A 55306-nucleotide genomic window follows, 5' to 3' on the forward strand; every position below is an offset into this window, starting at 1 on the left:
AGGTCATAATCAAACGGCTCATTTCCACTCGAGGATGGTGCTGTCTGCTGACAGTAATTGCCACGTGGGCAAACCTTTAAGGCTCCAATCAAAATCAACCTGCCACGTGGGAACCTCGGATAGGGACAATAAGGAGGCAGCACTTGTTCCTGTCCACCGCCGAAAAAAGCCTGCCACCCTTCAATAGTTCAATCAATATCCCCATAATACATTACCCTTCTCTTCTAGTCTTCTTACACCCAAAAAAATTAAAAAAAATACAAAAAGAAAACCTCCATACATACATGTCAACAACCTTACAAGAACTACTGTCGGCGTATATATAATGTCTTGGTGCTTTATTTTGGAGGAGTTTTCACTCTAAGAAAATAAGGTATTTTCTCAATACATAGAAAAAACATATTTTTTATACGGTTTTTCTTAAAATATATTATGAATAATAAATCCATTAATCAGGTAGGGCAGTCCTTCCTAAGGGTAAATGCAATGTCCTTCTTTGCGACATCTCTTGTGGTCTTAGCCATAAAGATGGTCAAAGATTGGCAATGGACACCCGTGTACCTCAGCTAGCTAGGTGCTTCAAATTCGATTTGACTTTAGCTATGAAAATAAAGAAGTATTCAATTCTTCAACTTCCTTGCTACAACAATATTATGATATGGTAATATTAAATTCATATCATTTATTGAGATTCAATTAGCCAAGATAGGAGAAGGGTCCCTGAGCCTGAGAGGATCCCTACGCGTATGCAGCCCCTTACTGTGTGTTTCCCCTACAAAATGTAAGGTCATTTTCCGCTATTAGTGGGGGGGCCTGCGGGGCCATTATTTTTTCAATCTGCACCAGTACCACCAACAACAAACACTACCATGCATGCATACGGCACACAAATTCTTGATAGAGATGCAATATCACAGGCTATTTTTCTAGAAGACGGTGAGAGGGGACGTAGCATCGAAGGATCACAGGCTCTCACCGTGCTTATGGTTTTGATTCTTTGAATGACAAGTCGCGTCCAATAAAAACCCAGGAAAACCAATCTTTCCATTCTCTGTGACTGCTATCTCTACCCCACATCTCCCCTCCCCTTAACAAGGCGAGGCATGCATGCAAACGGCAAATGGACCGTGACCCACAACAAGGAAGAGGCTAGTGCAATATATATGGTCCATTTCCCTTTGTTTTATTATGCAGTTTTTACTCCCACTGTAGCGAAGTTGCTGTTATTTCTTTTTTGTGGCGTTGTGGGATGGTACGTAGCATAATGTCCTTAATTAATTCACTTGAATGCAAGCACATGATAGTAGTTGTAGGTGGCATGCATGCAACTGGTAGCAGAGATGAGAGGGGGGTGCGTTGCAATTTGCTATGTATGCATTCAAAGAAACAATGGGCTGTCCATGACCGATTACTTCCCGCGGTTCCTAGTTGTAAATCTCTACCAGAATTTGTCACGGCTAGCTAGCCTTGAACTTCTTCAGCTGTAATGTTTGTTCCATGTGAATATATTGTAATAAAGATTGAAAACCGGGTACCTGCAGGATCTTGTAATAATCCCTGCTATATATCACCACCAAAATCTCGATCCTTTTTCTATTCTTTCAAACGGAGGATGCATATGGCTATGGTGTTTTGGTCTATGGCTACATTCTCCTAATTTCAGGAAAAACATTAGAGCAGGATCTGTGCGACAAATTCAAGCCACCAAGTGACAAAGCTGAGGTCGCTCGGGGATTATCTTTACACGTGCATTTGTTTTTACATTCAATGAACATTTTTTCTGCTTAGATCAGTTTTCCAACGAGACAAAGAACTGATGGTCTCCTTTTCAAGCTTGGTACGCAAGTGTGTTATCAAAATGCAATGCACAAACACGCCCAGATTATTATCCCCATCCAGTTTTCTGTAGGGTTCTTTTTATAAAAAATAAATAAATTCTTTATTATTTTGTTATGAACGGTCTAATTAAAGTTCTCAACACCTTTAAATTATACCAAAAGGTTTTGTACATGTTTGTTTAAATAAGGATTTAAGGTTGTAACAACCATTTCATTTTTGGCGGTTGTAAAGTAAGAGTAATTTTTGGAATTAATTGTGGTAATGGTTTTTTTTAAGTGTTTTTTAAAATATATGAAAATAATATTTTAATATTTTAAAATTTATTTATAATATCAGTACATTAAAACAATATAAAAATACATAAAAAATTAATTTAAAATAAAAAAAATTAAAAATTAACTTTTAAAACAAAAAAACAAATATTTTATTTTGGCCAACCTTTTTAACTTGCAATTTTTTTTATCTTCTAGGTTTACTCAAATCGCTAAGCTCATATGATTTTTAGTTCTTATAAATAAGCAATGCAAATACAATATATCTATCTAAAGTTAAAGTTTAAGGTGAATTGTTTTTTAAAGATAAATTAAAATAATATTTTTAATTAAAATATTATAAAATTATAGAAACAATCCAAAATATCAATTAATTTTAAAAAAAAATCAAACAAAATAATTTATTAAGTAAAAGAGAAGGTATTAATTAAAAAAATTAAAATTAAAAAAAAAAGTAGCTAAGTGTTACTAAGATGGCAAGTCATGGTCATGCCTATGCCTATGCGCTTGGCATATAAGAAAAGGTCCAACCACGAGTGGCCCTTACCTTTTATTTGTTTTTTTTATATGTATATTTTTCAACAAACAACATGTTATCTAGCATGACAAATAACATATCATTTATTTTTATTTTATTTTCATCATAATTAATTAGAAAATTATCCAAAAAATTATTTTTAACCTATTTATATTTAAAAATAACTCAAAATCTCAATAAATATATTTTCAAGTCTAAAATTTCTTCTAATCAGTCTAAAAAACTAAAATCAAACTTAATCAAAAATAAATTAATGGATCTCGATTTACTTTTTCTGATATATTTAAAGAATAAAACTACCTCCATTGAATTTTTCTTTTTAAAACGAACCCATTGACAATAAGTTCAACTACTTTGATGATTAACCAATAACGTTTTCTTTTATTATCTATTTTCAACAACTTTATCTTACCTTCCACAACATCCAGAGAGTGAACGTGATAAAAATAAAATTTTGGGTTAAAACAAAGAAAATATAAAATAATATAACATGTATAATTCAAAATTTCAGGGGCAAAACTTATTTTTTCATGTTTTTTTTCTTAAAAAAACTTTGTTTTTTTTAAATGTCAATTTTGATCCTTGTTCTTTCAATTGTTTTTTTATGATAAAATTAAATTATATTTTGTGAAATAAATCATTAGTATATATAAAGTTAAAATATTCTATAAGACAGCAATACGTGAGAGAATATAAATAGAAATCATATTAACACATGAAATCTTGAAAATAAAATTTACAAGGATGAAATTTATTTTTTAAAAAAAAATAAAGTACAATATTGACCAATATATATATATATAAAAGTAAAAATTTCAAGAACTAGGAAGGAAAACGTTGGTTATGAAGGGTGAGAGGATCAACAATTAATTTTGCTTGTTTTATGTTCCATATTTTGGTCTAACATCGACGGGTTCGCTTCTATATTTTGTAAATATTTAATTTAATATTTAGGTGGGTAAAAGAGGCATAGTTTAGAGTTCTTACCTCCAAGTTTCATCAGACTAGAGGATCAACAACATTGATGTATCTTAGGACAATTAATGTGCATAAATATTTATTGCTCTACTGCTTCTCTATATTTCATATATGACACAAATCGTCCCATCTCTATCACCTCTTGATTGCGGCAACAATATTATTTATGACAGATTCATATTTTCAGATGATAATTTTTTATTTTTCTGTAGTTTATATATATTTATAAGATAAATAAAATATTGTGAGATATAATTTACCTTATAGAAATTAAAAAGTGAAAGCACAAGGGACTAGATCTTAAATAACTTGGGTGTCTATCTAAGTTGTTTATGCACAAACTATATATCTAAAAAGTAAATAGAATTGTAACCCCTAAATAATTAAGAAGGACAATAACAATTCCTTGGATTTTTTCGATTATTAACACAATTTCAAAAATATTGGAAAAATAATATAGGTTAAAAAATTTTTTACCAATAAACCTAGAGGTTTACTCTAAATAAACTGTGAGCTCTATATATGTTGAGCTGTAAATCATAGAGATTTATAATTAAACTACGGGGAGCTTGCATTGCATTGCATTGCTTTGAGCAAAGTACTTGTAAGTAGGGTGTAAGTAGGATGATCATTTTCGGTTTGATTTGGTTTTTATCTAAAAAAATAATTAAACTAAAATTTTAAAAAAAAAACAAACCGAAACCAGTTCAAACTGACCGGTTTCGGTTCGATTTGGTTTTTTTAAATAAAAACCGGTTCAAACCGGTTTAGCTCGGTTTAAAATCTTTCAAGTCTTATTAGAGAAGTGCAGGATGACTGTGTTCTCATTGAATAAGTTCCTGCACAAGTGTCCATAATTTAAAATGTTATTATTTATAGTTTATTTGAAAGAACATCATTCATTCATTCATTTACCATAGATTTTTTGAACAATCATCGGCACCGAATGATGAAAAGCATTATTTGCAGGGAATAATAATAGAAGCGGCCTGTTCCCATCCTCAGCAAGGCACCAAATTCTGTTTTATGGATCGATCGTCAGCCATCCAGCCAATTCCTTCATGAGCTAAATTTGGAATTATCTTTAATTTATTCATTCAAGCGCAAGCCAGGACTGCTTTGAACTTAGCTCATAAGCAGACGGCCAACATGGGAGTGACCGCCCAACTCCTAGGCCCTAAGACAAAAAACCGATGTTGGAATCATCAGCTCTTCCCCTAATGTGCGGGCAGCTAGTTCATATAAATTCCCTATATATACATGAATTAACTTCAGACTTGATCAACTCACTTTCTTGTTTCAAATTATTTTTCCGTTTTTGGGGTTGCAACTGTTGAACAGCACATATGGCAAGCTTCCTTGCTGCCCCTGCATGTCCACTGGTTGCCCTGCCCACCACTACCAGGGCCAGTTTCTCCACCGTTCAGCAAAAGAGCTTCTCTGTCAATGTTAGTGACACTCCCATTTCCAATTATGTTACAAAAGGTGCAGTAATTATACTTTTTTTGTTTGTTGATAAAAATGTAATGCAAACAGTATTCCTAATGCAGGGAGGCCCTTTATTTTTCGGGCTTAAACATGCCCAGAATATTCAATTCTCAAAGGCAGCTAGCATTTCCTCTACCAGGTCTAGATGCTTCCAGGCCACAATTTCATGCTCTGTGAGAAATTCAGTTCCTCGTGCCCTGCCCTTTTTTTTGCTTTATAAATGTCATTCTGTGAAGCTTACGAAGTGAAATGTTTAAATGACTAGGCTCAACCTGAAACCCTGGAAACCGTCCAAAGCACCATTGCTAAGCAATTGTCTGTTGAAGTCAGCACAGTAACTCCTGAAACCAAGTTTGCTGACTTGGGTGCTGACTCCCTTGACACGGTATTCCCTCTTTAAACATGGAATTCTTCTAATTTTCTATCCTTTCTTAATTATTCATCCATGGTGCGTGTCCTTTCCTATTTCTTTACCATCCCATAATACTGGAGGCCTCGGGTAACTACAAAGGGATAGAGAGAATAAAACCTGATGTAGACAAGAGTACATGTTAACATTGTGTAATTGCTTGACATTTTCACTTCATGAGCTGAGCCATGTATAAACATTGTAAATAACTTCAGGTAGAAATAATGATGGCTTTGGAAGAACAATTCGGCGTGTCAATAGGCGAAGGTGGTGCAGAGAACATTGCAACTGTTCAAGATGCTGCAGATCTCATTGAGAAAGTGAAGGCAGCAGCATGAAGGGAAACATTTCCAGGAATTAAGATTCTATAAATTGTCATGATTTGGCTATTTCGCATGTGCCAAAGGAAAAACCTATAATTGTTTTGCAGGGAGCAATTTTTGTTCGGGTCGTCTAAAATTATGAATTTTTCTTTCCTTCAAAGACAAATAGAAAATCTAATGCGTGCATGATGGAAATGATGTATCATGGAGCATTGGCACGTTTCCTTGATTAATAAAAGAGAAGTACTGCAGTTGTTCTGCAGGTTGCAATTTTTGTTTCACATTGCTCAACAATCGGTAGCAGTTGTGTATATTCATTGGTTGCAGCACAATAGTACAGTAATTGCTCTTTCCAACATCAAGAGTTCATTAAAAATAAAAATAAAAATAAGGGCACATGCACTCTAGAAACATCTCTCTACATTCGAGTTTTAGTTCAATTGAAACTTCCAGGGTAGACATAGGGCTATTGCAATTCTGAAGCAGATTTTGTATTTCTTCGAAAAGTTCTGACAAGAATATTCAAAACATCTATAGACATCAATAGCATTATAATGGCAGGATACCATGGAAATATTCATTAGTTATTGTTGAGAGAGAGAGACTGTACGCTTAACTATACAGAAACTTCAATCAAATACGGGGGCAAAATGCATTTGCCTTTGCCTACCAAAGATACTCTAATGCAAAAGCATGCATGTATTTACATGATGGTAAATCAGCTTTGGTGAATCTGTACTTACCACAAACCATATTTATGAACCAGGATCTTATGACATTCCTTTTTTCTAATGAAAGGATGCACCGTTCAAAAAACCTTATGCTGGACATCAAGCACTCAAATCTTCAAAACACCTGAGCCAGTCACAGATGGTTCTGGAGAGGACTTTAGTCTCATTCAATGAGAGAGTTTTAAGGCCTTGAGCAATGGCATCTACAGGAGTGTACACAAAACCTGCTTGCCATTTTGGTTCCTAATTAGAGGCAGCAAATAAAATTTTTGTTAGTGATGAATTTTAATGATAAAATGGTTGATCCATCAGGAAGGAAAACCAGAAGGACACAGGATCCTCATGCAACAAAGCATGTCAATACTTCACATGCATGGTGCCAGGAATTAATAGCTATTTATATTTATACGGGTGCAATTGCAACTCTACATGCACTATTAAGGGAAATATTGTTCACAACGGTGTCAAGTGTAATATATCTCGTTTGCTATTTGCATTATGTATCCTAAAGCATTCTGGCTTGTGGCCTTTCTTGAACACTCGTTACTGCCTTTAAGCATAAAGCAGACTCCAGAAAAATGAACCTCCACATGAGTCCATAGTAGACAATAATACAAGATAAGAGATCCACAATCATCACCCACCGGCATGAGAATCAATGTTGTCCAAAAGTAGATGTAATGTGAAGCAGAACTTAAAAGCACAATTGGAGTTTGGATTTGAGTGGAAAAATATCTCTTGGAAAAACTAGTAATGAGATCCTTTTATTTTTACTTGACTGGTGAGTGATGAACAAATTCGATTTTTGTTTCCAGGCAGACAGTTGTTCTCAAGGGACAATCTTTAAAAAATGCAAGCACGAGAAAGGAGCATCAGTGCTCTGGGCACTTTCAGCATGAGAGAAGGCGAAAGTGAAATAGAGGAAGTGTCTGCTAGACAGATCAGATATTAGAGGATGCCCTATTACATTTCACTCCATGAGGGGATGCCTAACTTGCATATGGTTTTGAATTGTTAAAGAGGAAGAATTTCACAGCATTAGCCTCCAAGCCACAACATTAACCCAAAGATGTGTATTCTTGGTATAAATATACAAGAAACTTCCAACGCTATGGCAATGATTCACAGAGTATGTACATGCTGGATGACGAAACACACACTGTGCATATAGGCAAATTCATGACTGATGTGTGCATAACATACCTGTATGCATGGGGTGATATGGGTGCCACTTAATTGGACCTTTTCTATTGTTCCACCTATGGACTCAACACGAGGTTTCAGGGTCTCTTCAAGGACATCTGTCTCATCAATAGCATCAGAGCTGAACTTCACCTAAGACAGCAGAATATATGTCTTCAATTCTATAATACACCAGAATATAAAGGCTATCCACTTGAATGAATTCTGGAACATCCAGGGCATCATACATACCAGTAATGTGTGTTGAACATTATATGAGTTCCTGCAACAATCACGGTTTTCAGAGGGTGATGGCTTGAACTCTGATATCCCTTCTGTGACCTAATAGAAATGAGGTCAAATAGATGCATATAGTTAGAATCCACCAATTTACCAGCTTCCATCTAGAGAAAATTGAACTGAATAATTACAACAGAAGAAAAATAAAGATGAATTGGTCTACCAATCCACAAAAAATTCAGAACTTAAGATAATCAATCGGGGTTTCCAATTCTTCAACTCCCTAGTATAAAAAGAACAAATCTCTAAGAACCTTAAAAATAAATTCATATACACAGACGAGGAGATTTATCAACAGGAATGGTTCGATCAAGGCTCAGTCATTGTTTCAAATTTCAAGTAGAGAGAAACAAAACCATTCTATATGAAATTGGAACTGGATGTTAAATGTGTTCACATAGAAGCTTCTAGTAGATATGAAAGTACCTGACCAAATACTGATGGCAACTGATCAACAAATTTGGTCAATGAAATTAGGGCTTCTTGTTCGCTATCAGGTATAATTGCTCCAGCTGTATCAAGCAGAACCTTCCATGCATCTCCTACATATGATACATTGCAGGCAAATTTGTCAAGATAAAATGCATGGAATTCCATAAACTAAAGAAAAAGTGAAGACAATCAAAGTGAGCTAAGACAATTAAAAACCAAACGAAAAACTTGTATTCTAAAGGTAAACTGGAAAGGACAAGATTTTAAATGGAAGAGTCAATATGCAACTTACCTGAGGCACTCCTGGCCATCGCATACATTGGAGAAGCTTCGACAACAGGCATCATCTGATTAACTAGTGGACCTAGCTGTAGAGCAGCATTGAAAACAGGGAGACCCGAATATTTATTAGACAGGAGAAAGTTATGTTGTGCAAATGCCTCATCTTGAGTGACCAACATGGAAGATTAATGCACTCATACAACTTAGGGTTAAAAAATCCACTTCCTGCCCAAATTCAAAAGGCTTCCATGGAGAGTGTCGAAGAACTTTTTATTGGTTCATATATAACTAGAGACAACATCAGTGTTATCATCAATATAAAACCCTATACTTTTAGAATCAGAAACTGCTAGGAAATCAAACTTAATTGAGTCCCAAAAAGAAGAATGAACAAACAAAGGCTACAGTCAATCATATCATCAAAGAGAAGAGTTGCTGACTAAATTTCTTTGCAATACTTAGGTTTGTGTCCCTAATGTCCACATAATTTTACTAAATGCATATTTTGTTTGGGAAGTCCATATGTACTACTTGCTAATCAGTGTAGGAAAGCCTTTTGAAGGTAAAAGGCGTTCCCAACGTCACAAATTCATTGCATCTCTATCAAAGCAACAGGAGCTTCAGGCAAACAAGAAAAAAAAAATTAAATATACAGATGTATGCACAAGCACCATACAGGCACATATCCATATGCACACTTGAGGTAACCCTGATCAAGAGAAAGACATGAAAGCATACAATTCCTGGCATAGAAACTCTAATCGTTTGATTTGAGTAACAGTAAAACTCATAACAAAACAAGAGGCACCAAGTATTATGAAATGGACATATTTACCTGCTCAAAATATGGCACCGCCTCTGTAGCAGGCCTGTTGTTGAATGAGATTATGGCATTAGCCTTGGACAAAAGACGACATTCTTCGTCACACTCTATAAAACATTCAAGTTATTTGAAAACTAAAACAAAATCTCATAATCTGCGTTCTGCTTCCACCACTGAAAACCACAGAACTTCCATTTTTCTTCCTGACTATTAGACAAGCAAAACCTTGAAGGTCCAGTAGAATAGAAAAGGGAAACCAAACCTTTGGTATCTTCTCACAGAAATAACTTCCTGTTAAAACTTGGAGAAGTGCCCCGTTGCTTCAACATCCATGTAAAACAACAAAACATGTGTGAATTCATTTCTGGGTTGCTAATTAAATTCCAAAAAAATGCTCTTAAAAGGTAACACATTTGCTACTTAAAAGTTGAAGGCAGGTAACACACCTGTGACCAACAGAAAAAATTGGAAGGTCAACAAGCTCCGAAGCAGTTAAACCATCATGGGGCAATCCAGATTGCAGTAATAAATCCAAGCAAGCATTGAACCTCTCATAGACTTGATTAGCAGCTTTAGAATGATCGAATGTCACGTTGTAAGGCACTAAAATAACAACATAACCATCCTTTGCCAATAGCTCAATCAAACAACTGCAAAATTAAGGAAACAACAACAACAACAGATCATAACATCAAAATCCAAAACAAAAACTAATAAAAGATTGTTCATTGAAAGGAGAAGGATCGATTACCTGTAAGTGACTTCAGGGACAGCTCCAATGAAGGCACCACCAAGGAATTTGATGATGGCACGTGGCTTTCTACCTTTAGGTGGAGCTATGACTAAACATGACTCCATCTGCGTGTATTTCTGTCGCTGCTTGTAGTTGGTATTAGTAATAACAGTATTACCATCTCCATATCTAAAGTTGCTGCTGCTTCTACCAGCATACCCATTTGAAACCATTCTTGATAAAGAAGAAGATCCCGAAGTTTTAGATCTTCGCGTAGGAACCCATGGATAAAAAGGTGGGTTAAACTTGGTTTTTGATGGGTACCTAGGATTATTATTATAATCGGCTGTGAGATTGTTTGGAGAAGTGTAGCAAAGTGAAGTGGCCAGTTCCATAACGGTATGTTCTGGGGTAACAATAGTGTTGCTTCTACTCCAAATCTTTTTTCTTGTAATAATAAGCAAACCTGTGCAAATCAATGAATCTAGATCTTCTAGAAGCAGTAGCAGTAGCAGTAGCGAAAAAGACTATTGTGGCAGAGCATTTTGGGGACAGAAAACGAAAGTTAACATATGCTGATGATTCTGCCACGATTCTGGCTTGCAATTGCTTATTCAATTTAGGCCTGGTGCGGCCCATACTTATGTTTTCCCAAAATGGGCCACTGGAGTCCTGAGTTTGATCCTAGATTTTGCAAGATTTCTTATGATTGTAATAGTGTTTGTTTGCTAGTTATTACGCTGGAAAAGAAATGGAAGGAAGTATCTTGTTCATCGGACGACAGAAATGCTGATTCGATTCATTTTTAGATCACTATGAATGACCAATGCATAGGAAAACTTGTTTACGTGATTGATCTAGTTGCTCATCATAAGCATAGTGCAGTTCTTGATATTGAGATATATGTCCAGCTTGCTTGTAGACAGGTTTGAGAAAGTGAATTGGGGAAGGTTTCTTGACAGAAATGGGAACACAACAGTTGGGTGGGAAAGGCCGTCTCTCTCCCTTGGAAGCTCGTCGCAATACCAAAAGAGCAAAAAGAATAGATGCTTGAGCGTTCATCTCATAGAGGGAAAAAAATATACATTATTTACAACTAGAGAGCCTGACAACTCCAAGAAGCATATAAATGCAGGGGATATTACTGAGCTAACTCATGTCAAAACATATGAGAAATAGCAGCACAGCCTCTGATCTCCCACGTAATGGCAAACTTAGAAACATCGAAAAAACAACATGGGATACCTCTGTCGATAAGTGTCTCTATAACACATGGATATATACCTAACTTTGCCTTCTGTAGGCAGCTCAGAAGTGAAATGCGTGATATAGATTTCATCAGGTGTGCAAACTGAACAATTCACAATAATAAGCAATCAGTAGATGTTCGTAAAGCAATGCAAGTAGGTCGAGTGAATTAAACAAACAGAGGCTTCATTATCAACTATAATTCTTTAGTGCCAAAGATGTGTGAGAATCATACAACCAGCTCGAAATGGTGTTAAGAACCAAATCAAGGTAAAAGACACTTAATTTTGAACACCCAACAAAGTCACTTCCAAAAATACAGTGATGGCATACGACTCCCATCTAAATGTACATGAATTCACCACCACGCACAGCATTTTCAGCACCTTTCCTCTCTTCTGCAGCCTCCTTCTCCCGCTCTTTCCAGCTCTCATAAGCATGATCATCAGTTTGCAGCTCATGTCGGCAAATTGGACAAGAATTGTGTTCATCCTGTCACAAAAATTGAATAGCATTAAGAATGGACAACTTTATCACATCAACTCTAACATAATCATAGAATTTGACATTTTAGCATGCTAAAGGGATTTTACCAGCCATGGCTTAAGACAAGGAGGGTGGAATCTGTGCTTGCATGGCAACTCTTGCATTTTGTCATTGACAACCAAATTCTCTTTGCAAATTGCACATTCAGCATCCTTCCCTAGCTCAGCCAAGATCTCCTCTGTGATAGTAATTACTGGAAGCTTTGCAACAACCTCTTTACTGGCAGGAGGCACTCTCGGGGCTGTGGAACCCATTTCCATAATCTAAAAGACAGATATCAAAACAAGATCTACATTAACTCCTCCCAGTAACCAAGCATGATTAGGTAAGATATCAAAGCAGGGTGTAAATCAATTCCTTGAATCAACATTTCTTCTAGGAGCTTCCCTTGTCACTTTTTGAGCTTGCAGAGTTCACATTTGTGTAATTTGATAGAAAAATAAGGAAAACAAACTGACTGACTAGGCTTTCAAATTGGAGAATTGGATAAACCAAATTCACAGCACTGAACAACTAAATTCATCACAGAAATGTGTTTCCTTTAGCTACAAAACCAACGCCATGCCAATTAATTTATAGAAATCAACACGAGATCTTTACCTCTGGTATCATATCATCAAGATTGCTCATTAACTCTCCAAGTAGATTGGAAGCAGTCTCTATAGTATTGTTATCCACAGGACGCCCAGAAGATTCAAATTCCTGAAGTGTGGCCATAGAATTCAAGATGTTTGACTGCACCAACCACTGGGGCCGTGGTGGTTCAGGATCCACAGTAAGATGCCCCTCGAACAGATACCCTAAAAAATCAACAACCCAATAGCAAGGTCCAATATAAATATATCACGAAGAATATTATAATTTCATTTCAATTAATTTGCGAAATTATTTAGAGCAAGTAATTAAAAACATCCAATCGATCAAAAAGATGTATGTTAAGATAGAAAGTTAAACCGCTATTTTGGGAAACATCAGGGGGGTTTTCGATTTGATCCAAGTGTTCTTTAGCTTGAGCAATGCAATTTTTCAAGTGCTCCTTCTCGGTGGAATCAGAGGTCAAGAGTAGGGCTTCTTGAAACAATCCTAACCCAGCAAGCCAGAAACCAGGAGCTATGTATCTAGTCTTTAGCACGGTTGCAACTCTACAAACAACAGAATAAAACTGCCGCCACCGCCCATGAAAAATTAGATTTCGCAATAAATAAATAAATAAAAGGAGGGAGGGAAAAAGAGACACTGACTGTTTTACGGAGAGAAGGAGAAGCTGAGGGGTAGTGGAGACGGAGGAGGAATTTAAGAGAAGAGAGTGCGTCTTCGAATTTCTGTTTCTTGCCCAGCTGTTTCTGCAATTCTTCTAATTCTTTTTTCAATAATTGTTCATTGGACCCCATAATCTCTTTGCTTTGCTTTTCCTACAATTCCCTAATTTCTGAAATTGTTCTGTGTTTATTAATGTTGTCGTTTTATTTCATTTCATTTTTCTTGTCCAGGACGAAAGGCGACCAGATCTGGATTGGATGACAAGCCATACCTTGTTCGTGCTCCCTGCTGCGTCAATCATGATTTTAGACGACTGTCGTTTAAAGCCATGTGACACGTCATTTGGTTGAACATAAACGACGCCTCATTCCCTTCTTATTCTAATTTGCCCGCAAGACAACCACCTCCCCCTTTCTGCTAAGATTTGTGGTTTGCCGGGTAAAAAAATATTTAACAAAAAAAATTAAGACATGAGATATTGCTTCAACCGATAATTTAAATAGTATGATTAAAAAATATAAAAATAATAATAAATAAACTAGCAAAAAAACAAGATAACCAAAAAAAAGAACCAACTTAATTCTATTATGATTATCTAACAACTTAATGTTAAAGGATAAAACTATAAAAACAAAAAAACTCAATTAAAATAAGTTATCGTGCAAACTTCGCAATTATAGATACAAGATAAAGATAACATCGTAGAAAAAAAACAAAGAAAAAAAAGTTTAAAGAACAATTATTAATAAATCAAATGAAAACATAATGACTTCACGTAAAGAAAAAGGAAAAGAAAAAAATCTAAAGCTCATTATCTTGCAAAAAAACATGTTAAAGGAAGAAAATTAATAAAAAAATGTAAAAAAATCTCTAACCCGGTTATAATACCAAGGTGACCGCATTCAAAAGTAAATTGAAAAAATTTATAAACCTCAATTGTCGAATAACTCAATGTTGAAAGATATAAACAAAAAAAAACAAATTTAATTTTAAAAACAATAAAAAAAAATAAGAGCTAACCTGTGAACCCGCGACCATGGTCATAGGATTAAAATAACCCAATAGAAAAAAAAAGTACAAATATCAATTTCTAATAAATCAAATGTTGAATAATAAAATTAAAATAAATTAATTTTAAAAAAAACAAAAAAAAAATCAATTCGCATTAACCTTTCAAACCGGTAACTCTGATGATGAATTTGGAACTAACCTAATGAAAACAATCCGAGTCAACTAGGATTAACCCGCAAACCTTGCAATCATAGACATAGGATCAGAATAACTCAATGAAAGGAAATAAAAAAGGAAATTAAAAGGATTAAAAAAAAAGGTGAAATTAAAAAAAAAATATAATTTTATAGCTTCTTCAAAATAAAATAAAAATAGAACTTAAAAGTACATAAACCAAATACGAATGAAAATGAAATAGAAGGAGCTAGTCTGAAATTTTGAAGGGTTGACACTAAGTTCGAGTATGAAAAAGAGAGAAAAAAAAGGAAAAAATGATTTTTAGCATCAAACTAGAGACGTGTCTAGTTCACGCACTTTGTCATCGTATAGAGGACGTTGAGACCTTCCAAACGTTTCTCTAAAAAGTAATGTTTGGTGGTTGCACAACCCTGTACATACTGCTCGGATGGCGTGAGGGTTGTTCACATGTATGTGCCAAACATTTTTAAAAAATAATATTTAATATATGTCAATTATATATATATATATAAAAATCTTTAAGTAACCTTAAAATCTACAATAAAATCAATGTAAAATAACAAAAAAAAACCTCATGAGAGTCGTGTTGATTTTATCTTCAAGAATATCAAGGTAATCATATTACTTTGAAAAATCTACAAAATCCAAAACTCCTAAGTAACCAGTGTTATATTTTTTTATATACTAAAATTAAATTAGTAATCTTAATATGCAAAAAATAAAATAAAATAATCATGTAAATATTCTTGTATCATGATGAAAAAACAATACTACCCCTAATAACCAGTTAAAAGCATTATTTTTTTTTAGTTTAACGTGGGTGTCTGGATCAGCTTGCGCGCATCTCGACTAATCCCATGGGCCCTGAAGTTAGCGATTATGTAAGCCTCCAGTGACCATCATATAAACAACAACAGGGTTCAAACCTGAAACCACATAGAGATCAAATCTTTTGATCTCAAATTCTTACTATTAAGTCACCACCTAATGGTTGTTAAAAGCATTTTTTGATGAGAGGAAACGGAGTTTTCACTATTCCAGTGAACCCTAAAATATCTCCTGGGCTACGGTGACTTCTCCTTCACCTCTGTTTTAATTTAATTTAATTAGTTTCGAGGAGCTGAATTGAAATCATGTTAAAGGGAAAGTTTATTTATTGGTAAATAAGAAAGACAGAACACAGGGAGGGAGGAACATATTAGTCCCACTTCTTGTTATCACTGAGTAAAGCTACAGTGGCTAAGTTTTGTCAAAATAATTTAGACAACAAGTACAACAGAGAAAAGAAACAAACATGATGAAGAGCTAACTAATAATGATGATGATGGCAGTGTCAATCCCTAACACATTTCTCCTAGAAGGTCAATAATTTTGTTCTTAGACAGAAGCTTCAATCCTTGGCTCAAAAGAGAAGGCAGACATGAACTCTACGGCTTCACCATTCTTAAAACATTTTGGTAACTCAATCCACTCATTGGTTCTCAAATCACACACAACATAACGGAAAAACTCGGCAGAGTTTAAGCAGATAAATATCTGGTCACCGGCTCCAACACAGTTTATATCCACCTTCTTGCCGTAAAACTCGTGTGACATTGCTGGAGGCATTGCTACAATCTGATTCCAAGATCGAATGCTCTCATCAAACCTCCAGATTCTGAGGTTTGCGCTTTCAAAAAATTCTGATAACACAACAACTAGCATCTCTCCTTTACACTCCACCACGTCGATGGAGTATTCACAGAAGACAGGCAATAGCCTTGGATACTCAGAGAAGCACTTGGTGGTCAGATTGCAAGACACAATCGTACCTGAGGAGCTGAGGAAATAAACAATCTCCTCTCCGTCCTTAACAGTTATAACTGATGAGTATTGCTTAGATGGGCTCCTCTGCATGTCAGTTGCCACGACATTTCCAGCCTTACTAAGGAAATACACAGCATTGTCGTCGTTTGAATCAAATTCCTGAGACTCGTCAACCTTTCTTCTCAGAAAGATCTCTTCTCCCCAGCAACCAGTGCTTGAATTATAGACTTTGCATGAAAGTTTTGGTAGCTCACCAGAGACCAATACAAGTTTATAGGACTGATTATTCTGTGCATTCATTGCTACAGCAAGAAGAGAGTGATTTTCTTGGGCTGCATGCACTGGAGGGAGCTCACGACAGGATCCTGTCACAGGATTGCATACGATGAAATTGCACGCTCCCATGTGGAAGCAGACTAAGCCACCAGATGCTGCAACAGGAATGGAATCACAGTTAGAGCTTTGCTTGAGCAGCGGAGGATAGTTGAGTTTTTTCCAACTTCTATCAGCAGAGTCAAAGATGGTTGACTGGTTAAGATGGGGATCCACCATGAGAAACCATGGCTCTCGAGAAGGAATCTCAGAGCAGGCAAGCTTGAAACTTGCAGAATCTGAAACTGATTTCCATCTCTTGCACACTGAAGCAGCACGAAAAAATGCAGAGGTTGGTAGCCAGGAAAGAACCCTTTCAAGAAGGTCTTCATTGAGCTCATCCATAGACAAGCTGAGCATCCCTTTATCTTGTGCTTCCAGCTTTCTCTTCCGACCTGCTCTCGAAGCCCAGTTATCATTGTGCTCCATTGATTGAAACTTTGCAAATAATAACTGTCAGAATAAAAGGAGACAAAGGAATTATTAGTGAAATGCAAGTTATTGTGGAGTATATATGCTTGACATAACAGAGAATAAAAAGGAAGAATTTAATATCCACTCATGAAGGAATACGATAACTGGGCTAGAGATTTAAAATACACAACTAAGGAAAAGCAAAGTAAATTCCCTTAAATACACCTATTATCTTCCTTCATGCAAGTGACCAACATCTAGGACATGAAATGAGGATTTCGTTATCCTGTCTTCACTAGAAACAATCTGGAAATAAACTTTGAACACTTACAACAAGTTGAAGATACTAGGCCTACAAAGAACCAAAAATGATAAAAACCCATGGGAATTTCACCTTTTACTAAATCTTCACTCATCAAGAAAAATGAATAAAGTGAGGAAAAGAAGAGAGATTTTACATGTGAAAACAGCAGAAGAGATAGATTCTTCAAAGATAGAAGTACAACCGGAGAATTGACAAGAGCATGCTACAGGCTGGGTAGTAGTAAACAAAATGAAAAAGAAAAGAACTGAAAGGGGATCAAGAAATGAACTTTTTGTTTGGAGAGAAGCCACTAGGAAATCGGCATCAACAACAAAAAGAAAAAGAGAAAGCAAAAAAAACAAAAAAGAAAGACCTAAAAACTATCTTATTCGACAAATCAGGGCATCCTGCATTAGATTCTTATTCTTGTATGGATTCTCATACAAAGAAACCAAGCATCAAGCAAATAAACTATCTTATTCGACCAGAAAAAAAGCCCCATCAAATCTCTCTCCAATATGAGCTCAAATTCATATTATTTTCATCCAAATTTAGTCACATAGAAACCATCCAAACAAGGAAGAAGAAGGGCAAATGATATAAACTAAGAAGAGAAATACAGGCACACATACAAGTAGAATGAACAAGATCATGAAGCAAAAGGGGGAGATCGCGAGAGAGAGGAGGAAACTAGAAAATGTACCTTCTTGATGTTGCTACCCGATTGGAGGAAGGCCTTGTCTTTGAGATTATAGATAAAGAGGGATACAAGCAAAGCAGCAGAGGTATGTATGTTGTATACTAGTGCTTTGGTGGGTCTTTATTACTTGTGTGGAATTTAAAGAAGTGGAGACAATGACAATCAAACAAACAAAAAGGGCAAAAAAGCAAGGCCAAGTAGAGGAGAGGAGTGGAGGAAGGCTAGTGGGAAGCTTCCTCCCTTGGGTAACAGAGAGCAGCGGTAGCTTGTTTACTTTTTGTTGGTTTATGAGCGTTGACACTATAGAGAGAAAACTAAAGTGGAGAAGGCAAAGTACCAAAGCCCACACGAGCCAGTTGACTCTTTTACCAAATCTAAACACGAGTTACATAGGATACGCACTTTGGGCCATCCCATTCCTCCTCCTATCTATTGCTAGATCCAAACAAGGTCTAAGCTCTTAACTAGTAGCTGGTTACGACATGGTGTTGTTGTCTGCACATGCGGGGCGGGCGGAGTTCCTAAAGTTTTGGCCTTGGCCGAGTTAACAAGGAAAAAAAATTCGATATTTAGCTTCCGATTAGCCTCGTTTTCGGAGAAATTCTTGGTTTTATTTCTGATTTTTTTAATACATGTTGAGTGTGGGATTGAAAAGCACAACATTTTCACATGAATGTAAATGGTTAATCTATCTTTACATTTATTTTCTGGAAAAAGAAAACATGTGAGGCGGGGCACTTTAATCATAAAAAGAAAGCGAACACACACGTACCGCTGGTTGAGTAAAAGAAAAGCAAGGAACGAGAGAGAGAGGGACTACACAAATCTACATGTCAAAGGGGGTAGTGCTGTGTTTATTCTCTTGTGAGTAGGGTTTTGCTGCGGCTGCGGCTGCGGCTGTGGCTGTGGCTGTGGCTGACCTTTGTGTAGGCAATAAAGAAAGAGAAAAAATAAAATCAGGGACTGTATTAGACTACCATCTCTCTCTTCTCATCTCTTCTCTCTGTTTCTTTTGCCTGCTCCTCTCCTCGTTGAGGAATCTCTCTCTCTGTTTTTTGGGTTTCGCGCGCGTGTGGACAACATATACTAAAGTCAATGCCCAGAATTGATTCCTTAGCCAAACATTTCAAACAATACTACATTAAACAGAAAACAAAACGAAAGGCAAAACAAAAAAGCCGTTAATCACGATTCTCTTTTCTTGTGTTCCTTCCTTCTACTGTTGCACAGATCTCGATGTCTTAGGCCCATAGCCTGCATGCCTGCCTGACATTGTTTCATTTCCAGCTATTCACGGTCAGCCCATTTTATTTACTCAGGGCTCACTCAAATCGGCCGCAAAGGCTCGTTTGGCTTCAAAATGGACCGGCGAGTGGAGACTGGTATCTTTTTCTTTTCTTCTCTCTGTCTCCCTCTCTGGAACCGCTAAATAAAGTTCGGCTATTGTTGCGGCCACTTTTGGATATGGCAATAAATATTAATGGGTCGGGTTTTGTATTGTTTATACCCAAACCCAAAATAATTATATGAATCTGACTCAAATCCAAATGAGTATCTACGGGTTATTCATAATTCAAAATCGATTTCAACCCTGTTGTTATAATTTTAACCTTGTTGTTATAATTTACATCTATTTAAAATATAATTAGTTTGTTATACATGTAATTTTTTAAAACTTTTAAGTTATTTATTTATTTCAGGACGGGTTCGGATCGGGAAAATTAATATAATTACCTGACTTTTTACCTTAGGGTTTTACCTGAAATTCAATCGAGTCAAAAAAATTTATATCCTTACATCCTCTATTGAATAGTATTATTGATATTTTTATTAAAATTACTAAAATATCCTTGTTATTTTTACTAATTAATTACAATCTTAATTAATTAAAGATCCATTTATTAAGGTTAGTTAAATCAAAACTCATTATTAATCAAACACAACATATACAAAAGGGAAAAGAATCTTAACTCTGAATTTTTAATTCTTAAAAGATGAATATCTTGTAAATCCTAATAATGATGAGATGAGATTGTCATTTTTATGTAGTATTGATTTTAAATTTGATAATTTTTTATTATTATTCTAATTCTATCCATTAAAACGACAATGAGTATCAATGTTAGTAAATAAATAAACCTTTTATGTTAAATAAAATATGAATTTAGTGTTTGTTTAATTATTTCTATTGAAATCATTTATTTTAAATTATAACATATTAAAAAATAAAAAAAGTTTCATTTTTTAACAATCATTACATTGTTTCCCATTTTATTTGACTGTTTTTACACACTGAAACACATTTATGGATTGCTATAGCCCGTCTAATTTGTCTATATTTTTTATATTTTTGTTTAGTTATTCATTCTAGATTGTGGACTTTTTTTCTTCAAACTTCATTATTCAACTTCTTGTTCACATGATTTAAAACCAAGAGGTAATTTCTTTATATTCTTGTGTTTTGTCATATTTGCAGCATTGAAAAATGCCCTAACTTTGAATTTATTCTCAATTTAATGTAATAAATTTTAGTTTTATCAATTAAAAATATAAAACAATAGGGATTGGGTTTAATATATAAACAAAAAACCAGTCATTTTTCTTCTTTTTGTTATTCATGAAGCCAAAAAAACACACTTTGATCCTTGACTTTTTTAACTTTGTTATTTATTATCGCTATGCTTTGAGGGTCGAACTTTTCAATTATAAACTTTATTTGTTGTATGTTTCAATATATGAATTTTGAGATGAGAGAGCAAGTTGATAGAAAATGAGGGAGCAAAGTGTAAACACCGAGAGAAATTGAAAATAATAATATAATATAAATTATAGTGTAATGAAATGAAATAAAAAAAGAGTTAAGAAGATAAAAAAAATAAAGGCCAAAAATATCCATTTTTCTAGAATAAAAAACAGTCTAGATATTTTTTAGAACAACTAGACCAACTTTATAAGATAAATGGATCATTTCTCAAAACAGTCAGATCATTTTGGCTATTGTCCCTATTATAACCCGATGGTATGCAGCAAGAGAGAAAATAGCATTTTCAATTCTTCTTCCTTCCTTTTACCTGAAAGGTTAGAGAGTAGGGTTTAAGAGTGAAAAAAGAGAGGGTTTTAAATAAGAAAAAAAAAACATTCATACTAGAAATTAAGAAAGATCAAAGAGAGGGAAAAATTGAGCTAGAAAAAGTGAAGAAATAAGAGGAAAAAGGGAGAAGCCCTGAAAAATTTTAGTTGGTTGATTTTGGAAATACATCTTGTAACCATGTAAGATGTTTGAAACCCTTTTATACCATTTTGAATAAGAATTAAGTGATTTTTAGAAAAATTGATCAAAATTGAATTAGGATTTTTGAAATGAAATTAGGGGGGAAGTGGATTTCATAGAAATGGAGTTTTTATGATCCTTGTATGATGTAATAAGAGTGAAATCATGTTGAAATAATAAATAAATTTTGATGGGTAGAAAGCTCTAGGGGCCGACCATAATGAGAACAAAAGGGGCAAGTGTCACATTTATGATATCGTCCATTAATTGTGTTATAAATGTGTGTATGATCATGTGAACAATGATTTTTAATTGAGTTCAATTAATGAAATGATGAATTATTGAATAATTAAATGGTTGGGTCTCAAAGCATGAAATTGCAAAATATTAAAGAAATTGTAAACTGTATGGAATTGTGTGAAACTGATAAGAGTTGACAGGATCATGAATTTGTTTGTAATTAAGTTGATTTTCTCTTGAAGTCAATGATTTCAAACGTGTTGATGAAAAACCTCAATAAAATTATAATGATTGTTACAATGAAAAATTAGAATGTTGTTATGTGATAATAATTGATTTAAAAACCTCTCGATACAAAGAAGACTATTAGGGTGATCGAGCGAGCCAGTGGAGCCACTCATAGTTAAATAGTAGGTAGGTATTTGTACCTTGCCATAATTTTCTTTATAAATTCCCCGCAAAATTTACTTATGAATTAGTTAATTTATGAAAATATGGATACTGACATTGACATGTAAGTTGAGAGGATTGATGTGATATTCGTTAAGGAATACCAGATTATTGGCTTTCATAGAGGAATGTCGGATTGATTGATAACCAAGATGGGTTTGCCGGATTGATTGGTATTCATGACGAAATATCAGATTATTAGCCTTCGTATGAGAATACTAGATTAATTAACAACCAAGAGGAGTTGACCGAGTTGATTGATATCCAGGAAGAAGTACTGGATTATTGGGTTCAATATGAGAATGTTGAGATGATTAATCACTTTATGAATATTGTAAGATTTATTTCGGGTTGAATAACTTTATGAAGAAAAAAAGAAATTAGAATGATTATATAGAATGGTTTTAAATATTGTCTAGATAAAAAGTTTAGATATTTTTTTAAGGTTCTAAACAAACCATTTATCTCGAGACTTACAAATATTATTGATTTTCCTTACAAATGCCTCACAAACTTACCAGGGGTGAGGGGTGATTAATAGTTTATTACTTTTGTGTATATATAGACAAATATAGACTATTATATTATAATATAAAGTTTATGAATTATAATTTCAAACATTTTATTTTGTTACGTAACAAAGATATTATTAGATTAAATTAACAATTATCAATGAGTAATTATAGTGATATAAATGTGTGTGTTATTTGAATCTTGGTATAGTTTAAGTCTTACATGTTTGGTACACATGTCATTGTATTTAGTATAGTAACCACATAATTAGTCTAACACTTGAACACACACACACATACATTCAAGTGTTTGTTGGTGTTAAATCCATTGTAAATGCGTTGGTGTTAAATCCATTGTAAATGCGTTGGTGTTAAATTTTTGTTGTGTATGTGAAATTATTAATGTTATAACTGTTATGAATTATTGAGAATAGATTATGGAATGTTGGACATAATAATGATGGGATTCAAGATGATTATATCGGAAGCAGGTTATGAGTTTAATATGGTTTATGGATAAGAAGTGTGATTGATTTTGATATAAATTGATGTTGACGCATGGAATGTTCAAAATACAAAAAAATCTCAACTAAAATTTAGATAGAAAAGTTGTTAATTATGAGAGTTATATGTAATACTTAAAATCAAGAAATAATTAAATTTTAAAGTGTAAGAATTGAGTTTAATTGGTTAACCGATTTACTGATTAAACAAGTAATTAGATTATTTGGAAAACAAATCTAGTAATTTCCTAAATAATCTTTAATAATGTTATAAATGTCATGTATGGAATTATAAAAATTTTATAAAGAGAAAAGATAATCGTTTAGCATTGATGAAAAAACCAATTCTAGCGAAGATAAGTCTGAAAAATATTTTCTTGAAATAAAGTCTAAAAGTTTTCATTGAATAATATTTCTATTAATAAACAATCATCATAAAACAAACGGGTATGTTTGCAGTTTCATTAAGTAATTTAAAATGAGCCAAGCTAGGGGTTAAAAAAGTCAAATCAACTAAGCTCGAGGCTCGTACTTTAAAATCGTCAAATTTGACTTTTGCTGAAATCGAGTTCGAGCAAAATGAAAGCTAAGCTCGGCTCATCTGTAGTCCAGCCCACCACTACCTATAACTAGAAGAAGAAGGATGATCAAGGTATTATTTACGTACTGCTTGAGTTGGGCTGGCCTGGAATGGGCTCAGCCCATTTGGGCCTGCAATGGAGTGGACTGGTCTGCTGTTGTACATTCCAGAACCAATCCAATCCCATGCAAAGAATTGTGAAAAGGGACCAAACCGAACTAAAGCAAGTGAAATCGATCCAAATGGCCGAAATTGCGTTTTTAGGCGGTGGTGGTGTAGTTGCGGCATCCCAGTCTTCCCTTCTCCTCCAACCTTCCAAATTTGGATTCCATACACTCGCACCTCCATCAATATCCCTGCTCCGCCTTCACCAGCCCTCAACCTCACTCTTTTCTTCCCCCAATCCTAAGCTGCACACTTCCATTTTCGCTGCTAAAGTCGTGTCTTCTTATTCTGAAGCCACCTCGTCTCCTTCCAGTACTATCATAACTGATAACGTCGACCTGTCAACTGAAGGAATCGAGATCGAATTAGACACCGGAGGAGGAGGCAGGGACGGTTATAAAGATATTAGCGGCGGCGGCGGAGGCGGCGGCGGCGGCGGTAAAAACGAAAGAGAAGGAGGATCGCCAGACGAGAGTGGAAGTGAAAAGAAAATGGCTTTGTCCATGTCTCAAAAATTGACTCTTGGCTATGCTGCTCTTGTTGGAAGTAAATATCTTCTCTCTTTTTTCAGTTTCAAAACAAGTTTTATTCTTTTTTTAGTTTTGTAGGAATTGAATAAATGCGTAATAAACTATATTGATGGATAATCTGGTTCTAGCTGAGTTGTAACTGCGCTGGTTTTAGCTGGGTAGTGATTTTTATCTGATTGTGGAATGATTGATTATTGCAACAGTCGGTGGTGCTATGGGATATATGAAGAGTGGTAGCCAGAAATCGCTGTTGGCAGGAGGAATTTCTGCCTCGGTTCTGTATTATGTTTATACACAGCTTCCCGCGAATCCGGTTTATGCATCATCAATAGGGCTTGGTAAGTGATTGTGGTTATTGTTTTTGTTGTCAAAAGCATGGTTTAAGTTTCTGCTATGATTTTAGTTACACTTGTGCGTTAAAGGACAGCACCTGGCTAGTGCCTGGTGTTTGTATGCTTTTTTTCTCAAAAAAATCTTTTTATTGTTGTCAATGGAGTATTTAAGATTCTCTCTTCAGTAGTGTTAAGAAATTTGATTTCTGATGAGAATATTGAAGTCATTGTGATTCTGCTAATGACTGATGGTTTCTATCATACCATCTGAATCTTGCATCTCAGCCTTGATGAATTGACTCGTGATTGATCAATTCATGTTAAACATTCTAGCACTATGGTGATTATGACTGGGAGTTCCTGAATTTGAGTCTCCATAAATGGCATTTGAATCTTGATTATAAGTGGACTGCATCAATGTGGATAGCTATAGAAAGTGATTAGCTTGTAAGGGAAGCGCCATCTTGCCATTAAGTTGTAACCTTATTTTATAGCTTTACTGGCTTTGATATCTCCATATTTTCAGGTATATCTGCTGCACTTATGGGAGTGATGGGCTCTCGTTTTTTGAAGTCCAGGAAGATTTTTCCTGCTGGTGTGGTGTCTCTTGTGTCATTCATAATGACTGGTGGCTACCTCCATGGAATCCTTCGGAGCATGCATTGAAATGAGCTAGCTAGTTGTAACAATGAGCCGTATGGTCAGTGGTCTGGTTTGATATTTGGCTGTTTCATAGTGTAAGTGGTGTCAATGTCTTGTTCTTCCTTTTGGACCCGTCTTTGTCATGTATAAGTTTCTGTTTTAGAATGTGGAGTTTTATTTTGGAACTTTTTATGAATAAATCATGCGACCATCTCTCTATAATGTAACTTTAATCTCTTAGAGATATCTTATTTATCCTTACGGCATGAAGCACTGGAAATTGCTTAGTAACTTCCAACTTGTAAAGCCAATGAGCAGGAACAAGAACCGGTTACTCCGGTGGCCCCTTTTTTGTAGGCATCAGACTCCATCTGGAATTGTTCAACCCCTGTTATCTTTGCATTTTACTCTGCAGGATTAGGCTTAAGGTGATAAAACTTCATTGCTGTTTTAGCCAGTAGCCAATTCATACAGGATTAGTAAAGCTTGCAATTTGAAAGCTCTTTCTCCCACTCGTTACAAAGTTTGCTTGATTTCCAAAGGGAATAGCCACGCCAATAATCTACCTTTAGCCCTATCTCCCTCGGTGTCTATAAGAGGATGAGGTCTTCAATAATCCCCAAGTCTGCCCATTCATCCGATACCCAGAGATCTCTTCTCTAGCTTCTTCTGTTTTTCCTCTGTTCCCTGTTTAGGCACCATCCTTTTGCAAAGAGGAGAAACCATGGAGGTCACGGCCAAGTCCTACATTTCCCTGTTTCATGGGTAACTAACGTCAATCTGTCTAGTTTTTCTATCTGGGCTCGTCATCAAATGAATGTTTCGGCATGTACAAGTTTAATTAAAAGAAAGTGTAGTCATTGAGAACTCTTTGCTTGTGCTATTGAACTCAATTTGGCCAGGTGGGTAAACCTTGAGGTTTCAAATGAAATCATATTAGAAGTGATCTAATATAACCTGTTCAATTTTGGTGGTCTAATGATAACCCAGTGGACTAAAAAATTTTAACAAGATAAAGATAAAATTGTAGGTGGACTTGGATTTTTAAATATGACCTGATTAATTCAACCAATTAATCTAAAATTTAATTTATTTTTTTTATAAAAAAATTAAAATGATATTGATCTAATATTTTCTCTATAAAAAAACCAGGATAATGATATCTTGAATAGACTCGAGTCAAACTAGATTGTATTTTTTATTGGGTTTAATAACCTTGTATTTTGAAATCTATTTTTTATTTGATTGAACAATTAACCTTCTACACAAGAAGAGGAAAGGTATTAATTAAAACTTAAATAAACAAATAATGTAAACTAAAAAATACATAAAAAAAAGAAAAAAAAGGAGAGTTTTAATTAAAATTCCAAAAACAAATAAAAAAAAGAAAGGCCAAGCGTTGCTTGGCTAGCACACCTCACAAGTAACCCAAAAGCGCAAGAGCATCCGGGTTGATTTTTTTTTCTTTTTTTTTTCTTATTTTTTAGAGAAAGATGAATGACATGCCTTTCATCTTTTAAAAAACAATAGACAACATGTTGCCTTGAAGCCTAGTTTCCAAATACTATAGAAGTGGTGGAGTTTGGAAAGTTAGGGTCAAACAAAAATCTATTTTTCTACTGGTTTTTATTTAAAAACACTTCAAAAACTTTGATAAACTCATTTTTACCCTCAAAATATTTTAAAACCAAATGCTTTTTCTCTTTTTTATTATTTTTTAACGACTATCCCTCTTCTTTCAAACCCATCGAGTGATGTAAAAAAAAATTAAATTAAAACACGTAACTCAAAAAGTAAAAGGACAAAAAAGAAATTGAAATCATAAGGCAAGTTTTTTAGAATAGGTGCTGACACACAATAACCTAAATGTTTTTTTTAAAAAAAAGAATTAATCATCGAAAACTCAATTTTTAGCAACTAGCAAAATTAAAACCTATATTGTCAAATTGAACATTAATTTAACACTGGAACACCTTCGAAACCCTTATGGAAAACAATTAAAAATAAATTATGAGCCCAAAATCCTATTTAATCCAGTTGATAGTTGATGCAATTAAAAAAAAAATGAATTAAAACATGCCAAAAAAATAAGTGAACACTATCCGAGCGAACATTGTTATGTGATAAAAGAGTGTTCCGTGAATTCAACAAGCCTTTTAGATTCTTTTTAATTTAAATTAATATGAAATTAAGATATTTATTTCACATAAAATAATTAATCATAAAATAATTAAATGGTGGAAAAAAGCTTGAATGGAAACCACAACCTACATGCCATAACAAAGCAAAAGCACAATCAAAATGAAGAAAAGTCTAAAGCTTGAAGGAGAATGTGCACGAAGTTGGATTGTGGACTCATCTGGTTCAATTCTCCATGAGTTCACATCTGCATGACCAGTCTTAAAGATCCAGTACCGGTGACTCATGCTACGGACTAAAACCACATCACAGCAAGTAATTTCTTAAAGAAGTCTTGCAATGGCCAGCACAACACTAGAGAGGTTCCATTAACAAGCAAACCACACACACGTCAAATGTTTGTCATTTGTTTTCCACAGTTCATTATAACACGAGTAATCGTCCAAAAGGCGCTGGTTCAGAAGACATTACAAGTGCCTTTTGCTGCAAGGGGCAGACATGTGCACAAAATCCCACTAGTTTCAATGAGAAATTGTACATGCTGTCCAATGCATCCAAAAGTAACCAAAAAATCTTCACCACCACTGCGCTTGACATCTTGCACGAGCAATACAACAAGGTTAAGAACCTAATATAACAACAGTTTTCCATGATACATGAGAAGCCTTTAGCATCGGTCAAGCAAGGTTGGAAGCAACCTTTGGTTGAAGTTCGTCTGATGCAAGAGATTTTCCAAAGCAACCTGCATCTGGTGAAGGTGCAGCACTGATACCAGCTTTTGTGGTGTCTGCCTCTTTTCCTTCCGGTGAAGTGGGATACGGGCTTTTGCTCACCAGCCTGCAATTAACAAAGTTTAAAAAAGGTACAGGTAGCCCAGATGATATGTTTGTGCATCATGTAACCATTAAACACATAGGAGCATAGTAACTTAGATGCAATACCACAAATCATGAAGTTACGTGTGTGTATGTTGTTTTAAAGTATAAGAGATAAGACAGAGAATCCCAAAATGCAAAACAGATACCTGTCCCGACGCTTCTCGAAGAATCGCTGCAGAGAATGTCTCCTAGCAATAGGTAATTCTTGACCAAAAAAATGGAATTAAAATGAGAATCATTAAGTTATATCTAATTTAATAGAAAAGAAAGAGCAATAAAATATTTGAAATCCAACACTAATTGCATTTCAGTCATGTTCTCTAACCATTACCAGCTTGCATTCTGCAAAAGGAATTCTGACGACTATAGGCTTGGGCATGTGGGGCAGCAGTACTTTGCATTGAAGGAGACCTTGTAAGAACTGGTGTACCATCAGGAGACCCACTTTTCTTCATGTCAACAGGTTTGACAGCAGCAGCAGCAGCTATAAGCATAATTTCTTGGACCTAAATTAACACGATTAAGAGTTATAATGAAATCTACCATGTAGATATTTATTAAAGTCTTGGAAGTTCTAGTGAGGGAAAACCTTTTCTGCAGGAATTGCATCAAACACGACAACACTTCCACCATAGAAGATGGTAAGCTGATCCGGAGTAGGAATGGTGGCATTTGGTCCGGAAGTTGCCATAATTGTGGGCCTTAAGAAACCAAAGATAAGTCATTACATTATGCTGAACTTGTCTGGCATGCATCTACCACTTAAGTAACTTCTATAAGCAAAAATTTTTAATTAATAATGTCAGAAGTATATCTATTAAAGAAGAGTAAGATGATCACACAACAAACGTTTTTACAGGGGTGGAGGGGCTTAAGGAAAAAGAGAACAGGGTGAAATGAGAGGGATGCAGAGATATAATAGAATACAGATAAAATATTTACAACTTTGATGCAAGTAGCTGCAAGAATTCAAATCAGTTGGGTTAACTACACAAATCCCTCTCTTTCTTTCTAATTTCTATTTTGTCTTAAAAGATATTGTGATATCAAATCTTTTCTCATTTTGCCCCCATGTCACTACTCATTTATTTTGTTCCTACTACTTGAGTACCACTCTTCAACGCAAATGTGTCCATGGCCAAGCTTGTAAGGTGAATACCCCCCTGGATATTAGAAAGATGGTTACCCCAAGCCCTGGATATGAGAAAGTTGGTGTCAAAACATAAGCGAGCAAAGTTTTCAACTGATCAACGAATTAATCTAGATTAAGCAAAGAATTCTCCTAACAATTGCTGACTCCCAAAATTGGACCTTCAACCACCTTCAGGATTAAAGTTGACAACTCTAAACCATTTTTATAATCTCCTGGGTTCACTAACCATGCTAATTGCAAAACAAATGGGAGTTCAACTAAACCAAGTTACTGTGGATCAAACAAATCATTTGATCCAAACAATCTGAGCTACCAAAATAAATCAAAAGATAGGACTTCCAGCTACCATCAAAATCAAACTTGACAGTTCTGCAACTTAAGAGTGTAAATATAACAGAAACAAAAACATTCTCTATCACAGAACAAAAAAAAGTCATAGAGCTTAAATGACTGCATAATGTATCAATTTTTCTGCCTGATAAGAAGCTTACACATTGCTACTTGAAAAGAATACGGTGATTACTCTTAGTTGCCACTTGATCTGACATTTATTCAAAATCATGTTAATCAGACAAGATGATCTAGGAGATGGCAAAAAAGGATCCAGTAGCATCCTCAAGCCTAATAATTGCACAGAAAAGGAAAAGGAAAGGCCAGCTAGCATTGCCTTGCGAATAGACCTACAATTAGCATTGACAGACTGATACTGCATGTGTTCGCCACATGTGACATTAAGGCAACTTTCACCCGCTTCTCATTCGAGGGGTCCATGACCAAACAAGCCTTAACCCAGACCAAAAGAAGCAATTAAGTAGAAGTCTTTTCATAACTTCTTTTCTATATGGGTAAGCTTTTAAGCAAACAAATACTTCTATTCCATAAAGGTAGGATTTTTAAGCACAAAAATTTTATGTCAAAAAGAGTTACGAGAAGGCAGTAACGAGAGAAATCTTTTCAAGTCTTGCAATAACTCTTCACTGCTTTCAAGATAGGCAGTTATGTTACTTGTAACTTGGTAGCATCCACAAAATCCTACCATGAGTGAAAGCACACTCATCTAAACTTTCCCACTCTGACAACAGAGAACACAAAGGATTTGATTAAGTAATTTGTTATACAAATCAAATCATACCAATCCAGATGCATCCCACTCATAAAAATTTGCCTCTGCTACTGGTGCTCAAAATGAAGGGATCATGGAAGCTTAAGGAGGAAAAATTGCAGAACTTCTATTCACTGCCTACTTTAAGACGGGGCAGTTTGCATCTCTTCCCTGCCCTTCAATCCATTTTCAAATTACATTTGATTGCTGATATTTCATGCAAATTCCCAAATTATATGGAAAGCATCCTTGTTTGGACGTTAGGGCTTGAATGAAAGAAAGGATCTTTAAATTTGTAGCTATAGGTCACAAAAAAGAGTGTAACTTCATGGTGCTCTTCTTGGACTGGCTATGAGTGTAACTTGTACAATCAGTTGTGTCGCTTCCTGCTCTAATTGCTGGTGAAGTTTCAACATTTCTGTTTCTACGTTACTCCTGTATTACACACCTTTCTTGTGCTACAATAATAATTTAATCAAAGGAGAAGTTTCAGATCCTTAAATAATAGAACAATTTAGCGAAACAACAGCACCATTTATGAACACATACAGCAGGTTCTTTCCTCTTCTGAAACTCCAAAAAACATAACCGAACAAACCCCCATGATTCAATTACATTCAAGCATCACAACACAGTAGAATTTAAGCTCCCGTCAGGCCTTCACAAATTAGCTTTTAATTTTCATACCCAACACTTCTTTACAAATAAAACAGATCTCAGCTTCTATTTTCCCCTTGTTTCGTTTACAAGCTAACAAAAAACAAATCAAGACTTTTTTCTCAACAAAAACAGGAATTTTTCTGGTTAATAAAAGGAACGTAGACTCGTACCTGGAACTGGGTGTCCAAAGAGGATGGACCCCTTTTTTCTCCAACAAATCAGCACCTTCCTTGCAAGATACCAGATTTTCACCACAACCATTGGTAACCTCTTGCTCCTTTTTCACTTCAATATCTTCTTGTGGCTTCATTTCGTTGCAAGAATTAGATTGACCCCCCACTGGAACCAGATCAGAGGCAACAAGAGTCATTTCAATTTCTTGTTTTTGTACAGGGAAATTTGAAGTACAAATGGGGAGAAACAAACCAGCTACTTTCTAGTTATCCTTGACCTGACCCAAGTTGTAATAAAATAAGAGCCGACCATAGTTAGTGATTACTGTGGTTTGAGGAATTTAAAACGTGGCAATTTCAACATGTGATTACTGATTAAGTTATTAAAATCGATTATCTATTACACACACTTCGATTCCTTGTCTTTTCAACTGCTTCTTTTGTGACCACTGATGATTCTGTCTTCCTAGCTGGACACATGTCCAACTCACCACTGTTCCTTGTTGGAGTTTTTCTTCCCAAAAAAAAAATGCAATAGAAAATAGAAATTCATCAGGGCGCATGTAACAAAATAAAAATAAAAAACTGTGTGTGTGATTTCCATTATAACGGATGGATTCAATTCATCATAAAAATTCTTTTAACACCAGCCAACCCTTTCTTTCTTGGAAATAATGAATTGTTTGTTCTTTACTCTTGGTTGTCCTATTTCTTTCCCGCCATTGAAGTTTCTCTGTTTTTGTTTATAAGTCAAGCAAGTTGCTTTAATTGTAATTATGATTATTTTTTAAAATATTTTTCATATTAAAATATATTAAAATAATATTTTTTTATTTTTAAAAAATTATTTTTAAAACCAACACATTAAAACAATCCAAAATATATAAAAATAATTTAATTTTAATAAAAAAAATAAAATATTTTGTGCCACAAATATGTTTGGTGCTTGCACAGCTATCTTTAACTATATTCTATTTATGCTCTTAAATCAATGTTGTAAAATTCTAACAAAAAAATAATAATAGAAATATAATGGCATGACATGACAAGATAGAAGAGATAAATATAAAAATGATATAAATGCATTCGATCGGAACAATAAAAATATAAATAAAAAATAAATATATTTGAAGTTCGGTTTTAAAGTAAAATTTGTATTTTTAAAATATAAAAAACAGAATAATATATCTCTTTATCCTAATTATCTTCGTTTTTTCCCTCTAAAAACAACAATTAAATCTTAAATTGTATCATGAGTTGTCATCTAAAAACGTCTTAACTCATTTTTAACTACGTTGTTTGCGTGGTGCAGTGCCGTGCAAGGTCCTGGAATTTTAAAATGCACAGAAAAATGAAAGTCATTGTTAGCCTTGACGGTCAAATGTCAAGGAAATGACTACGATACCCTTAAACAGCAAAAATAAAATGAAATCGAAGTCCATGGCAAGTTGCAGAACAGCTGAAAGAAAGTGTGATGAATTGAATTCTGGGTGTGTGAAGTGCTGTATCTTTTAAATAATAAGATCAAAAGTGGAATCGGATACAAATTACATCCCATTTTGAATGTAATTTATTGTTTTATAGCAGCGATGAAGGCATGGAAAAATATTTAATTTTCCTAATTGATGAGTTATGAGTTTGAGCTGTGCTTGTAAAATAAATTCTTGGTAAAATAAGAGATATTTGATACTTAAATTAATATTTAATTTTGTTTGATAAAGTAAAAACATGTAGAAAAATAAAAAGAATAAAATAAGTGTTTTTTTTTAAGAGAAGAGACTTGTGTGTACAGTATTGTCAACTTGTAAATAGTGCTTGAGATATTTAAAAAAAAACACTAAAAAAAACTAAAAGTCATCAGAGAAATATCATGAGATAAGATTCGTTGTATTGTGAATTAAAATGCTGTAATAATATTTTTATTTTTCAAATAAAAGCTAACTGAACTAATCTTTAATGACAAAATAATCTTTTCATAGAACACGACTAACATTAATTATGAAATTGATAGGGGTTGAAATGGTCTTCTCATGATTTTTAGCACGATAAAAAAATATAAATATTCTTAAAAAGAACAAAGGGCTTTGATATAATTCTTTCTTTTTTATATAATAAATTGACATTGGTGCCCTTAGAGATGAAAATTGCAAGGCTAGCTTTCAAGGGTTTTTTTTCATCTTTTTGAATTGATTTTATTGTTATTATGAGGTTGGTCAATGGTAATTTAATACTTTTATAAATATATAATTTTAATTGGTGCGCGAGCCGCCTTTAGTGATGAGTTTCGATTCATATGATTTTTCCTGCTGTGATGGGACTATGTGTATGGTTGGAGGGGCTCCAATTTAACATCCACTGCCTTTTCTTCTTCTTTTTTTCCCCTTCTCTCCCCTCGTTGTTTATTAGGCATGCACTCTAATTTTTCAAATTAGCCATCCAATTGATTTTTAATTCATTTTTTTAATTATTATTTTTTTTATTTTAAATAATTTATAAAATTAAAAAATATTTTTTTCAATTTCTACTCCCTTTAACTTTTTCAATGGTCTATTGCTATTTTTTTATAATGATTTTTAAGATTAATTTTCTTTGGCTATTTAAGCCTTTTTTATTTTTTTTATACCAAATTTGATCCATATTTTTTAAAAAAAAATTTTGTCTTGAAATTTTTTTTAATTGATATATATTTTTAAAATTTCATATATCAACATTAAATTTATTAGGAATTGAACTTCATAATAGAGTTTGGGTTGAAATTTCACAAGTTACGAGTTTGAGACATTAACTTAAGTTTAAATGATTCGCTCGAGTTTGAGATATTAACCAGATTTAGATGATTCACTTGAATTTGCTTTTTTTAATTATTATTTCTTCTTTTTTTAAGCTCTTTTTTTTTCATCCCTTAACATATATTCAATTTGAGATCAAACTCCGTTCTTTTTTTTTCTTTTTATAGGATTTTTCACTAATGTTGATAATAACTCGGGTTATCTTGTCTTTTTATTTGTCTTTTTTTTTGTTAAATTTAACTTTTTTAAAATATATTTGTTGTAAAATCATATTAAGTTAACTGATTAAATATAAACATGAAATGCTAACTTCACAAAAATTTATTATGTTTACTTTTAAAAAAATCAAGCTGTAATTTATTTCATTGTTATCTTAATTCTTATTTATTTTATTTTTATCACTGTGTTTTCAATTCCATCCCTTCGTGTTTGACTTTGATTTATTTTTTATGTTGGATTTTGTCCCCGTTCTTTTAATTACCATTTGTTTTGTTTTAAATCATTTTTTTATTGTTTTTTCCTCTTAATTTTATCCCTTTGAATTTTTTGATTGAGAATTTTACTTTTTTGTTCAGGGTTTGCCTTTTATGGTGCTAGTCCCGAGCTCGTGACTAGGATCGTAGGTTTTGTATATTAACATGAGTTGACTTCACTCTTTTTTCAAGTTTTTTTAAAAATATAATTTTTTCAATCTCATCCTTCAACATTTGATTTATTAAGAATTGATATTTATGTTTTTTTTTTCCTTTCCTATCTATAGAGCTATCTCAATCTTATGTACATGGCTATGAGATAAATGAGTTAACCTAGTTTGATTTAAAATTTCTTTCATTTGTTTTGTTTTTTGAATTATATTTTTCAACATGAAATTATTTAATAATTGAGCTTAATTATTTTATTCAACTTGTTTTAGATGGGGTTGTCTTGGTATCACAATTAAATCGTAGATTTGACATGCTAATCTAATTAGACTCTATTTTTTTTAATCTTTGTTTCATTGTCAATTTTCTTGTTCGTTTATTTTATTATCTTTGTATTTTTTTATTTCATGTTATTGAAATTATACGACGTTATTAAACCTAATCAAGTCAATAATTCAGTTCTCAATTTTTTAAAAAATATTAACATCGTTATAATATTTTTTTTACCATGAAAAAAATTTATAACAACCCATAATACAGGGATAGCCACTTATCCAATATAAACTAATAACAGAGTACATAGCGGGCCACCAATCTAATATAAAACGGAGAGTTCAGGTTATGAATGCTAGAAGAACAACATATTATATGGTAATTTTATTTGATGCATTAGATATTGATATTACTTGATACGTCACCTGTGACATGTTTTTTTTTTTTAATTTTATATGAGATGGACCCAATTTAATTGGAGTCGATTGCAAGGGTTGGCGAGGGCTTTATTCGTCTCGTTAAACAACTCGATTTTTTTAACGTATTTTTTAAATCTTCTGGAGCTGTGATTTTATTTTTCTATGTGATGCATGTTTTTGTAAGTAAATTTAAAACATAGAATGTATTTCATAATTTTATGATTGAAAAACAGAAATATAATTTATATTTTATTTTATAGTTTAATTTAAAACTTAGAATTGCATTGGATACTCTTTGATAGGGAGTTTTGCGTTCATCCTCCATCAGGATGAAAGCGAGAATTGAAAACGAATTTAGATATTCTGAATCAAAGATAAGCGGAAAAAAAAAAAACTCATCTCAATCTAATTCATTATTATTTCTTATTTTTATTTTTGTTTTTATGCTCCACTACACTAACAATTGATCCTTGCTTTCTTTTGAATAATTATACCGCAAACACACAGGACACCCCACGGAAAGAAATTGTCTGGGAATCCCAAGAAAATGATTGTCATAAATACTCCTTGTATATTTTTAATACGATGCCCTATATTTTATAAATATATATTTTAATTAAAAATATATTAAATTAGTTTTTTTTAATTTTTAATGTTTGTGCATAAAAAATTAAAAAATTATAGATTTAATATATTTTTATAATAAAAAAATAATTTAAACTAGAAAACAAACTTTTAGATGGGGAGTAAAGAAAAAAAGAGTTGTGTGTTTGGAAACGCGGTGTAAATTATATTTTTAAAAATTTTAAATTTATTTATATTTTTATATTATTTTGATATTAAAAATAAATTTTTAAAAATAAAATAATTTATTTTAATATATTTTTAAATAAAAATCATTTTAAACCGTTGCAATCCTAATACAACAACGTCCACACTCCACACACTCTTCTTCGTACTTGCACGACATCGTATCAGTAGACGGTGCATTCGGGTGCGATCACAGCGAGCAACCCGATAACAGAAAACGGATAAGCAAAAGAATCCAGGAAAAGAAAATCAAATTGAAAATTGGAGACTGAAAGAAACCATCCTCAGAGCTAATAACAAGATCGGCGACCAGCAAGGAAGAAAATAATGTCAACGGAGGAGCCTCCACCTTTTCAAGAAGCAGCTCGCTGTGACGTCTGCAAATGCAGCTTCAACACTTTCCGTCGCCGCGTATTCTCCTCTTCTTCCTCCTTTCTCAATATAACAATCAATTAAAATCAATGATAATAGAAACAACTGATTGATTCGATCTAATCTATGCCGCGATCGTGGATTGATCTAAAGTCTAAACTGTTTGGTGAAATTGATCAAGTTCTATTTTAATTTATTTTTGCAGCATCATTGCCGTTGTTGCGGTAGGACGTTATGCCATGAACATTCATCAAATTATTTGGTCTGCCATTTCTATCTCTCTTCCCCCCCTCTCTCTCGGTGTTTGGCAGTCAATTTGCTCCCTTTTTTTCTATTTTTTTTAATGTGTGTGCGCGCGCGCATTAATCAATCCAGGCTTTGCCGCAGTTTGGAATACTCTCGAATGTTAGAGTTTGTGCTGATTGTTTTAACGATTCTACTCGGTAAATTCCTATTCAACTTTATCGAATTTTTTTTCTTAGTTTCGAAATTTAATTGTACTAACATGCCACTCTATATCTTTCCTGTTATGCGAAAATGCAGCCTTTTCTTCATGCTTTTGATTCCGTGGGCTTGCTTCTCTGCATGTATACTTGTCTTGGATTGTTATGTTAACATTTTGTCAACAGTAGCCGTTCCTCTTTCACCCTCTAGGACTGCAAAGAGTAATGTACTTGCTATTTAAGAATAGGTCTTTAGGTTTGTGGATACATGGTTCATAATTTATTGCAGAATACTCCCTGTGGATAGAGATAGGAATAGAGATACTTGCAGATTGAATCGTCTTTTTGTCCTAAGGCCCCGGTTGATGGAGGGATCCTTTGCAAAGTACATTTATGTCAATTATCTCGTTCCTGGAGATGTATTTGTCTTTCTTAATGTAGTAAACATTTCTCTGTTGCCCTTCGTTATGCATACTGGCTTCCTCAGCCAAGATGGGGCTTTATCATGATTCCTATCTTAGCTTAAAGAGATGCTTTTACACCCTGTTCTCTCTTCTTTGGGTTGTCATTTGTTTGTAGATATCGATGATCTTCATGTAGCTCAGGGCCACTGAAGGATTTTTCATTCTCTTGTCCTTTCTTTTCATCTTTATGAAAGTCTTGCTTCTTTATTCAGAAAATTTATTCAGTTATCATGAACTTTGTTTTTATACAGATCAGAGAAAGTTGAATCCCAAGTTTCTGTGGAGGGAGTTGATTCCATAATAGATAAAGTTTCTAGATTAGACATTGATGCAGAAATACATCCAAAACTGGAGCCGACCACACTGCAACAATCTACCATAGGTGCTATTGAGTGCAAGTGTGGGATGCCTTTATGCATCTGTGAAGCACCAACAGCAAAAACAGATCCAGTTCCCATGCAGGTATGTTTTTTCTATAATGGTTTTAGATTCCTTATTCTGTACGTTGAGGTAATTTACTTAATCCATTATGTAACAGACAAACCCTTCTTCCACATCCACATCCCAATCGAATCCAAAACCAAAGAAAACAGGTGCTACTCCAAAGAATAGAGGTTCTACTTCAAGCAGCAAGCCTAGGTATGTTCACTGGAAAGCTTTATTCTGTTCACTAGTGACTTGGTTTGTTTTCCCTTGGTAATTACAGGTGCATAGGTTATCTTGTCATAATTTGATTCTCTTCCTGTTTTCCCATTCTCCTTTTCTTTTCTTTTTTTGTATTCTGTAATATGGTTCATGTTCCCTTTTCTTTATAAGTACCTTATCACATATCTGTGGAATAGGAAAACAACCAGAATGGGTCCTCATTGGAGGGCAAAGGGGGACACTGATTTAAGAGAAACTTATGGTGCTGACCTCATCAATTTCAATTATATCAATGGTTTTAAAGTAGCAATCATCCCTCGCAAGGAAATGGAAACAACCAGCATCTCTTGCATATTCTAAAGACATCTATTCATAGGGCATATCATCATTGACTGAGCTTGAGCTCAGAAAACCACTGAGCATTGAGTGTCTATCTTGGTAATGTGCTAGTAGTGCAACAAATGATGCCAATTTTAAAGATCTAAAAGAAATATCAAGATTCACATAATAGGATACTGCGGAAGCATTATAGTTAAATCAGGAATCAAGTATTATATATCTTGTAAATTGTAATATGACTTTCCTAGGATAAAAGTTAGAATTGAATTACTTTGGATGAAAATACTTCACCATACAGCTACTTTGTGGTGAAGGAAACTAGTTTCCTGCTGGTCAGTCATTGTTGGTCTTGCAGATGCACAATGGTTTATTAAAAGATACAGGTTGGCAGGTGGAATTTCAAGATCATGGAAGTTAACTGTATGAAAGTGTACAATTTTTTGTTAATGGATTTAAATAAGATTGCAGACTCACTCTCTCCCACCTGCCATTTTCTTATAGCTCTTGACCTTTGGTCATCTAACATTATCCCACATTGAAATATAAGTTAAAAAGTGACTTTTGGGTTTCTGACTTGCGAATCTTAAACCCAGTGCACCCACTCCACAACTCCACAATTGTTTATTTTGTGAAACACGATCCTGCATGGGCACAAAGTAGCTAAAATAGATGCAAATTGTGCATTGCAGGGAAGCTAAACCACATTATAGGACCAAAGTTAAGTTACTAGAAATGAGATGACATACTTTGTTTGGAATTCATATTGTTGTATCATTTTTCTTGCTTCATTTATATATTTAGCTGCTGGCTTGTAAAGTTGGTGGGAAATTGTGTTCTACCAAGGTTCTTCATTAACTTGTGAAAAACTTGCAGTTCGGTTTTCAATCATGGCCAAATGACAAATGGTGGTGTTGATAAACCTCAGATGGATTATGATGTCAATGGAGAGGTATAATCCACTTAAGATAGTCACCAGGGGTGTTTTTTTTTTTTTTCATAAAGAGTTTCATGGATCAGTTGTTTGTGCCCATGTATGTGTTCTGCTTAGGGTTTAAGGGAAGCCATAAAGAATGGTGATACTGTTGCAGTCAAGAAGCTTCTGAGTGAGGTATTCACCATCTTTAATGCAAAATCAGATTTGAAAAATGAAACTAAACATTAATATCTCGACAGGGTGTGGATGCAAACTATCATGATAAGCAAGGAATGTCATTGCTACATTTGGTAATGATCTCTCACTTTCTTTTCATAATATATTTTGCTTGCCTGTTAAAAGTATGAAACTAAGGAAAGGATGGATTGGGTGTAGGCTGCACTGTTTAATAGAACTGATATAGCTTTCATCCTCATGGACTCTGGAGCAAGCATGAACTACAAGAATGCGCAAGGTAATTAATCTTATATCCAGAATCATGTGTAGCTATGGTGCCAGTTTCATTAAATTGTTTGATTAGATAAGGGAATTATGCAGGTGAAAGCTATAAAAACAACAATACATAAAACAATTTTAATGAGCGAAAAAAATTGTAAATGTGAACTCTAAATTCACAATTTATTTCTTTGAAAATAAAATTAATGACGCCTACCTCTTTTAGAGGTTTCCATGACCTATAAATAGGTCAGAAAACTCTACTTTTACTAGAAAACAACTAGAAATCCAAAAGTACCAAGGAAATTAAAACAAAAATCCAAATTAAACAATAAATCTGAAAAAAGCTTAGGAAAAATAACGAAATTGACCTAAACAGCACCATCTGGGCCTAAGTCCTAATTTTGAGAGATTTAACAATCCGATAAGTGACACAATGGTTTTTTATAAGAAAATTGCCTATAGAATCACCTTGAAAAATTTGAGCCCGGTCCAATAGTTGAATCTCCCGATATCTTTGTTTTAAGATGCTAACTTAGTCTATCGCAACTAAACATTTTTTTAGCCTAGATTTGTCCCATCGGTCCATAAAAACATATGTTAAGTCATTCTCATAGGAAAACTACCCGTTGAATCACAACTCTGCAAGCTCAACATCATCTTTCTCTCCAGGTTGGAAAGAACTCGTCCTGAGTTCTGGTAATAACATTGATGTTGTTGTCGTTGAACACTTCTAGACCTCTGTCTTGCAATCAAATGGGATAAAGTAAGCCAAAAATCAATTCCCGAAACACTCTTGTTCTTGACAGAGCCACTTTTCAGACTCTTCACCTCCCCCTTCTCTTCTCTTTTCTCTTATTTTGTTCTTCTCCACAAATCTAGATAAAAACAACTATTTTTTACCCTTTCCTTCAAAAATTGCCTCCTTCTTTCTAGGTGCTAGTATTATACGTTTCCTTTCTATACAAAGGGTATATGTATTATGCCTCCTGACATGCACAACATTCTTGTTATATTTTCAAGGTCTGCCTAGTCTGCCTAATGGTATATAACATGTATAGCCACCACATCACAGCAAACATTATCAAATTCTATCTTGCCTATGAAAAACAAAATGAGACAATGTTTGTCCACAATTACCTTGTTGTTTTCATTCAGTTATTTTAGTTTGTAGGGGGTGGGGTGTTTTTCTATAACAAGTTACAACTTCTCCACCACATCAATTGACACTTTATTCTCATAACTACCATTGTCGATGATCAGGCTGCATACCTTGTCATTTATTGTACAAGTTGTTTGGAAGATGTTAAAACGCTACCAATTTTGTCCTGAATCACCTTTAGGTGACTGCATGATTTTTCGAACAACTAGTGTAATACCGCCATCCCCATTCAAAATCCCTTCACTATTATCAGAATCCTTGTAAACATGATCAGTCTCACCATCTGCTGGCTGCTCTATCAACAAATTCTTTCCGGGATGACTTTCTATTTTGCTACTACATTGACTAGCCTGATGCCCCATTTCATCACTGCTATAACAACGAATCATGAAAGCTGAACTAGAACTATGACATGTCATGTATTGATTTTGCTGAGCATATCTGTTTTGTGGGGATCTTGGTCTCAAAATGCAATTGGACCCTACTCTGTTAAACTAATCTGTCCAAAAACCTCTATTTACAGCCCTGGTAACATGCTGCTTCTCCACGGTCAAGGTCTTCTGATACACCTCTAAAATTGCTCACAAAGACTATAGACACAACACGTCCTAGATAGACTAGCATAACCCATTTGGGTATCATGCCACCAGCTGTCCTTTCGTTTTTGCTAGGTAATTTCCGGTCATTAATTGACAAAATTCATTAGTATAATCATTGACAGATTTACCTCCTTGTTTAAAAGTATGGAATCTTTGGTACAAGGTTTATGTATAGCCGATTGGAAAGAAGTACCCCCTCATCTTCTTCATTATTTCCAAGTCACTCATTCTTGGCTTCTCTTGCCTCTCTTGTGACCTCTTCAACTGTTCCAATCAGGCAGAAGCCTTACCTTTTAATTTGATTGCAATAAGCTTTAATCCCATCTGTTCAAGATCTCTTTGTACTAAAAAATTCGTTCCAATATATGAACTCATTCGCCTGTAAAGTTCTTGCGTCAAAGACTTTAATGTGAAACCCAAAATCTCTAGATCTGATCTCTTTCTGATCAAGAGGCTGTCTCTTTTAATCATTCCTCTAGTTTTCAATACTAGCTAGGGACTCATTTTCACTTTCCTGGTTTTGGTTCTGTTCCCGCAGCTCCTTCTCTTCTAACCTACGATTCAATTTCATGATTTGTCTCTATGTGTCCTCCATGATGAAGTCCTGAATGGGGCCTCCTCGTCCCCTTCTTGGCAATGTCCTGCTCCATTATCTCTTTCAACCATGGTTACTAGTAGCACACAACAAGCAAACAACTATCTAAGAAATTACAGCACACAACAAGCAATATAAACTTGGGATTGTTAGGCTCTAATACCAACCGATGCATGTGAAAGCTACAAGGACAACAGTAATGTAGAAAACACGACATTTTTAAATGAGTGAAAATGGTTGCAGATGTGAATTCTAATTTCACAATTTATTTATCTAAAGATAAAATTAATGAAGTTTGCCTCTTTAGAGGTTTACAAGAAGTATAAATAGGTCATAAAACTCTACCTCTACTAGGAAACAACTAGGATTCGAATGTATCATGGAAATTAAAACAAAAACCCGAATTAAACAATAAATCCAGAAAAAAACATAGAAAAAATATAAAAAATGGCTCAAAAAGCACCGTCCGGGCCTAGATCCTATTTGCAATAGATTCAACGGTTCGATAAGTAACGTCACAACCTCTCAAAAGAAAATTGTTTGTATAATCACCTGGAAAAATTTGAGCATGATCTAACTGTTGAATCTCTCGATATCTTCGTTTTAAGCAACTAACTTAGTTTGGTGCCACAAAATCTCTTTTTGGACCTAGATTTGTCCCAAAACTTCATACAAGTATTTGTTAGGTTATCCACATTATCTGTTTAGAATAGATACCATATAATTGTTCAGAACCCACAATCTCTGCCAGCCTGGCGGAATCTTTTAAGATTTACAAGGCTAGTGTAGACTTTTTAGTGAAACAATTTTAACAAGATCGAAATTTTTTCAATGAATTGGCATGTAGAAAGCAACAGGACATGTTTTTAGGGTTCTGAAAGTTTGAAAATGTGCCCAGTAACTCTTTCAGGCTTGTGGTAAAAGGGGACTTGTGGAGTAATCATCTTGTCATTGAAGGGTTGTACTCTATTATATGTTTTTAGTTATCCAGGGAAAACAAAGAAAAGTTAAATTGCACTTTGCAAGCAAGGTTAAATGTGGTTCTAGTGAATGATGAGGTGCTAGGATGACCAAGGACGATAATTTATTTTATCTCATCCAAGATAAACTTACTAGTCATAAGTTGTGAGTGCTGTCGGTCCCTAATATTCTACTTTATGCTAACGCATTACTTCTTTTCTAGGGGAAACACCATTGGACTGTGCTCCTGCAACTTTGCAGTACAAGATGAAACAGAAAGTGGAAGAAAGTGGACAGCAGGGCCCACATACCAGCTTGTAAATTGTACATGTCTTTAATCTGCATATGTGCAAGTTATCTGTTTCCTGAATAAATTGTGGTGGTTAAGTTACGTATTTGTTTGTAAAATGTATATTGGGCACCCGAGCAGATGGGCTGCTAGTCATCAGCTCACGGAGAGTGTCGAATGCGGTTCCTTTTGCATCGCAATTAAAAGCTCGCTTTTTGTGCAAGAACTTTGTCTAGCAAGATAGAGAATATTCGGAGACTATTTGCAAAGAACACTATTTGTGTATTGGATTTTACCTCCAATATTGCAGCCTGATCCATATTATGCGGGTTTTTTTTCTCCAAACTGTATATTTTATTAAATTTATTTAAATTAAACCGCTGATTGAAGATCATATATGATAGTTGATATGAGTTTCGTTTCTATTTTTCTATAGTATTATTATTGTTGTTTACAAAATTATATTAATCATGTCAGCTTTAACGTGATTAATACTCGTGAATCATGATTTAATTTAAATGGGCAAGTAAACGGAGTGCACGATTTGGGGTATTCATGGAATATTAACAAAGGAGGTATTTCCATGTTTTAGATACTGTATGCTTGCTTTACGTCTAGTATATTTCTCATTCTTGTGCTCTTGGTATCTGCCTACGTATGTGGTCACAGCTTGTCAGCAAATCTAATTGAACTAACACTTGCTAAACGTCTTAACAGTTTCCTTTCCTTTCCAATTTTTTTTTCTTGTGTTTGTGTGTGTGTGTGTGTGTGTGTGTGGGTGGGTGTAACATTCCTCCTTTGGCTTTTGAAATACAGCATAGGATAAGATTATTCGATTCTCTCTTTTAGGCCCTTCCCCTCCTGTTTCAGATTCGAAACCCACAATCTTCTGAGAAAGACATCATCGCTATCAACGAGAGCTGCTCATTATCACTTGAACTGTGATAAAAAGTAGAGATAGCAACATGGGAACATCAATGTTGAAAATCAAAAGACATGATGGCTCTGCCTCTATCCGTGGACTCGAAGGCCTACCCTGTATGGACAAATATGCATAAACACGATCCTTGACTAGATTGGAACATGGTGGATTATGAGGTGTTATTGACTCCTTTTAGGTACGAGTAAGCTAATTCTTTGTTTAAGGGACAGAGATGACACGATGTCTTGTCTTGTAATTCTTTTCTCGCTTGCTTGTATACTTGTAAGAAAGTAATTAGATATCATCACGCCTTTTTTTGTGGGTTCTGACTCGGATAAGTGGAATTTACATGCGTGATGGGGTCATTTCTCACGTGCCCATGAAAAAAGAAAGCGACCTCCGAATTGCAAATGACACAGACCCTTCCTATCCTCACCTAACAGTCTTTGCCTTTGGTGTTATTTGCTTGTCCATGTCGAAGGTTGATGATGATGCAACCACCTCGTTTTCCTCTCCTTTTCCTTTCCACTCTAAACAAGGGCGTTGGAGCTGAACTGCCAAAAGCTACAAATTAATTCAAGTCTTAAAAAAATCAAACTTGATTTTGGGTTAACTTCAAATTAGTTTTTTTAACACCCACTTGGGACAAGTTTTTTATTTATCTATTTATAGTCGCTGGATTTTACATGATTTCCTAGAAAATAAATGAAGTTTAAGTTAAAGAAATGGCATACCGGACTTCATTAAATAAGTTTTACTGAACAAATTTTGAGGTCCTAGTTGCTTTGCTGCTTTAACTTTTCCTTCTTTCTTTTTCAAGGATCAATTACATTTTATTAAAATAAAAAGAAATTGCGATCCTAAGCCACCGTCCATACGTGTTGTGACCTACACGAACGCACATGACAGTGACCTAATCACTATGTAGTCGGTAGCGCCACTTTATTCCTAACAGATATGACACCTAACAAAAAAAAAAAAACAACAAAAGGTAAAGCAAAAGGATCCCACCATTATCACCCCTCACCTTTGCCTTTATAAAGCACCCAGATGCTCATTTCAACTTCCCCCTTTCTCTCTCCTTCTTCCTCCTCCTCCTCCTCTTCCCTTCTCTGCTTTTTACTTGTTTTCGTTCTCTCCTCTAGGGTTTCTTCGTTTTCAGATTCGTTGCTTAGCTACTGCTCTCTATTGTTTGCATTGGTTAAATTTGATGGGTTTTTTTGTAGAAGAGTCAGGGTTGATAGTGACCCATCTTTTATACAAGGCAGCTCTTGTATTAGCAGTCTTGAGATGGGCCTTGGCTTGGGCTCTGAGATTCAAAAACAGAACCCATTTAGCCTCTCCCGGCAATGATTCTCTACAGCAATCTCATCCTGTTCCTTCTTCGCAGCAAATTAGGGACGGTCTGATCTTGACCACTTTCGGTGATGTCACAGAGAGGATGCCGGGAGTTTGTGACACATGTGCTGTCTGCTTGAGCCAGCTGAGGGATCAAGATGAGGTCAGAGAGCTGAGGAATTGCTGCCACGTGTTCCACAGGGATTGCATTGATAGATGGGTAGATCACGATCATGAGCATGATGAGAATCACAATACCTGCCCTCTGTGTAGGGCACCTCTGCTGACAACCTCACAGAGCCTGGCTAGGACCAGGGCTGAGCCTAGTTGGGCTGTTGAGAGAATTCTCTACCTCTTTGGGGATGACTTGGTGATGTGATCAAGTCGTTGTTGCTCCCCTGTTTTCCACTCTCTCTCTTATTTTATTTTTTTTTAATTTTCCTCCTTTTTCTTTTTAAATAATTGGTCGTGTGAAACTGATTGTCAAGAACACGCGGTGCTCATTATTGTATTAGGAAAAGAAATTAGGGCGAGTAGCCGTAGGATCAATTTTGTATGGTCGCTCGGAGTTGTATATATGTATTTTACGGTCTCAGCCTTTCAGCCGTTATATTCTCTTTGCGCTTGCACTAGCCTGCTGGCTGCTAGTGCTTGATGCCATCCTAAGACTGTCACTTGTAATGTCTTAACTTAATTTTAGTGAATTTTAAAAAAGTTGGTTGGCAATCAAGAAAGTTTGTTTATTATTTAATTTTTAAAAAAAAAAAAAATTGAGTTTTCATTTTGAATTTAAAATTAAAATTTAATATATTTTTTTATTTTATTTTCTTAAACACGTCGAGCTGGTGAGGGGTGTTATGCAAAAATATTTAGCTTCACATGTATGCCTGTCGTGTATTAAGAAAAAAAAAAAACATTTTTATTTCAATCATGTCCAGGCGACGAGCTCTTCTTAGGATGCAGTCACATATTCTGAGCCCAAAGGACGTGGAAACAAAAACGCTCCTAGCCTTGTAGATCACGAGGCTCTTCCCTGTCAGGAAATGGGTCTGGTAGAAAGTTTAAAAAAGAGGATAAATTTTCAAGGTAAATTATTAGTGGAATAAAGTGAAAATAGTTGAAATGTTAATTATGATTGCGAGAGAGAGATAATAAAAAAAAAGATTATTACATATTTTGTTGGCAAAATTTTTATTTTCTATACTCGAGTATTCTTATATTCATTTTTGTTATTTGAGTATATAATTTTTTTTATTTTTTCTAACTAAGTGCTTCCATTGGATCTCATCTTTATTTGCATAAAGATTGTTTTTTTTTATGATTAAAATGTTATTAGCCAGAATATTTCTTTATTTTCTCTTTTTCTTTGCAGCTTTTTCTCTTCTAATATACGAAGACAAGTAAAATGAAGTTTACCATCAAAATATAAACACCTGAAACTATAAAAATAAAAAAAAAGAAAAAGAAAAGCTTTAAGAGTTAAATTGAACTTTTAAATATTTCACTTAGAAGGAAGAATGCAACTCACAATGTTTGTGCCTTGGTGAATAGTGCGTGTGCTATAGTGAAACGTTTTTTTTTTTGGGTTTATAGTGCTGGCCAGTTTGTTCACTTGTTGTCGTGATGTCTATTTTAAATTGTTTTTTTTTATTGATTATGGTGATTAAAATAAATATCTAAAAGAAATCCAGTGATTTAAATTCTTGGAAAAAAAAGTATTTATTTAGTCAAAATCCTTCTTTCTTATTCACATATTTATTTTTTAATTTGAGGTAAAATGGTTTTTTTATCAATGTTTTTTGAGTTAAAACTTACCAATTAAAATAGATTTTCACAAGAATTTCAGCGACTCAGACTTGGGAGAAAAAAAACCATATTTCTTCAATTAAAAATCTTATTCTAGCACGGCCTTGTTAAAAAATGTCATGCGCGCATGGGCTTAATAATGAACAAAATATATATATATATATATATATATATATATATATATATATATATATATATAAAGAGAGAGGGGGGGGGATCTAGACAAGTATGGGCCTAAAAAAAAAAAAGGCTCGCAAGCTTTATTTTAAAAAGAATTATAGAAAGTTTAAATTTTGGTCATATCCAAGCGGTCTAAGTAACTTAAACTCTAAAATTTAGATTTTAAATTATTTTTTTGTCTAAAAACTAAAATAAATAAATTATAAAAATCTCAATAATTATATTTCTAACCCTAAAACATTTTTTATACAATCCAAAACTCAAAACTAAAATGATTGTAAATAACCTTTGTGGGCTTTGATATCCTTTTCTCAACATGATTAATGACTCAAGTTATCTTTGTCGAACTTCTCTCCTTAACCATTAGTAATAAAACCAGTTTTTTTTATAATAAACCAAAATATTTTTCTTTTCTTTTTTGTTTCCAGCAACTTTCTCTCCTTTCTTTTAACACTCATGGACTGAAAACATCATAAAAATAAAGCTTTGAGACCGAAATATAAAAACTTAAATTATAGGGCCAAGTAAAAAAAAAATACCAAGAAGTTCATATTCTAAAAATAATATCATGAATGCAACTCATAGTGTTCGTGAGATAAGACACAACAACTGCAAAAATAAAAGCCACAGCTTTTTTTAGTAACTTGTAAAACTTATGTCGTGGTTGTGATGTTTTCTCTTCACTTAGAATCAAACAGGCAGCTGCCTTCATCCATTTTAAGGTAAGCCACCAATGATATGCAATCCTAGCCTTGTTCCTTTGAATTTTTAAAGCAGGTAAATTAACAGTCGGAAAATAGGGTTTCATGGATCACAATTTGTATATACAGCGAGGCGAAATTTCGAGAGGTGGGCGGTTTTATTCTGTACGAGGAGCAAATTTTCCGGGAAGAGTTGGCAAAGGCAAAGCCCCCCTCCGCCACCTCGTTGATGATCGCGATGATCGTGAAATTGGAATGTGTCGACTCAGACTTCTTCGTATATTCAGTCTTTACAAACTTCTCTGATTTGACATATTAAATCACGATCAATCCAGGATCGTAGTGTTTTGGATTCTAAGGCAGAAAAAAAGGATGAGGTGGAAAAGTTATGAGAAAAGAACGAAAATAGGGGTTAAGTGTTTCTTAAAAATAACATATGAATAAATCTTACTTATTTCTATTTATATTTTTTTAATTGGAATGAATAAAATCTCATTCATTTCAATTTATATCATATTAAGTTTTTATTGCTTTGTTTGTTGTTGTTCATGTCGGCATTGTATTAAATAGAGTTTCCACTTCTAATTATATATAAAATTACTTGAAAAACTTATTATTAAGCCATGAAAATACATGTATTCAAATCTCTAAAAGGGTATTTATTTTTGTGTTAGAAAATATGGTGCTGTTTGAACACAATTAATAAAAGTTTGCTAAAGAGTAAAGCATAGGTTTAAAGATGTGGGATCCATGTTTAATTGTAGTCCAACCATAGGTTAATGAAAAACATGTCTTCGTGTGAGAACCAGTTCAAGATTCTCATTGTCCCCATGATTCAAATATACTTCGACCTCTTCCAACATCGAAGAACCTCTTTTTATAACCAGTGTTTTCATCTTCTTCTTCTTCTTTTCCGGTCACAAACTATTGCAAAACATACCAACCAAAACCAGATCTACACAGACCACCCTCTACGACCAAGATCAACAGAAAACACCACCACATATGTTGTTATTAAGTCCTGTAATCCTTTTTTCGTGTACAACCAAGTGTGTTAGTGTTAACGTAGAATTTTATTTTCAAATAGTTAGTATTAAATATGTATTAATTGTTCAGTGTCAAATATGGAAACAATTGATTTTCTATTTGATAATTTCATCTCCAACCATAATTTTAACCAAATACTAATTACATGCTTTTGACGAAGAAGCAGTTTGAACCATAGATTTTACCAAACACATAAATTACATAAAACAAATACACAAAAACATATTTTTTTCAAAATTTATTTTTTTGAAACCACAAACACAGAAACAAACACAATATCAAATATAATCTAAGTGATAAAAAAAAACTTAAAATTTAGTATTTTTAATTACAATCACAAAATAATTCAACTATTATTGTTATCGGAGTTGACTCTCCAAAATATGGAAGCTTTTGTACTAGTTCATATGGATATGAGAGGAGAGAATGATTATTAACAAAAAATTAACTGGGGTTTCATTTTCATGATATACCTACTCACACAATACTATGAACATAACAATGTTTTTATATTTTTTTTATTGTTGTTTTTTTAAAAAATTATTTTTTTTAATTTAATCTTTTAATATTTAACTAATTTAAAATGAGGGTTAATAATCTATCTTGCTTAACTTCACAAGGGTTTCTCACAGCATTTAGAAAAGTTTTTGGCATTGAATCCATGCTTGGTTTGGCAAAACCAAGTTTAATTTTCTTGATTAAATATAATTAAAATTATAATGATCAAGATTGACATTGAAACAAAATCTCACTCTCTTTTTTTACCGTAGCTAAGGCATGTTTTTAACATTTTTAGTCCATAGTTTTTTTTTCCAGTTTTAAACACATGTTTATAAGGTTTTTAATATTTTGATTTGGGACTTTATTTTTTTTATATTTTTGATTCATGAGCTTGAGATAGAAGATAGAGTGGTCAAAAAATGATGGAAAAAAAAGGAGGTCGATTGGTCTAATTGTGTTGGAAAAAATAAGTAAATCTAGTGTCAAAGTATTCTTGTTGGCGAGAGGAATATCATTGAGGTGTTTTAAGCTTTCATGTGGCTTAAAAAAATAGACCGGGGTAGAGAAAAAAGTTTTCACCTATTTCATTTTGTGTTTTTTAATCCTTTTTTTTTTGACAAATTAGATTATTGAGGTTCTAACAATGTTTACTAAAGGTTTTTAGATACAAATGGGTTGAAACATGGATTTTTAGGGAAAAAAAAAACCTCCTAATTTTCTAACCACTTTTATGGTAGTCTAGTTCCGGAAAGGAAAACAACATATCACCTTTTTTTTTTCTTTTAAATAAGCAAGAAAGGATTAAGATGGATTGGGACAGCAGGCATTCCTTAGTTTCACGCATATGAGCTTTATATATATATATATATATATATATATATATTATATTAACAATACTCTAAAAGGCGTGGGGAAAGCACTGTAGCTTCCCCGCGCCTTTTATTTTCATTCACTTATATATTATAATAATAATAATTATTATATTATATTATATTATAATTATAAACTGCTCTTCTTCTTTTTCCGTTCTTTTTCCTTTTTTTTGCTTTTTTTTCCTTTTTCTTTGTTTTTTTTCTTTAATGAATTTTTTTTAATTTAGTTTATTAATGTTTAATTTTATTTTATTTAGTTATCAGATTTTCATGACACGGATCCCGAATTTGACAGGTTAACCTAAATTGACAAGTTAACCAAAAATTTTTTTTCTCTTTTTAATTAATTTTTTTTGTTTAGTTTAGTTTGGTAATGTTAAATTTTTTTCTATTTAATTATTAGACTTTCATGACACGTCTCCTGAGCTTGACAGGTTAACCTAGTATATATATAAAAAGGCCTTGACATGCAAAACCACCTAGTGTCGTGCGCTTGGCCTGTCTTTTTTCACCTTTGTTTTTGTTCTTTTATATATATATATATATATATATATATATATATATATATATATATATATATATATATATTTAACTTGATTATTTTATATTTAGTTGATGATTTATCTTGGTTAACTTCACAAGGATTTTTATAAATGTTTTCAAAGGCATTTTTTCTTTGTTTTTATATATTTATTTATTCAATCTCATCTTTTAACATTAAATTTTTATATACTTTTCTTTTTGATATTTTTTTTTAATTTTTTTCTTCAACATTCGATTAATTGAGAATTAAGATTCATAATTTATTTCAACTTGCTTTTTTTGAGTTTACCACAATCTCAGACAAGTGTTCTGACATTAGGTTAATGCTTGATTTTACATATGTTTATTTTTATTATCATATAGTTAAATAAAAAATAATTTTAAAAAATCATCAAAAATATTGTGGAGTCCATAACTCAAGTTACATATTTGATATGTGAACTCAGGCTAACCTTTATCAATCCCAACATGTTGTTGTTCTAATACTTTTTTTAAAAAATAAGTGCATATTTATCTATTTATTTTAAATTTTCTTACTAATAGAAAAATGTATTAACAACTTTTACACATTTTTTCTGCCCCGTGTTTAATGATTGTCATGACAAAACTTCTCTTGCGCATTAAAAGATAGCTCTTGACGTAACGTAAGTGATCTATTTAGTACAAGAAACTAAAGGATCTTAGTGATTCATCGTGCTCCTTATTATTCATTCACTAATGACTCGTTGCTTCTAACACTTTTTTTTTTATTCTTAGTCTCTCTTATTGTTTAGCTCCTTTTGCTCTAGACATTTTTTTATTAATTTGATCTTTAAAGTTATGTTGCCATGGTTTTATATTTTTTAATTTGTTTTGATTTGCAAGTTGATGTGAATGCTGGTTGTTAAAGAATATTATGACACATAATGAAAGATTGATTTTTTTTAAAAAAAATTAGGTTATCGTTAGAAAAAATAAAAGAACAAAGACCATAATTAACATAAATAAAAACAAAGCATTTTATCGTTTGCACTATTCAAAAAATGCAAAAAACTTTACTCTAGTCCCCTAATTTGTTCTTTTAAAATATTTAGTCCATGCTATTTTAGGATTTAATATTTTAATCGTAAACTTTATTTTTTTACATTTTAGTTTGAGGTATCAAGAGATTATAGAGAATTGCTGGAAAAAAAAAAGAGAAAAGAAAAGGAATTTAGTTGGCCACAAAATGATCATTTTGGTTTTGTTTTGGAGATTAAAGTTTAATGGAGGTGATGATGTCATTTGAACATACTAAAAAAATATATGTTTTTGAATAGAAACAAAATAAAAAATGAGTTTTTTGGAATAAAAATTTAAATACCATTTTTCAATCGTTATAGGTGATTGAAAAAGGTAATAGTGGCTGACATGTCATCTTGGATTGATGACATGTCATACGATTAAAAAATAATAATTGGGTTAAGACATGTCTTTATTTTTAATTTTTTTAAAAGCTTCTCCATGCCTCTATCCTTGATTTTTTTTATGTGTTTTGTTTTGCTGATTTGGCTTTTAACCAATTTTTTTTAAAAATTTTAAATTATATAATTTAAGTATTTTTTTAATGGTGATGAATTATTTGAATGATTTTGATAATTTCATAATATTCCCAAGAAATTATGGTAATTTATCTTGATTTTTTCATGTTAGGTTTATAATAGATTAGTTTTATTTACATTATGCATCTATAAGAAGAAAAAGTATATATACATAGCAACCATAGTAACTAAAAGAAGATGTATAAAATAAAAAAGACAGACGAAATAAAATACTTGTATTTGTATACATCTCTTACTTTTTAGTGGAAAAATTAACTTTATAATCTAGTCTTTCATTAATATTTTTTTAAGTTTTATTAATTAATACAATTTTTAATTCATCTATTATTCATTTAACAAATTCATGATATAGAGAAATACATTTATAATATTGAATCCTTTTTCTCTTGCATTCAATATTAACTTTTAGCTCTGACTAGTTATTTGTCTCGTGTTTCATCTCGGTCAAATAATTGTTTTTGCAATAAATAAATAAATATACAAGCTTTTTAAATGTTTTTTTAATAATAAAATTCTTAATTATAAATCAAAAAGCCTATGCATGCGTCTAATTAAATAAATTGAGAACAATCCATGCAAATAAATATAAAAATATGTGTTAATGTGCTATTCAACTCGCCTAGTTGCAGGTTAAATATTTTTTTCCAAACACAAATGAATTAATGTATTAGTGTTATTAACGTGTTTCTTGATTACGAGTAAAAAATATAATTATTAATAAAAAAATCATTTCTTATATATAATAAAATATAATAAAGATTATATGTGTTAATAAAAATATGTAATATTTTCAAATTCATTTTTAATGTATTAAAAAAATGGGACAATGTTTAAATTGCTGTATTGAAACACAATTTTCTTAGTTTTTGTATACCATATTTAAAAAAAAAAGTGTAAAGAAACAAAGGAAAAAAACAAAAAAAAATCATAAAAAATTGAAGACAAGGACAAAAAAAAATGATATAAATAGACCAAGTGTAGAGCATAGTTTTGAAACCCGACCCGGTCATCGATCCGGTCAAGTGATCAGGTCAAAAAAAAAAATACACAAAAAAAATCCTAGAGGCAAAGGATCAACACACAACAAAACCAAAACCAGCTGCTCTCTCCCTCTTCCTCGTCTTCATATTTCCACCAAATATCGAAGAAAATGAGCCAGCTTAGTGAGCAATATTCTGGCCGTCAAGAACCTAGAAGAGGCAAAAAACCCACAAAGCACAAGAAAGAACCAGTCAAGATAACATACATTTCAAGCCCAACAATGGTTAAAGTAACCAATGCCTCTGAGTTTAGGACAATTGTTCAAGAATTAACAGGAAAAGATTCCAAAGTTGAAGATCCCTTTGATGCATATTCGATGATTAGCAATGAAAAAGCCAGTCAAGTTCCTCACTATGGAACTCCACAGTTTAATGTGGTAGGTGTGCATGATGTTTTTCCCAACAATACACCATTTCTGCAGACAAAAGATGGTTTCTTTGGGGGAGATGTTTCAGAGATGTCTTTTGAATTTCGATCTCCTCGTGCTGGGCTGAAATTGAAATTGATGCCAGAAATGAGAAAACAGCCAATAATAAAGAAAACAGAGAGTGAAAGAAAGAGATTCAAACCTTTTTCACAGAGATCAATGATCAGACGTCCATTCCGCTGCTCCTCAGCTGAGTTTCAATTTTCAAAGACAAAGAGTAACATAATTAGGTTAATTGTTTTGTTCTTCTTTTGTCTTCAGCGTTTTGGGATTTCAGATGGCAAAAAACGAAGCCGTTTAATGACAGTGAAAAAAATAAAAATTGACCGGGTCTCACCCAGGTTTGGCCGGGTAGACCGGGTTTTTCTTGGTCAATTTCCAAGCGGAATTTTGCCTTAACCTAGACCGGTCCCAGGCTCGGGTCGGCTGGATTGCAAGTCGATCCGCCGGTCCGGTCCGGGTTTTAAAACACTGATGTAGAGTGATAAATATTTTAAATGTAAATAATAAAAAAATAATATTTTTTTAAAAAAGGTGTAAGAAAAAAGAGATTAAAAAATAACTAAAATATTATAAAAAAATGAAGATAAGAAAAAAAATGTTAATATATATATTAAATGTAAAATGATAAAAATATCAAATATAAAGAAGAAAAAAAAA

General features: G+C 33.4%; 8 protein-coding genes across 11 annotated transcripts; 4 read left to right on the forward strand and 4 right to left on the reverse strand.

Moving 5' to 3' along the window:
* Positions 1-5171: 5171 nt before the first annotated feature.
* On the forward strand, positions 5172-6238 carry LOC133688108 (uncharacterized). The gene is made up of 3 exons (XM_062107497.1): positions 5172-5288; positions 5381-5500; positions 5740-6238. The coding sequence occupies exons 1-3, from the start codon at positions 5172-5174 to the stop codon at positions 5860-5862; spliced, it is 360 nt and encodes a 119-aa protein (XP_061963481.1). The 3' UTR covers positions 5863-6238.
* Positions 6131-10940, reverse strand: LOC133688107 (uncharacterized). Of its 2 annotated transcripts, XR_009841109.1 has the most exons (10): positions 10349-10940; positions 10044-10247; positions 9860-9917; positions 9610-9672; positions 8785-8860; positions 8487-8602; positions 8013-8102; positions 7782-7913; positions 6591-6821; positions 6131-6356 (listed from the first exon to the last, which is right to left on the reverse strand). XR_009841109.1 is itself a non-coding variant. In XM_062107495.1 (9 exons), the coding sequence occupies exons 1-9, from the start codon at positions 10723-10725 to the stop codon at positions 6678-6680; spliced, it is 1260 nt and encodes a 419-aa protein (XP_061963479.1). In that variant the 5' UTR covers positions 10726-10940; the 3' UTR covers positions 6369-6677. The 2 variants fall into 2 exon arrangements, 1 of the variants encoding a protein (XP_061963479.1); XM_062107495.1 differs by lacking the exon at positions 6131-6356 and having other exon boundaries at positions 6369-6821.
* Positions 10941-11747: 807 nt separating this feature from the next.
* On the reverse strand, positions 11748-13679 carry LOC133688065 (E3 ubiquitin-protein ligase AIP2). Its single transcript, XM_062107452.1, has 5 exons — positions 13366-13679; positions 13079-13286; positions 12725-12924; positions 12172-12387; positions 11748-12070 (listed from the first exon to the last, which is right to left on the reverse strand). The coding sequence occupies exons 1-5, from the start codon at positions 13513-13515 to the stop codon at positions 11921-11923; spliced, it is 924 nt and encodes a 307-aa protein (XP_061963436.1). The 5' UTR covers positions 13516-13679; the 3' UTR covers positions 11748-11920.
* Positions 13680-15718: 2039 nt separating this feature from the next.
* Positions 15719-19378, reverse strand: LOC133688332 (F-box only protein 13). 3 transcript variants are annotated; one of them, XM_062107779.1, is made up of 2 exons: positions 18962-19378; positions 15719-17224 (listed from the first exon to the last, which is right to left on the reverse strand). In XM_062107779.1, the coding sequence occupies exon 2, from the start codon at positions 17198-17200 to the stop codon at positions 15971-15973; it is 1230 nt and encodes a 409-aa protein (XP_061963763.1). In that variant the 5' UTR covers positions 17201-17224; positions 18962-19378; the 3' UTR covers positions 15719-15970. The 3 variants fall into 3 exon arrangements, with proteins under 3 accessions (XP_061963763.1, XP_061963762.1, XP_061963764.1); XM_062107778.1 differs by having other exon boundaries at positions 18193-19376; XM_062107780.1 differs by lacking the exon at positions 18962-19378 and adding an exon at positions 17644-18167.
* Positions 19379-23952: 4574 nt separating this feature from the next.
* Positions 23953-25636, forward strand: LOC133688181 (protein FATTY ACID EXPORT 2, chloroplastic). The gene is made up of 3 exons (XM_062107579.1): positions 23953-24456; positions 24644-24778; positions 25299-25636. Exons 1-3 carry the CDS (start codon positions 23988-23990, stop codon positions 25436-25438), a joined length of 744 nt encoding a protein of 247 aa, XP_061963563.1. The 5' UTR covers positions 23953-23987; the 3' UTR covers positions 25439-25636.
* A 2257-nt stretch (positions 25637-27893) lies between these two features.
* On the reverse strand, positions 27894-31822 carry LOC133689899 (protein TIFY 3B). The gene is made up of 5 exons (XM_062110005.1): positions 31517-31822; positions 29021-29132; positions 28763-28937; positions 28578-28635; positions 27894-28390 (listed from the first exon to the last, which is right to left on the reverse strand). The coding sequence occupies exons 1-5, from the start codon at positions 31714-31716 to the stop codon at positions 28231-28233; spliced, it is 705 nt and encodes a 234-aa protein (XP_061965989.1). The 5' UTR covers positions 31717-31822; the 3' UTR covers positions 27894-28230.
* Positions 31823-36579: 4757 nt separating this feature from the next.
* LOC133688176 (uncharacterized) lies at positions 36580-44027 on the forward strand. Its single transcript, XM_062107573.1, has 10 exons — positions 36580-36862; positions 37029-37085; positions 37199-37266; positions 37982-38192; positions 38269-38369; positions 39588-39663; positions 39763-39822; positions 39888-39938; positions 40024-40102; positions 43623-44027. The coding sequence occupies exons 1-10, from the start codon at positions 36779-36781 to the stop codon at positions 43718-43720; spliced, it is 885 nt and encodes a 294-aa protein (XP_061963557.1). The 5' UTR covers positions 36580-36778; the 3' UTR covers positions 43721-44027.
* A 1624-nt stretch (positions 44028-45651) lies between these two features.
* On the forward strand, positions 45652-46558 carry LOC133688539 (E3 ubiquitin-protein ligase ATL4-like). Its single transcript, XM_062108049.1, has one exon. The coding sequence runs from the start codon at positions 45821-45823 to the stop codon at positions 46325-46327; it is 507 nt and encodes a 168-aa protein (XP_061964033.1). The 5' UTR covers positions 45652-45820; the 3' UTR covers positions 46328-46558.
* The last annotated feature ends 8748 nt before the right edge of the window (positions 46559-55306 follow it).

The sequence above is a fragment of the Populus nigra genome, chromosome 3, assembly GCF_951802175.1.
Source record: "Populus nigra chromosome 3, ddPopNigr1.1, whole genome shotgun sequence".
NCBI lineage: Eukaryota > Viridiplantae > Streptophyta > Magnoliopsida > Malpighiales > Salicaceae > Populus > Populus nigra.

Excerpts from the sequence above, each read along its gene's own strand:
- LOC133688539 (XM_062108049.1), top strand. The coding sequence starts at position 45,821 with ATGGGTTTTTTTGTAGAAGAGTCAGGGTTGATAGTGACCCATCTTTTA.
- LOC133689899 (XM_062110005.1), bottom strand. The coding sequence starts at position 31,716 with ATGACTCTTGTTGCCTCTGATCTGGTTCCAGTGGGGGGTCAATCTAAT. Across the intron at positions 29,133-31,516 it reads CTTTGGACACCCAGTTCCAG|GCCCACAATTATGGCAACTT; the intron begins GTACGAGTCTAC and ends TGGTTTCTTAAG. Across the intron at positions 28,938-29,020 it reads ATGCAATTCCTGCAGAAAAG|GTCCAAGAAATTATGCTTAT; the intron begins GTTTTCCCTCAC and ends GTGTTAATTTAG.
- LOC133688332 (XM_062107779.1), bottom strand. The coding sequence starts at position 17,200 with ATGGAGCACAATGATAACTGGGCTTCGAGAGCAGGTCGGAAGAGAAAG.
- LOC133688108 (XM_062107497.1), top strand. The coding sequence starts at position 5,172 with ATGCAGGGAGGCCCTTTATTTTTCGGGCTTAAACATGCCCAGAATATT. Across the intron at positions 5,289-5,380 it reads AGGCCACAATTTCATGCTCT|GCTCAACCTGAAACCCTGGA; the intron begins GTGAGAAATTCA and ends TTAAATGACTAG. Across the intron at positions 5,501-5,739 it reads GTGCTGACTCCCTTGACACG|GTAGAAATAATGATGGCTTT; the intron begins GTATTCCCTCTT and ends AAATAACTTCAG.
- LOC133688176 (XM_062107573.1), top strand. The coding sequence starts at position 36,779 with ATGTCAACGGAGGAGCCTCCACCTTTTCAAGAAGCAGCTCGCTGTGAC. Across the intron at positions 37,267-37,981 it reads TGTTTTAACGATTCTACTCG|ATCAGAGAAAGTTGAATCCC; the intron begins GTAAATTCCTAT and ends GTTTTTATACAG. Across the intron at positions 39,664-39,762 it reads ATTATGATGTCAATGGAGAG|GGTTTAAGGGAAGCCATAAA; the intron begins GTATAATCCACT and ends TGTTCTGCTTAG.
- LOC133688107 (XM_062107495.1), bottom strand. The coding sequence starts at position 10,725 with ATGGAACTGGCCACTTCACTTTGCTACACTTCTCCAAACAATCTCACA. Across the intron at positions 8,103-8,486 it reads TGCCATCAGTATTTGGTCAG|GTCACAGAAGGGATATCAGA; the intron begins GTACTTTCATAT and ends CATTTCTATTAG. Across the intron at positions 7,914-8,012 it reads ATGTTCAACACACATTACTG|GTGAAGTTCAGCTCTGATGC; the intron begins GTATGTATGATG and ends CTGCTGTCTTAG.
- LOC133688065 (XM_062107452.1), bottom strand. The coding sequence starts at position 13,515 with ATGGGGTCCAATGAACAATTATTGAAAAAAGAATTAGAAGAATTGCAG. Across the intron at positions 12,925-13,078 it reads TGATGTTTCCCAAAATAGCG|GGTATCTGTTCGAGGGGCAT; the intron begins GTTTAACTTTCT and ends TTGATTTTTTAG. Across the intron at positions 12,071-12,171 it reads CTTGTCTTAAGCCATGGCTG|GATGAACACAATTCTTGTCC; the intron begins GTAAAATCCCTT and ends TTTTTGTGACAG.
- LOC133688181 (XM_062107579.1), top strand. The coding sequence starts at position 23,988 with ATGGCCGAAATTGCGTTTTTAGGCGGTGGTGGTGTAGTTGCGGCATCC. Across the intron at positions 24,457-24,643 it reads CTATGCTGCTCTTGTTGGAA|TCGGTGGTGCTATGGGATAT; the intron begins GTAAATATCTTC and ends TTATTGCAACAG. Across the intron at positions 24,779-25,298 it reads TGCATCATCAATAGGGCTTG|GTATATCTGCTGCACTTATG; the intron begins GTAAGTGATTGT and ends CCATATTTTCAG.